Source organism: Haemorhous mexicanus, chromosome 5 (genome assembly GCF_027477595.1).
Source record: "Haemorhous mexicanus isolate bHaeMex1 chromosome 5, bHaeMex1.pri, whole genome shotgun sequence".
Classification (NCBI taxonomy): domain Eukaryota; kingdom Metazoa; phylum Chordata; class Aves; order Passeriformes; family Fringillidae; genus Haemorhous; species Haemorhous mexicanus.
The window spans coordinates 38,547,840-38,619,928 of record NC_082345.1 but is presented as its reverse complement, the minus strand read 5'-3'; the positions used below and the strand labels follow the sequence as shown (position 1 = coordinate 38,619,928).

Genomic DNA, 72,089 nt, shown 5'->3' with positions numbered 1-72,089 from the left:
CCTGAAGGTTCCTAATTAATCAAATTAATAACATTTTTTGTTTTTTGAGAAAAAGAAACAGTATGTTTCTAGCAGAACTGTTAGTTGCCTCTTTGCCTTTAAAATCTTTGCATGCCTTCACTCTGTCTGCTTTTTTTGCTGCATAAATTGCTGGAAAACATTTTGCAGTTTAAATTAACAATGCTCTCCCATTGTTCATGCTGCTGGCAATTATGCTGCTAGGAATAACCATGAAAATAGTGACACCACTCCAACTATTTCCCTTATGGTTAATTTTCTTTGCCTCATACCTCATGTCTTTGAAAAAAAAGAAAAAATCCTAGATATTTATAGTACTTTTAATGCCAGCTTTTTCTCAGTGGTGTAGCTAATAATAATCTATTTTTCTATCAGTGTACCCTTGTGGCCCATCACTGCCATGCTTGTAGATGAGGTAGATGTTGCTACCTCAAGATTTTGTGCAGCTCCTCAATGGAGGAACATTTAATTCTGATTTTCTCTTGCACTGAAGTGACTTTGCAGAGTTCCCTTAGAGAGAATAGAGTGGCACAACCCATGGATGACACAGGGATGGAAGTTTTCCCGTGGGGAGGAAGGTTGGCCAGGTATCTCTGCTTTCCTTCCTCCACCCCTTTGCCTGCTACCCTGGGTAGCAATGGTGGTGGGAAGAAAGGAGTAAAGGTTGAGCAGAGCTGCAGCTGGGCTGCACCACATCTCCAGCAAGGGCCTTCACCCTCTGCAGCTTGGCCAGACTGTGCCAGACCCACAGAGAACTTAGGGTGACCACGTGGGACAAATTGGACTTAGAGAGTCAAATATTTCCCCTTTCTGAGGCGGAGGAGAAGCAGCCCAGAAGCTGTCAGGTTAGCAGTGGAACCTTTGCAAGCACTGGGAGCACAAGGACAATGGGCTTCCTAAACGGGCGACAGGATCAGCTCCAGCACCCCGGCTTTAGGTGAGAAACCCCCATATGTGTGCCTTCACTCTGGCCAGAAATGTTAATAATTAACTCACAGGGCTGTGAAGTACTTGAAAAGAAAAGAGCAGCGTGTTTGAACAGCACTAAATCCAGCTGAGCCTGCCTCGGTGAGGCCAGAGTGAGCTGCTGGACGGGTGTGACCCACCAGCCTTGGGATGGAGAGATCAGCCACTCCTGTCACTGTGGTTACTGAGATAACCTGATCACACACTTCCCTCACTGGGAGCTGCAAAGTCTGAGGCTGGCAAGTCCCTTGACAGTGAAATGCTATTGAATTGCACTAGCACTTTATCACTGCTGCTTGCTGCACAAATACTTGCTATTACATCCATTATGAAAACACGTTTCCTATAGAGCTACAGATTGCAAAGCTATGAAAAGTAAAAGGCTGAATTCAGGGTGATCTTTTTTCAAGGAATTCCAGAGGAATGAACAATAATTTGCCACTAATTGCAAAGAAGCTTTGATAAAAACTCTGAACAGATTCCCAACAGCACATATTTTCCAGAGGCTGCCTGGTAATTTTCAGTAAAACCCAAGAACAATATGACTATTAACTAGTATGTTAAATGTCATCCAGATTTGTTCATATCATTCTCCTCTGCACTGCATCTTTTCTGGGCATGCTTTCATAATTTATGGTGTGTGGCCACATTTGGGCTCGCTCAGTTTTACACTCATGGAAAAACACTAGATGAAGGTCAAATGAAGCCCACGGGGGATGGTGATTATCTTTCCCATTTAAGTCTTCTTTCAAAAGTACCAAAGTTACCTCCTAGCCTTCATTTGTAGACAGATTGCATCTGCACAGACCTCTTCCCACACAAGGTGCAGTCAGTATTTCCTTGAAAGGAACAAGGTCACGAGCAGCGGTGGCATTTGATGGCACGGTGACCCCCGCAGGGATGGCTGGTGGCACTGTGTGCAGCGTGTGTGAGGGCATGCTAAGTAATGGGATGGGTTAATTAAGGAAAACCCCAAACCTCTTCGTGCTTGGCTGGTGCTGCTGATATTGTCTGATGGCTGGAAATATTCAGAAAATTGCCAGCTCTTTGTGAGGCTGTGCTGAAGGCTTCCCAACTCTAGTAAGGCTGTTTTGTTGTTGTGAGCATTATACAAGGTGCAGGTTGGGTCTGCTTAGATTTGTTGACATTTAAACTTCCAATTGCAGTAATCAATACCAGATGATTTAAGTTACCAGCCAAAGAGACCAGTGGATGGTGGAAACAATTTATAATACCTCATGGGAAAGTTAATTGTTCAAATTATTCAGCAAATATTGCAAGTTCTCAGACAAATAGAACATTTGACTATTTTGTCATCATGAAAGATCTATGTCTGTGCAGAATATTATTTAAATTAATATTTCAACTGACTCATGATTTATTTCTTCTGTGTAGCTGGCCTGGTTTTGTCCTCTTGATAGAAGAAGTAAAAAAGGAATGAACGTGTTCTGATTCCCCAATTCCCTATTTAATAAAGCTTATTAAAAAATTAAAAACAAGCTTTAAGGCACATCCTGCTGTGTGGTTAGTTCTCTTAAGAAGATTAGCAGACAATTCGAGCTGTGCTTTGATCCCAGCTGGCAGTGGCTGAAAGGTTGGGATGCACAAGTCATTAAAAAAAATAGTTGTTGATATTTATAATTTGCCTAAATTAGGAGAGGTCCTGATATTGCCTGAACTGGGAGATATGCACGATAGTCATTAGTTCAAATTCTTTGCTGGCACAAAACCACAGAAAGAAACACAACTGACTCTAAAGATCTAGAAAGACCTTCAGCACAAGACTTTTAATTTCAAAATAAAAATGCCAGCTATTGTAGTTTTGTGTTTAAATAATAATAAGGGTCAGTGCAGATGAGATTCTTTGTATGATACATTATATTTGCTAAGCATGTAGGTAAGGTTTATTGTCTGTGTCCTGCTTTAAGGTGTCCTCTCCAACTCATGACTTTGGTGTGGCCACCACTCTTTTTGGCTATTTGTTGGTCTGAAGGCACAAAAGTGAAATTTTGTACGAGTCTCTTGCAATTTAAATGTACTCTGATTTAAAATGTAGGGAAATGGTAGATGCTGGTGTGTTTTTTTTTCCTGAAAAATAACATGCAGCTTGTCATTTAATGAAGCCTCCTCCAGAACTTTTGTATGAAAGAAAATGGCTTGTACCTCAGCAAAGCACTGACACTTTGCTGGGACATGTTGGTCTAATTTTTTTGTGGGTGAGAATGTGACCAGGTAGAGCAGCAAGCTGTACCCAGAGAGCAGAGTGTGTTTTTCCTGGGGACAGCAGCTTTCCCCTGCATTAAGTTACAGAAGCTGGTTTGTGGGATAGAGCTGAAGAGCCAGGGTGTCTCTCAGGTTTCTGGAAGCTTTTGCCCAAAAGGACGTGCTGGATTTAACTGCACTTGAACATTCAATTAAATGATAACTCAAGCTTCCTAAAATACCTGAAAATCTGGTGTGGATGCTTTCCACATACTGGATCAAAGGTGTGTATCTTACCCATGGGATCAGCAAAGATAAGGACTGAAGGCTTGAAAACCATTGCACATGTTTGCTGCTGGTCTTTTTTAATAGAAAATCCATTATAGCTGCAATTCTGGGGCAGGCACAACGTAAAGATGCACAGGTAGGACTGTGGGACAAGCCCTGGTAGAGGGCTGAGAGGGTCAGAGCATGTGCATCAGCTTCCCCCATTCACATCTCAGCCTCTGAGTAGGTTCTGCTACAGAAGACAATGGTTACTGACATATTTATTGAACTGGAATAGTCAAAATGCAATTTTTCAACTTCAGTCTAACAGCAGGGAAAAACCAGCCAAACAATACGCCACAATAACACTCACTGTTATACAAAAAAACTGGTTTTCATCAAGACAAATTACAAATCAGGACCTCAATTGTTCTATTGTCAGAAAGCACTAAGGTGACAAAATGCTTATTCTTCAAATATTTATGCAAAAGGACATAGATAGCTCTAGCATCTTCATTTTCGCTGATTTATGTCCTTTTGTGTAACAAGATATTTTTAAATTGCACCCTTCTGATAACTTTATAGAACAGCTATAATTTCTTTTCTCCCTTTTTTTGCTGTGTTTTGTAAAGTCACATTACACTGCAACATTTAAAGCATGGACAGAATTTGACAGTACCTCATACCAAATGTACTTTTCAGGAACAGAAATAATAAGTGCCCAGGAAATTGCTGGTTTTACTGCTATTGTCCATTAAATCCATGGAAAGGGAGAAAAATACACTGCAAAGTTGATAAAAAACCCACCAGCTCAATCTGGTTTTCAAACACAGAGGAAACTTCAGTGATATTTTCTGCTAGCAGGAAATTCTCAAACTAAGAAAATTTCATTTAGAAACTACTGATATAAATGGTAAGCTTGTTTACATTTTGCCCTCTATGCATATAAGTTTTCCATGATTTTGTCCTTGTATTAGGTGGTCCATTTGAGGCCAGCAGATTTTGTAGAGCCAAAACCCCAGTTGTCATTAAATTTATGAATCAACTTTGCTACAGTAAGGAGCCCTAAAAGAAGTGAAGCAAGCTGATATTTCTGCTATAGGAAACAGATAATCTTCCACAAACTCAAAACCTTTTTTTTTCCTTGCTTAATGATAGTATTGTATTCTCTTCCTGATTTAAATGTTTTGGCCCTTCCAAATACCCTTTATCTTCCAATTAGTTTCCCCATTACATGTATAATTAAAGACAAATCAGATTATGGTGATTAGCATATATTATAAGTCATTTTACTAATTTCTGAGGGCATATTCCTACAAGGGATAACATAGAAATTAGAAGACTAATTAGGCCAAAATTACCTTTGCTAATGAATCTAAGCAGTAGTTAAATCCTCGAACAAAAGAGGATTTTTGCACTTTGAGGTTGAAGGTATGGTTCTTAAGAACCCACTTTAGGGATAAATCTGTGGAGTTTCACTATCTAGAAAGGGTTCAGCTCCAAAACACCTGTACTAATTCTCTGAAAATCTGCTGCCATTGGGTCTAACTGTGGGTGCTGGAGACTCTCATCAAATGGCTCTCTGTGAAGTACAGCTCTTTCCTCTGCTCTTGGGACTCACGGGGAAAAAGAAGAAGGGTTCAGGAGTGAATGCCAAATTTTATTTGTGATGTGAGGTTATGACCAGGCAGGAGCAGCAACACCCCACCAGCAGGGTGAAGGCAGGGTGTGTGTTCCTGTGCTTGGCCCTGTTTCCCAGGCAAGGAGATGTTGCATGAGCAGTTGATGCAGGGTCAAAGTGTCAAAGACAGAAACCTGCAGTGGAGGAGTTCCTTGTGCCTGTCTGTCCATGTCATGTGTGCACTGCTCCCACTCCCTTACTGAGCACGAAAGTATTCTGAACTCAGGAACAGTTGTAACAGAGCAAAACATCCCTAGGTGTTGAAACACAAGCCCAGAGCTCAGGAAACCCATTGTGATTTGAGGCCATGCAGTGGGTACACACACAGCCTTTGAAGGTTAGTTAATCCCAAACCTTCACATGCATTTGAGTTGTTGAATCTCCTTGAAATTAAGAATCAAAATACCTTTGAGGGCTCGCATCTCAGTGTCCCCATCACAGAGTGCTGTATCTGTATAGAGGAAAAAATTACTTTCTGCTTCAGATATGCTAAGTATGCTGAAGAGGGAGGAGTGGTTCAACAATAAAAATGAAAGGCAATAAAAGTCCTTAAGATCTACCTACTAAGAACTGTTGCTGGGATAGGTATCTGTGCTCCTCCTGGAACAGAGTGTTTTGTTTCCTCATTCTTAATTGGGATGTGTATTCATTCCTGTTTAACAGCTGTAGATTCAGATGATAATTACCCACTGAAAATTTGGGCCTCTGAGCTTAAGCTTTCCAGACCAGGTTTCTACCCCAGATTAATTTTATTTAGATGTGTAGTTAACAAAGAGCAGCTATTCTTGTAGGCAGGGAAAATCTCCCGTCATCTGAAGGAAAAAGGAAAAAAATGATAGATTGTTTTGAACAGCTTTGGTGTCAAAATGGGTGGGAGCAAGTAAAGACTGAAATAGTATAGGAAAATAGTCCTTGGAGAGGTGACAAGACTTTGAGAATTCCAGTGAAGCTAGCCAAGGTTTGGGTATGATAGTTTCCATATGTATATGTGGTTTGCACAGCCATTTCCCCATTTTCTGCATGAAATGAAGCAGTGCTGCACGTGCTGATCCTGTTCTTTGTACATGCTGGAAAACCTCCCCAGCTGGGGAGATGGACTGCACCTCCTGTGCTCTGCTACAGGTGAGGGTGTGGGAGGAGTGAGCATGCAGAAGGGAACAAGCTTTAACTTGCAATGTGTCCATTGGGAGTGATGGGGTTTGATCTGTCCAACAGCCGGACAGCTTTTTCCTTAAAAAAATAAAGAGTAGGAAAAGAAAAGACCTGCTACTGAGCATGTGTGTGTGTAGGCAGAGCTGACTCCCAGCTATGTGCCTCAAGCTGTTAAGAGTGAGGCAGCAGGCAGTATCAAAGAAAGTGAACTATACATTTCAAGAGGAATAATATAGACTCAGAATCTGAAAGGAGAAGAAAGGTAGGTAAAAGGGGTAAAAGGCTTTTTGGAGGAATTGAGTCACATGAGGGGCTTGTAACTGTTTTTCAAATCTATCTCAAGTCCAAGGGCAGTTTTCAATGTGACACTGGCAAAATAACCTTGGCTTTGAAATTAGTTTACCTTTCTGCACATTAACATATTTATTTTATTACCCATTTGGATTCTGAGGAAATGAAGATGATTAAACAAAGAGGAAAACACCTTTCCTCCCTCTTCTCCTACCTTAGTCTAAGCCAGACACCTCCCAAGCCTCAGGTTCCTTTGTTTCTGCCAGCCCTCACACCAGCCCCTTCCATGTCCTGTGGTAAGGTGATAGGCACTGCTGGATGGTGGATCTGTGCATAAGGGTTTCTTTCAACTGCTAGTTCCTTCTTACTTCTTTTCATCTGTTCACCAGCTGCGGGAGTGTCCTGGCCCTGGGGTGGGTCCTCTGAGGTGCTGGAGAAGCACAGAGCAGCTTCTCCCTAAACTGCATCACCAGAGTGCTGCCAAGGAGGGGAGAGCAAAGTATCAAGCGTGAGCAGTAGGTGCAGAAGAAATGCAATGGAGGTCAGAGCTGAATGCATGAGTTACTTGGTAATGGTTTGGAAAGAGGAGGTAACATCCCCAGGGCACAGCAAGCAGTGTGCCTGACAGAGGGGCACACACTCCTGGCCAGACAGCAGGCCAGGAGGGGCTTGGGCTGGAAGTCCAGCTCCAGGAGTTTGCAGGAAAACATCCAAGCCCAGGATGAGGTTGACGGGGTTAGGTTATATTACGCCCTTCCTTTAAGCATTTCCTTTTGGCTAGGTCAGGTTTCTGCCTCTTAACCTCCGATGCTGGCACACTCAAGGACTGTAAATCCCTCTCTGGAAGGCAGCCAGCTGAAAAGCTGGTCACTGCTGCAGCAACTTGTTGTGGTTTCAGGTCTGTTTGCCTGTTCAAAAGACACTTCTGCCATCTCTGCTCCATGTACAGGGGTCCCCAAGCCCAGTTTTTGTGGAAGAAAGCCAAATCGTAGGCAGAATTAGGTGAGTGGTGTTATGCCCACTATCACTGGGCAGGGACTAAGAGACTATATAAAAAGTACAAGCTGAAAAAATCCTGGGGGTGTAAAGGAAAATTCCCTTAGGGAATTCATTGTCTTACATCCTGAGTGATGAATGGATGAGTTCCCTTCCATTTTCCCTGGACATCACTGCCACTCAGCACCTGTGCTTCCTCTCCAGCACAAAGTTTTCCTTCCTGTGGACTTATACAGCAGTTTGCCCTGGCACCTGTGAGCTTGGTGGTGGCCCTTTGGCAATGACATAAAGCAGCCACAAACCGCAGCTTAGGCTGAGCTCTCTGGCACTGGGAAAGCCTGGACACCAAAAATTACCAGCTTCACTTGGAGGAGACTTGCCTTGAGGCCAGCAGGAGTGGAGTAGCTGGAGACTTTCCGAGATGTGTAGTTCCCAATCTTTTTTACCCCTGCCTGACTCTGCTGGGGGTTGCTGTTCTTTGATTGATCTGTTTGTCCTTGTCCTCTGAAGTGGGCACCCCTCAGAGGGGTGTCCTTCAGCTTCAAGGAGCTGGACTTGTTCACACTGACTGTCTATAACCATCACTGCAGCACATATTTAATCTCTTTAGAACATTTCCTTAGCCTCAGGAAGGCTTTCTGTTAGGACAAGCCCTAGGAGATAGCCTGATTAAGCTTGAGTGAGCGCAATTTTACTGCCTTGGGAAGAAACAGTTTCTGCAACGTAACATGCAACAATTTATGAGGCTTTTCTTCCCTGTGGCACTTAGACAGTATGTCAAGTGCAAAGAATTCCAGCCAAATATAGAATTCAAAACACAAAGAACTTAATTAATTTTCTGGAAGACTTTATCATGGGGGAATCAGTGGGAGGTGAGAAGCAGAGCTTTTAGCTGTGTTTCATTTTCCTTAGCTGTATGTGACAGTAGCTGTCTCTCATCATGGCTCTTTCTCGTAAGCATGCTCAGATGCAGCTGGAAGCTGGTTAGACCATGACAGATGGTGCCAAACTTCTATTGTTTGGCTGGAGGTGGGTATTTTGGAATGTTTTTGCTTTGAAAACAACTCTCCTCCAAACTTTCCATTCTCTCTGAGGTCCAGGAAAGCTTTCCAGTGAGGCAGGAATCCTCGTAGTGATGTAATGAGTGTAAATCTACCATTACACTGGGCTGGAAGATGGAAAACCTCAGAAGCATTCCCATGCCTGGTTAAGCATTACTGCTGAGCCATTGCTAGAACGTTGTGCTCCAGGACAAAGCTCTCACCAAAGAGCAGACAGACACTGCTAGTTGTGCACAATTGCAGCTGGCTGGGAGCTCCAGCTAGGCTTACCCTAGAAATGTTGGCTGCAGCAGGAATGTTGGCTGGGGTAGAGGCATGTGTTTTAATACAGAACATCGGTGCCAGCAGCAGCCGTAGTGTAGATGCAGCCATGCTAACACCAGTGCTCTTGCCAGCACAGTGTATACAAAGTACAAGAGCCACAGACTCCCTTTCCAGAGCTTGGCACCCACTTGAGGAATTGAACTAGTGCCTACTGTGCAAGCTGCAGAGCTGAGGCCTTGGAGGAGGAGTTGTTGTCTCTGAACTGGGCATAACACACCTGCTGGGGATGGTGGCTGCTGCTGCTGTCCTGAGCACAGCCCCAGAAACCAGTGGCTCCCAGTGGTGGAGCAGGTTGGACCTTCAAACAGGGACAAGGTTTGGGTGCAGAAGGAGCTGGTTCTCCCTGTGTGCTGGGGATTGCATGGATGTGCCTGTACTGACGTCTGGTCTGCTGAGAGCTCAAATCAGGACTAATCTCCATTATTGGTAAGTCCTTACAAAAATTCTGCTAGGAAGGGTAGATCTTGGTAAACAGCCGTTCCACTTGGCAAGAGTCACAGCCAGCTGGCTGAAGCAGGCTAAGATAGCTTAGATTTGTTTCTTCAAATGCAAGGCCCTTCAAAAAGCAGCCCCATCAATATGTTTCCAGAGCCAGCATATTGCAAAAGCCAAAGAGATCTTGGGTAGGAGAGATTTTGTTTGTTGCTGGGGAGCCTGACATCCTGTAAGAACAGCTTACCTTGTTAGAGGCTAGCGGGTGCCAGTGGGAGGGAATTTGTGTTCACTAGACAAATGCAAATTCCAGTGAGGAGATTAAAACTTGTAAGAGTCTTATGGAAAATAAACATCCTGGCTTGGGAGGGAGGCTGGAGAAACAACGCTAAGCATAACCATTGAGTGCTTTGCCTCAGCAAAGAGTATTTATTAATGGATAACTCGATATCCAAAGTGCTAAAGAAAACCTCAAAAGCCCATTTGAAAGGAGTTAAAGAAACTCTGTGTGTGTATAAGATAAGGATAGAGGCCAACAAACACAGCACTGTTGAAGGTGCTGGGGGTGATTTAAGAGACAGGAAGAAGATCCAAAAAGCTGCTAAGGCTGTAGGAGACCCCACTTGCAAGGGTAATGGGATTCTGATTTTCCCAGTCTGAGGTGCAGGATACAAGCAGGAAAAAAATATTTTATTCTCAATGAAAATGTAACTATTTGAGTAGAAAGGAGCAGAGCCAAAGCCCTTACACTTTTACTTCTATTATAGTCTGTCATTTTTCTGTCTAAAGCACATACTTTTGGGAAGAGGTAGGATGGTAGAGCAGAGGGTAAATCCTGGCAGACCTTTCTTTGAGAATCTCTTCTCCCACACATGAAAGGGAAGGGAAGGGAAGGGAAGGGAAGGGAAGGGAAGGGAAGGGAAGGGAAGGGAAGGGAAGGGAAGGGAAGGGAAGGGAAGGGAAGGGAAGGAAGGGAAGGGAAGGGAAGGGAAGGGAAGGGAAGGGAAGGGAAGGGAAGGGAAGGGAAGGGAAGGGAAGGGAAGGGAAGGGAAGGGAAGGGAAGGGGAAGGGAAGGAAGGGAAGGGAAGGGAAGGGAAGGGAAGGGAAGGGAAGGGAAGGGAAGGAAGGGAAGGGAAGGGAAGGGAAGGGAAGGGAAGGGAAGGGAAGGGAAGGGAAGGGAAGGGAAGGGAAGGGAAGGGAAGGGAAGGGAAGGAAGGGAAGGGAAGGGAAGGGAAGGGAAGGGAAGGGAAGGGAAGGGAAGGGAAGGGAAGGGAAGGGAAGGGAAGGGAAGGGAAGGGAAGGGAAGGGAAGGGAAGGGAAGGGAAGGGAAGGGAAGGGAAGGGAAGGGAAGGGAAGGGAAGGGAAGGGAAGGGAAGGGAAGGGAAGGGAAGGGAAGGGAAGGGAAGGAAGGGAAGGGAAGGGAAGGGAAGGGAAGGGAAGGGAAGGGAAGGGAAGGGAAGGGAAGGGAAGGGAAGGGAAGGGAAGGGAAGGGAAGGGAAGGGAAGGGAAGGGAAGGGAAGGGAAGGGAAGGGAAGGGAAGGGAAGGGAAGGGAAGGGAAGGGAAGGGAAGGGAAGGGAAGGGAAGGGAAGGGAAGGGAAGGGAAGGAAGAAAAGAAAAAGAAAAGAAAAAGAAAAAGAAAAAGAAAAGAAAAGAAAAGAAAAGAAAAGAAAAGAAAAGAAAAGAAAAGAAAAGAAAAGAAAAGAAAAGAAAAGAAAAGAAAAGAAAAGAAAAGAAAAGAAAAGAAAAGAAAAGAAAAGAGAAAGTATTTTGGCCAGCCAACTTCACTTTTGTTCCTGAGAAGATTATGGGATATGTCTTCTTGGAATCCATTTACAGACATGAGATGTGCAAGAAGGTACTCAGAAATAGTCAGCTTGGATTGCCTTCTACAACAGTGTGACTGTGTGGAGAAGGAGAAAGCCATGTAGGCAATACACCATGACTTTATCAATGATCATGGTGCTGTCCATCACTCACAGCATTCTCATCTGGAAGCTGAAGAAATATGGGCTAGAGAAACAACATGCTTGGTGGACTGAAGAGCAGCTGAACCTCTGGACTCAAAGGGTGGCTCACATCTGGTTGGTTGTCACTTTTGAGAGGAATACTGAAGATGTTGCTTAGCGTTTTCATCAGCAACCTGAATGATTTCACAGAATGAGCCATCAGTGAATTTATACAAGATATTTAATTAAAATTAACATTTGACAAGATGAGTGGCAGAGCTTCAATCTAAAACACCTTTGCTAAACATAAGGACCAGGCCAATCTAAACAGCTCAAATAGTTTAACAAGGAGAAATGCAGAGCTTTGCACCTGTTGCAAAATAACCCCATGTATCAGCACAGGCTGGGAAGGGATGACTAGTGGCAGTCCTGCTCAAAAAGTCCTGGGTGTTTATGGGGGATGGATGCTGAGGGCACTCTCATTGCAGATAAGTCAATCACTATCTTGCCTGCAAATAAGACAGAACCTAATGTAGCTTTCCATCAGGGAGAGTCTTGGGGTGGCAACAATCCTGCTTTGAGCATGAGATTGGGGTAGATGGCATTTAAAGATATATTCTAACCCACATATCCATGATCCTATAGCTTCAACATCAGCAGGAGCTTAGTCTTTAAATGTTTTTTTCCCCAGCAAATATGTGTGAAAGACTCCACTCTGTAGGTATACCTCTAGTGTGGAATTTAGACAGTACTTCAATTTTCCATATAGAGTCATCTCTCTCCCCAAGAAAAAAACACTTATCATGAACTCATAAGGTAGACAGAAGAATATGAATGTGCTGTGTGAAAGCTGGGAGTTGGGCCAGTTACACTCCTACCCTGGATATTTCTAGTTGTCTTAAAACTATTTGCTTTATAGCTTAGCTAATTGATGTTGGTTGTTATGAGTCTTGATAGCTGGGAGGGACTGGGTATAGTTCCGTCTAGTTTTCATTACTGGCCTGTATAATTACAGTTAATAAAAGCAACTATTTCTTAAAATGCACTTAGTGTATTCCAGGTGTCCTCAGACAAGAGAACAGCATGTCGTGTTAAACACTCAGCCTTTACAGCAGCAGCATAAACTCTGATGTTCTCCTCTGAATCATGGGAGAGGATCATGGAGCACATCCCTTGCTGAGAACAGGGTTTGGAAATTATTTTCTCCATCTTGCGCTGGTTACCCAAAACCCATTTGGTATACTCATTTATACGCCCACTCTCTTTCTAAATTGAAAATGGAATGCTTTGTGCTTTTGGGGATTAGTGACTTGAGCAGAGCCACTGAGATGAGATCAAAGCTCATGGGAAAATGATGAGCTGGACTTTATCCAAATAAAAACAGAACAGAAACTTCTCAGAGTCCTGTTGTTGCAGTGGCATGAACACCTTTGGCCCAAATTTATACCATCACATCATAGGCAGTGAACGAGGCATTTAAATTAAGAGTTTAAATGCTTTAAGTTTTCTTATTCCTGTAGTCAAGAGGCCTGGAATGCTGTTTATTCCTCTTACAACCTGAATTACTCATTCAGACTGTCTCTCACTGGGTGCTCAGGAAGCCTTGGGTGACTCAGAGAGACATTCCAAAACTTTCACTCTTCATGAAACTCAGGATCTAGATATTTTTCTATGGAAAGCTTACAGGTTGTGATTAATTCATTGTTTGTATGATTTGATGCTCTGAGCCAGCCCAGGGCTGACACACTGCTGAGTTACTCTATCCCATCTAGAGGGTGCTACAGAGGAAACAAAGGAGTCAGTAACCTCAGTGACTCTGCTGTGGACAGATGAGCAAGAATTTAGCTAAAGGTAAGATCAGAACTTGAAAAGTAGTTCCACAGCTGAGCCTGCACTGTCCCCCTTCCATTTTCTTCCCTCTCTTTCCTTCTTGGAGGCATCAGACAGGCTGTGAGAGCAGTTTGGTTTGTTGCATTGGTCTGCATGTATTGAGAGAACAGACTTGCAAGATTTCCATGAGCCTCTTTGTGCATGTAATGACTCTGACTGACGCTAGCTGTTTGAGACTCTGAGCCATAAAGAGGTGGAGAAAGACCTGCCATAGAGATCCAGTAGCACTTATCTTCTTGCCTCTCCACCTCTTTCTTTTGTCTTTCAGTCTCTGGGTGACTCAATCCCACTGGACATGCAAGTGTTCAGGAAACTTCCCAGCCTGACCATTCACATGGCTCTCTGCCCATCACACCCCCAACAGATTTTCACTGTTGGGACCGAAGCCCCTTCACAGGGAGCAGCTCCAGGGAGCCCATGGGTGCCCTGCTTGACTCCCTGCAAACTCCATTTACATTCAGACCAGGTTTCCTGGCTGGTTCAACCCCAGGTTTTCCCCAGCAGCATCTCAGATGTCTCATTCCATAAAACCATTTGTTCACAGTGCAGTAACGCAGAAACAGCCCCAGCTGGTGTCTCTGAGGAGAGATCTCCCTACCAAGGAACCCCATGGCTTTTATTCCCACACAGTCTACTTGTGCACAGGTTTGCTCATCTCCTGAGACCTCCTCTCCTGTTCTCTCCCTCAGTGTCCATCCACCTGGCTGATGCCTCTGGTCTCTGTGAACTTGTTATCCAAAGGGTTGGCAATTCATGGCCTCTTGTCCTGGGCTCCCACCCAGAGCTCCATCTGCAGCTCAATCTGCATCTCCACCGGCAGCGAGCTGCCTGCAGCAGATGTATTCCTCAACACAAAGGTGAGCTGCTGGGCTGTTCCCTGACCTGTGCCCCCTTCAGCTGGGCTCTTTCAGAAGGCTGTGACATGGCTGGGGTAACATCCTTCTGTGCAGCATTTTGCACACAAAGTGTGCTGAGGATAATGACATTTAGCTTTCCTTAGGGTTGGATTGCCTCCTGCTAATGGTTTATTAACCAGCAGCTTATGTGGGCTTCTCTTGGACCTGAGCTGATGCAATCATGTTATTTCTCAGCACCATCTCCAAACAGTTCTGAAAGATGGCACTGTATTTCTTCTTCCATTCCAAGGAATGCAGGGATGTCTCCCCTTCCATTTATCACACTCACCAAGAATTTTTCTGGGCATGCTAGTTGTGTCATACTTTAAGAAAAATATTTATTGCCAGTGTATGGACAGAAATAGAAAGGGGCACCACAGAGACAAACTTTTGCAATGACATCAGGGAAGATTTTTTAAAAACTGTACTAAAGAGTCCAGTAAATTGAGCTAATTCCAGGTGGCAGTGGATATTTTCTAGCTTTCCTCAGGTTCTATCAGAAACTGTCCATCTTTCTCTACTGTTCACCTATCCCAGACCAGGGCAGGACTGTGCCATGACTCCTGAAGTGCTAAAGGAGGTTGTCTGCATCCTGGAAATCCTCTTTGCTGCTGTCAGCCTAGAAAACACATCCCAAGCTTCAAGAGCTGATTCTATGGAATAATGGTGTTGGTACCCATAAAAGATGCTGGCTTTCCTGTTCAGATGTCCAAATACACATTTAGCTTTTGTTTCATGCAGATACCCACTTGTTTGAAGTTGCAAGCACATGCTGAGTGTTAGTTTCCTTCTTTCCTTGTTTCAAAGTGCACACTCCATGTCTGTATAAAAGTATCTCTAAGTGTAGGAAATCCTTCTTCCTTTCATTGTGCATCAATTGGACATGTGATCCATTTGTGTAAACAAAAAGGGAAACTTTGAAAAAGTGGAAGGAAAATCCCAAACACTTAATTGAATTAACACATATTTTGCCTTTCAATAGGTTGTATTTATCTCATTTTCCAGTGTTCCACTCCTGAAACTTTCCACACATTCCTGAGGGACCCAAATTTTCCTGTAGAGACTCAAGGTATTGGATTAATCAGGAATGACTCAGGTGGCTGTGTAGGCCTGGCTGCAGACAGAGTGGGCTCCACCTCACTGGAAATCATCTGGAGGATGTCTATTATATGAAGAAATAGAAATTCTTAGTTCATCTAGGCAGAAATGAGTAGTGCAGAGACATGTGGCTGTTGCACAGCTCTTCTGCAGGGCACGTGCCCAGCCATGGGGAGAGCCAGCCAGGCTGGCAGCCGTGGGCAGCTGTGGCTGCCCCTGTGGTGCTGCCAGCTGCAGCATCCAACCTTCCAGCTGCACAACACCAGGAACCTGGAGCAGCTGCCCAGCCTCCAGCCCAGAGCATGCCTGGCCAGCACAGGGGACAGCCACAATGGCCACTGATGTGTAGCCAAGTGTTTCCATAGGACTTTGAAGTGCATTTTTCTTTTTTTGTAAATAGCTTGCAGCCTTGCTTTCCCAAAGAAGCACAGAACATGTTGTACTTCCCAAGGACACCCACATGCCCATGGGCAGGAGGAAACAGCTGTGGAGGTGAGCAAGCATGGTGAGGGGCTTTTGCCCTGTGCTGGTTTGTGGGAATTTATTGCAGGCCACTTGAAGGTTTCAGACAGAATTAGTAGTGTGCTAATGTCTTAGACTTCAGGAATATTTCAGGATTGGGATTTTCCATTTGTTTTACTTTTTGCTTGTTGTGCTTGAGATGCCGAGGAAAATGAGGGGGCCAAAGCTGCTGTGGCAGTGTCTGAGTGATGCCCAGATCCCCCAGCCTGCCTGGAGCCCACACCTGGGTCTGGTCAGACTGCGGGGCGTGCCCAAACCGATCAGGTGCAGGTTCTTCCAGGGCACCTGGCAGCACCTGGAAAGCAGCATCTTGGCACTCCCACAATGCCCACACAGTGTGTGGCACTACCACACGTGGTGTGGCACAAACGTCAGGGGCCAGGGGTCCGGGGTGCTCTCAGTGCTCTCTGGGCTGCTCCAGTCACCAAGGTGACTTGGCAGAGCTTGGGCAGATGAACAGCTGAGAGAAGGAGGCCACGGAGATCAAACACAAAGCTACTCTTGGAATCCTGGCTGCCCAAGCTGATTCTGGAGAATGCTTTGGAGGCTCATGGGGCTTTAAGCTGTGGTAATTCAATATTTAAAAACAAATAGGTTTTCCTGCCCTGCTTATCCACTAGGTGATGACGTTGATCCAAAGTGCTCCCGGTGCCAAAGGCCTATTGGAAGTGATAGGGCTTTGAGTCCTGCCTGTCAACACTTAGCATATGTCTCCTTGGAAATCAGTGCCACAGGCCTAATCTGGCAGGCACAGCTTCAGAAGAGCCCAGATTTGTCTGTAAAAGAATGGCAGGAGGGTACTCTGTGGTATTTCTAATCCCAGTTGCTATGAACTATAACAGGATCTGTAATGCTGGAGTTGTTCAGATAGGTGCCTTGCCAATTGTTTTCTTCTCCTGGCATTTTCCCACTATTTTTTCTTGAAATGCAAATATAAGAAATAATATTCTATTTTATGGAATTGGTCAGAAACTGGGGAAAAAAATCAATTAGAGCGGGGTCTGATCCTGTTTTGAAGAAACTTCTCCCCATTGCTCTCTCTTCTCCAGGGCTGGTAGCTCTCTTCAATCCCAGCTTGTAATGTCTGAGATGAAGAGCAGTGAAATGTAATTAAATACGTTTAGGAGGCACAGTCTACTACCTTGGTGGTATCTATAAGAACAGGTGCTTAAAAGCTGCATGGAAAAAGAGAAGTCCATTTTTCCAAGTGTAGCAAACCTGCTGCTCAGTAATGGCTTCTGTCCAAATGAATCTCCATGCCCTACTGTTAAAACCCAGGAATCTGGTAAAGTATTTATTTCCAAAAAACCTTTTTTCCCCCTACTGCCTGAAAATTGCCTCTTAGTTTTAAATGATGATTTTAAAACACGCCAGAAATTTATTTTCCTGCATTGGTTATTCATTCTGCCTTAAAAATATATAAAAAGCAGATGGGACTCATTTTCTCTTACTTGGTCCAAATATTTCAACAAGTGGGTTATTTTTCTTACCAGCCTTTGGGCTCCCTGCTGCTCTTAACAGGATTATTTGGATAAATAAACTGATCCAACTTTGACCCTTTACTAACCATTCACCTGAGCCAGAACATGCAGAAATTGAGGGAAAGAAAGGATGTCTGTTCTGGTGAGAAGTGAGCTAATGTTGCTCTACTATGAAAAGACATAAAATTATTCTGGTCTGAAACAAAAAATCATGCATTTTTGGCATAAATATCCTGGTTTATTTCTGATATAGTTGAAAAACACCAAAATGTTAACAGGTTGGAATGGTTTGGGAAGGAAAAAAAGGGAGGGTTACTCTAACTACCCTATGGTTTACAGATGTTTCAGGTAGGCAGATGGACATTGCCTTTGTTTCAGAGTTATCCCTGTAGGATTTTGTCAGTGTTCAAACTCATTTTTCCCTTTAAGGCTTTGTCTACCTTAGCTACAATTGGAGGAAAGCAGGATACAGTCTAGCATAGAGCAAAAGCAAGACAAAAACAAACAGTGAGACAAACCCAGTTTCCGCTGTAGACAGGAAAGGAAAATTTTCAAAAAGTGAAATGATGAATGAAATAGGACATACAACCTCCTTGTTCTTCAGGTCTGAGTGAATTAACAATACAAAGATGCCTGTATCAGTGATCAGGCACTGATACCTATATCAGTGATAGGTGATGTGATGGCCTTAGCTGACAATACTGAGGTGGAGATCCTGAACAAGGAAGTTAAAAGCTGAGCAGTGCTGTAGGTGTGCAGGTCACAAAAGAGGTGCAGGTTAAATTCACATATATCATCCTTTAACTGCTTCCCAAGCTCTGATCACCAAGGAGCTGAAGCTGTAGTAAAATGTTCCGATGGGCTGTACCCACCTTTAGGATTAAATGTTTTTGTGCTGTGAATGACATTTATGACTGAGGTGCTCTGACATGCCACACTGTGTGATGTTTCTGGCTTTCTCCTCATTATCTGGTCTTTTTGTGGAGGGATTACAGGGGCAGTGGAAGTGATGCCATGATAGAATGGAAGTAGGAGTGGGACTGAAGCATTGCTTGTGTCTGGCGACCAAAGGTATAAATGACATTGATGTGTTGTCCCAGGCTGCAAAGAAGCATGCAGTGCAAACAGATGCAGCAGTGGAAGAGGGTGTTACCTGCTCCTTTTTGTTCCTTCTGGGCTGCCTGCTTGCTTCTTCCTGTTTGCCTTCTTCAAGCTCCTGTTTGCTCAGATGTGCTGGTAGGGCTACGCATGAAACTCCCTTCCTCCATTCAGTCCCTGTAAGCTGAGGTAACTAACACCTCTGAATGGAATAGTTTGGACTAGGAAGGAGTTGAGAAGATGCTCCTGAGAAGCAGGGCAGAGTGGTGAGGAGTGGTTTGCAGCAAGCTAAGAGCACTTGTCTCTTTGGCTGTCAGCATTGCATTTGTCCTTGGTGCCAGGTCCTGTGAATTTGGCAGTAATTTATCATCCTGTAAACAAGGAGCTGGTTCCAACTGGGAATTCCAGATTCCAGGAGCAGGCATATAATTATAACGTTTTTACCAACTCCTTCAGCTAGAACTGCATTAGGGCAGTTAACTATGGCAACTGAAAAACTAGACAGATCTGTAAAAGAAATTTTTCTCAAGCAATCCTCTTATTTAATATATAAAGTACTAATTAAAAATAATTCGACTTGTGGAAGAGTGTGTAGGTAATTGCACTGTACTATAATTTCTCTTTATATTCAATATTGTGGGAATAAACCAAGGAGACAGAGCAGCATATTTGACAAGAGGTAGAGGAGGTGACCCCACACAAGATGATTTTGTTTCTGTATGGGCCGTATGTCACAGCTGCAGTAGTGTTCTGCTCTGGATGAGGAGGGTGTGCAATGTAATTTCAATGAAATATTTAAGACCCTGTTCCCAGTGTGAATGTGGTCCAATGAACACTGTGTCCTGGTCTCCACTAACATTGACTGTGTAGTGACATTGGATAAATCATTGCATCTCTTTGTGCATAAGCTCATCTGCAAAATGTCTTCCTCACAGATATGTAGTGCAGATTCATTAGTTAATGCTTACAAAGTGCTTTGAAGACATAAATAAATACTGATATTACTTTAACAATGCTGAAGTTTGGAGATCAAGAGGGCATTATACTCTGCATCCTGCTGCCAGCTGGGGGCTGCAGTGACTGTCCATGAGTAAATGCACCTTTCACACTGGTGTTTGCACACAGCTGTCATCTTCTGCTGAATGTCATTATAAATCTACATGGTCACTGTCATCCACTGTCTATGAGTGCCCAGTCTTTTATAGCAATTAAGGAACAAATTATAATAATTTTTGCAGAAACTGTGCACTAGAGATGAAAACCTTTTGCATGCACTGGTGTGATTTGGCACTGCAAGCAAGTACAGGGTGGTTTCAATCAGGCCTTCATTCATCTAATCCACAGCACTTCATTTCCCAGGCAAACAGCAGAATCATATCTGAATCTGGGGATGCCATTAAAATGAAACAAGTTTGAAATTCATAAATTTATTTCATGCCAAATCCCTGGGACACAATGGCATTGTTGTGTCTTTTCTGAACTTTCAGATGAATTTACTAAACTGATATATTTACACTTCTTATGCTGTAGTTTAATATGCAACAGGAGATCTCTCTAGCACACTGAAACAATAGAAATCTTGATCAGAACTATTGAAAAAATATGCATTTTCATAAAATCTGACTAAACATAGAATAAGTTGCTGAATATTAGATTTCCACCAATTAAAGTTAAATTAGACTTTGTTCCAAATTGGATGTTAACATCTACTTGGGGTTTTTTCTGCCAAAAGGAGCAGCACTGCCATGGAAATACAGAGGGCCTGAAAACTATTAGAGTCATTCAACATTGTTTCCATGTTGATAAGCATGCAGTTATTATCATGCCTTCATTTCTCTATGTTCTCCTGTTCTTTTGTATTAGGGCTAAATGGGTTCATTTCCACCACGAAGGGAGACACACATGGAGCTATGGGGAAAAACAGCTGTTTGTCTGGAATGACACGAAATGGACCATGAAAGAGTGGATGGGGCTACTTTCCTTTGCCAGGAAGGGTTAATAGGAAAGAAAGAAGACCATGAAAACCATGAGCATCATTCATTGATGACAAAACGAACAGAGAAGCCACAAGTTTTTTGGCTTTGCTGCCATCTAGCAGAAGGTGGACAGCCTGACATCCGCCCACCCACTGGGACAGGGAAGAATATTAGATTGCTGAGCGAGGTAGCTATCTGGGGGATAATGTGGATTATGGTTCAGGTCTGAGCTGGCCATTCTGGCTAGTTGGCTCTTAAAAGGTTCAATTTGTTTCTGGAAGAACAGATTTAGAAACAGAACTAGCTGAGACTCACTCCTGTTGCTGGAGGAATGAAACAGGCTGGTCTCCCCTGTTGGCACTGTTGGATTGAAGGAGATGTGCACCCAGAAGAACAAGACATAGGAAAATTCAGGTATGCCCTCTAAAGACAAACCTTCTGAGCAAGGTAAGAGCCCTTTTCATCTCTGGGGAAAGGAAAGCACTCCTTGTGTGTACAGACCAACTTAAAAATCCTCATTTAATAATATCAGCCAGCTTGACCAAGGTTTGGCCAAGGCTTATGCTAAAAACCCCTTTAGCTTGGTACACATTTCAAGCAAGTCATTAGCTGATTCTGAGTTTATACTGCTTTATCATCTGAACGGGCTTGAACAAAGCTTTGTTACGTAATGATCGTGTTAGGCTCCTAAATGAACTTCCTTTCCTGTAATTATTAATCCTCCAGCTTCTCTCTTTCTTGCAATCTCATTTTCTCCTGCAGTGTATGGTCCTTTTGCAGGGACAGATAACTATGTCTTGCAGACAGTCATTTATGGTCTGTGTTCATTAGTTCACAGGCAAAGGAAGCAAAGCAGACTGTACTCTGATTTTCCCTTTGTGCAATGGAAACTGAACATTTATTATGGTTTTGTTGCTGAGGAGAAGTTCAATTGCTAATGTAACACAGGCTAAAAATTTGCAGAAAGAAATGTTCTGTGTTCTGGAAAAACTGAATTCACATGTGTTTTCCTGGGAGGAATTAAATTGGCTAAACATGGGTTGAGGTGTTCTTGGGAGGCTGAGAAACATTATGGTAATGCTGTGCTTAGACTCAGACTAAGGATTAACCAGGTCACTCAGCCTGAAGGTTAAGCTTTAAAAGAAACTGAGACAAGTGAAGATAGAGGACTATACAGACAAATCATCCAGGTTAAGTTTGCCCTGTCTCTGTGTTCTTTAGATGATTGAAAGTAAATAAATTGCCTGCCAGATCTGATTAGACTGCATTTTTTAAAGATAAAGTGAGAAGTTTTATTCCCGTTCTTCTTCCCTTGGACATCACAATATGGCAAAGGCCATTTGCCTTTGAGGAGCATATCAGAAACCATGGGGCCCACACTCAGCTGAGTTTCTTTGATGCTGCTTTTTCCTAGGGCCTATGAATACAACAGTAGGTTACATTCTAGGTCTCTAAATTACATTAGATTTCATACGAATACAAATATGTGTTTAGTAGTTTCAGCAGTGCCTTGGGGAGAGGATGTTGGCCACCCTTCCATGCTGGAAGGGCACGGGGCATGCCTCACCTTCCTCAGGGATGCTGTCAGCTGGACAACGCCCTTCAGCCAAGAATGGGGAAGCTCTCAAGGGCAGAGGTTGCTTCACACGTACAGCACCTCCAGAGACACAACCCTTCTCCAAGTGCTGTGTGTCAGGGTATCCAGGCCCCATGGCTGCTGTGGGACAGACATTACCTCATGAACATCTGCCTCAGAGTTCTGGGGCAATGGGCTCAGAGGGAGAGAGCTGGGGAGCTGGGGAGTGACAGTGTCCAAGGAGCCATCATGGCCCATCAGGATTCATGGGCTGCCTGGAGGAAAACCTGTGTGCTGCCCTGCCCTATGCATCACAGGCACTGGGTTCTCCTCCTCTTAACTTTGCAGCAGGCATATTTTAAAGTGATTTTGTTCCCCAGGCCTTCTCCAACTGTTCCTTTTCCCCAGGCCCAGCAGGTCAGAAGGGAGAGGTGTGAGAGGTGTCTCTGCCCCATTACCCAGCCCTGAGGAGCTCACCCCACTTGTGTGGTGTCTGCAGGGCAGTGGCATGAACTGCATGTGTTCCTCGTGGGGCTCACAGTTCCATGGTTAGCCTCTGCTCCTGATTAAGAGGGAGAACATTCATGTATGCTTAGGTAAAATAAAGGACCTTAACCGAGAGAAAATGACAGGGTACCTTCAGCTTTAAAACAAAATGGTTTTCAAAGCATATTGTCAGTTTCACCAAATAATTGTTTTAAATCCATTTAACTCAAATAGACTACTTTGTCAAAATGAGAGAGTCTCTTGCTGCAGAAATGTACATTTCTAAATCTAAAGTCATCTAAAGAACACTATTGTGCCAGTACAATTATCACTTAAAGCCAGCTTAAAGTAAATTTATTTTTGCATCAACACAGATGCCTTTACAATAATTTCAGTCATTCTGAAGTCCACCCCAATGTATGGGGTGAACTTCATATTCCTTCATATTCCTTCATGAGCTGGGAACTCCTAAAAACTCTAGAGAACATTCCTTTTTTATGTTCACTAGGTCCAGACTGGTGGAATGTGGGTTATTTTTGAAAGAGGGCTGTATGTGCTATCCAAACCAACCTCTAAAAGCAAAGGATGTATTGATTCAAAGAAAGTGGAGTTATGTGCATGTTCCTTACATTATCCTGACTGATGGCTTTGCTAAGTCACTCATGGCCCTGTAAGTGCTTTCTGTGATAATTTACTTGCAGCTGGTCTGGTGATGGGAATAGAGCAGGGGTGTTTTAGCTCTCCTTAACTGTAGGATGCTGTTGGTGATGCTCTGAGCTCACGTTAACTGGAGTTAAATTTTCAGGGAAGGAATTATATTTTCAGATGTGCATATGGGTTCAGTACAGGACCCCAGAATGCTTTTTATGCAAGCAAAAAGTGCAGCTAACTAGAGGAGGCAGAGAGTTCTGTCTTTCTCTTCATAAAGGATATAAGGTATTGCCTGGAAAAGGACAGTTTTTCCAACCAACATGAGTTAGCTAAAACGAATTTACAAAAATCTGATATTAGATGATGTATTTATGGCCTACTGATAAGTGAATAAAAGGAAAGAGTAAAGCTGCCTAAACCACCACCATCTCTGTTATAAGTGTGCACTTATGCCTTCTAACAGGCATTGATGATATTCATTCACTCTTCAGAGTGTTTTTATTCATTCCTTTTAATAAATTGACTGGTTTTCCCAGAGGAGAAGAAGGTGGATCTTTTTCTAACATCCCCTCTATAATGTTTACACTTCCTCACTCAGACCAACAGCTCTTTGTGTGCAGATGATTGAATGGACAGCCTAGCTTCCAGCAGAGCCTTACATGCTCAGGAGATATCAGTTAGCCGTGGAACAGTCGTGGAATGATGCTCCAGTTTTGAAGCATGTTTTGAAACACAATGTTACCCACAAGGAAACTGTTTGCTCTCTCATGTGAAGGCTGATAACTTTGTGGAAAAAATGCCAAGGGCCATCAAGGAAAAAGCTTTCTGAAAATTCTCAAAAGCTGAAGTCTTTTAAAAAATATTTTTCAGAAAATTTTAAAAAATTGCAGAAAATGTGAGGAATGACATCTTTCTCTCCAAGATGGAAACCATGAGCAGAAATAGAAATTATTGTCTGTGCTCCTCTGTTGTTGAGATATTTCCAGTCTCAGAGAATTTATGGCTGCTTGGGAAACTCCTACCTGGTTAGAAGAGCAATAAACATAAGGAAAACTAAAAGAGATGCCAAGATAATATCAGCTGTGTTATTTAAACTGTTTAGAAACTGGAAAAACCCCACTCTGTTTATATCAAGCATAGATTTAATTTCTTGCTTACTAAGGAAAGCTGAATTCACTCACTGCTTTTTGCAATATGATCACTTTGTAATGCTGGGGAAAAGAGTAGGGAGCTCTACATGATAGAGATGGTCCCTGGAGGCAGTAGCATCATTTGATCCTTCGCACAGCCAGTGTCTGACATCATCTGAGACCAAAGACTGTCAGGTTAATAGCTATTATCTTTATATAAAGAGGCAGCAGTTATTCACCTTAGCTGTTGTTTGAAATTCCCATCCAACAGAATAAATGCCCAGTGCACAGGTTATACTTTGCACACACCCTGAGGAAATGTGTGTACCTGGCTACAAAGAGGGAAAATGAGGGCAGGTGCTGGCAAGTTGGCTGGACCCAGAGGCCTGTTTTATTCTTGCAGCTGAGCTATTGTCAGCAATGCTGCATTTCTAGGAGCACCTTGTGCATTCTTTCCAGCTGGAGACATTGCCAGTGCTTGTCAGAACCCCAGACTAAAGCACTGACCTGCTCAAGCTTCCTCCTAAGCAGAACTGTATGTCACATATACACACAAAAAAATAACCCCAAGAAATGCCCAAACAACATTTTGGTTAAAGAAGATTTGGGTTATGAGCATATTTGGGTCTTGAGTGCAGCATTACAGATTTCATTATTGAAGGCTGTCATCAATTTGAGGTCACTTGGTGAGAGCTTTAGTGGTGCAAAACTGAGTGGCTGTAGTTTTGCTGGTGCTGGGGACTTGGGGTGGTTAAAGTGGAATTAAGAAAGCTTCTTATTCAACCTCACAGGTGGTATTTGCTTAGAAATCATCAATCTGTTCTTGTGGACAAAACTTGGCAGAACTTGAACATATCAGCCCTTGTGTAGTGAAGGGTGGTCTCACTTGCTTGTCCTCTGAGATCCCCAATACTGAGATGCATCTGTGTCTAGGACTTTCTGGAAATTGTGAGCTTCTTAGGGCCAAAAGAAACCTTTGTAATTCTCTATCTGGAGAAGGTGATTGGAAGAGGAACCAGCTGGAAGTGCACTAAGAGCCGTGACAAAATGGTGTTGAATAGATGATGAGGAACACTGCTAGCTGGGCTGTTAGGAGCTCTTGAGACTATTCCGCTTCCATCTCCCCATTCTTACCTTTCTGAAAAAATATCAGACAGTATTTTGTAGGGTAGTAGACTTCACCTGTCTGTGTTAGCTAGAATACCAGCACAGCACTGTTCCCAGCTCTTCAAATACATCATGCTTGGTGTGTGATTGTCCTGGCCCCAGCAGACTGTGGTTTGGGCATGGCAGTGGAGCACTCACAGCCTTTTGTGGCTAAGTAGAAACGTTGCTTGGTTTCATATGAAGTGAAATATTTTCAGTGTGCACAGCTCCCATTCCAGATGTGCATTTCAATGGCATAAAATCAGGAGCTATGAACATTTTGGCACACTTTGCTCCAGGGACAATGTGTTCATAGGACAGAATTTAATAGAGATAAATGCAGACAGATAACAATCTTACATAATATGACCTTACTGCAGGCATTAAAAAATGCCTTGCAATGAGACACCTTGACCCAACTAGCATGCTGCCAAGATATTTTTCTTAGGCATTAATTTTATCTGCATCTCCAGCTACATCCATTGGCCTGTACTCAGAGAAATCAGTCCCACAAACCTCACAAAATGGAAAGACTTAGGAAGCAGACATCAAAGCAACCTCCTTTGATAGTTTTGTTGTTTGTGCAAAGAACACTCTCCTTGTAGTATGTCATAATATGAATTCTGATGTGTTTCCAGTGATATTTACACCAGGTCCCAAGCAGAATTTTTTTAATCTATGTTATGACATGACCAATGTTCCTTAGGAGTGATTTATCCATCCCTAAAATCCCCTGGAACTGGGTCACTATGCAACATGAGATTCATTGAAAAAATCTACCCTCAAACAACAAAACAAAACTGCACAGTTGAATTACACATTGGTAAAAATAGGAGGTGATTGTGGTAAGGCTGAATGCTGAATCCACTAAACTGAGAGTTTAAATAATACCTTCAGTGTTTTATATAAAAATATATATGGATGTTTTACTCATGGTATAACTTTTACCATCTTGAGAGAAAGCACAAAAAAATTTGACTCCTCTAACAGAAACCACAAATGTGATTTATGGATTCAAACTGATCTGTGAGTTTCTGCTGACAGAATGATTGACTTACCTGAATGAGCAAAAGTTTCATTCTGCAATTCCAGTAGAATCAATGACTTGATAAAATAGGAAACAAAGAGAAGAGAAGAGAAGAGAAGAGAAGAGAAGAGAAGAGAAGAGAAGAGAAGAGAAGAGAAGAGAAGAGAAGAGAAGAGAAGAGAAGAGAAGAGAAGAGAGAAAAAGAAAAGAAAAGAAAAGAAAAGAAAAGAAAAGAAAAGAAAAGAAAAGAAAAGAAAAAAGAAAAGAAAAGAAAAGAAAAGAAAAGAAAAGAAAAGAAAAGAAAAGAAAAGAAAAGAAAAGAAAAGAAAAGAAAAGAAAAGAAAAGAAAAGAAAAGAAAAGAAAAGAAAAGAAAAGAAAAGAAAAGAAAAGAAAAGAAAAAGGATTTTTTGCACTTTATTTAGGGAAGTTCAACTACAATGCAAGAAGTGCTCAATTAAAATATAGCAGTAAAGTTCCTAAGAACAGACTGACACAGATTCATTTGATTCCTTAAAAAGTAATGATGTGGCCTACAAGTGTTCTGGAGACAGTATGGTGTGGAACAGTCCTCTATTATCAGGACTAGATAAATTCTCTATTGCTTTTCTCAAAAACTGCTGCAGTGAGGTAAATTCCCTCTCCCCACTTCCAGGAGCTTCTCTGTATTTCCTTTATATTAGAATTGCTGGTTTGTAAATGGGACAAGAAAGGCAGGACTGTCCCTGTAGAAGAGATATAGTTACATTCCCTTATATTCTCAAAGGATGTGAATGCACATCCCTGACTCCTCCACTCCCATAAAAGTGGGCAGTACTAGAGAAAATTACCCCCTGAATCAAGATGGATGGGTGAGGGGGGTCATGCCTGAACAATTGTGCCACTTTCCAGGCAGCACATCTATGGATTTACCCCAAGCTGAGGCATCTTCCCTATTTTACAGAACTTAATTTGGATGTGCATCTGGTTTGCAGCCTGGAGAGTGATGGGACCCATCAGAATATGTCAGATTGCAGTGATACAGCAGGAATCCGTGGGAGAAGACATTCATATGAGGAGCTATCTTTTGGAAATGTGGGGTGCTTGACTGGAAGGGTTTCCCCCTTGGTTAATGCACACAGGCAGAGGCAGCTCTGTCTCCAGCTGCTGTGCTGTGCTGGTTGAACACCAGAGCTGTGCCAGCTAGTGCAATCCCACAGGAGACCAGGTGAATAGTTTCAGGGGATGAGAAAATTGGCATGAGAAAATATCCCAGTGCAATACTCAGTGACTGATTGCTTGGATTTGCTGACATTGTTCACTCTGCAGAATTGTTTCTGAACCTGTGATCATCTCACAGTTGTTTCACATTTTCCTAGCTTGAAATGGAAATTACTTAGCTTCTATTCTGGTTCAGCTGTAGATCACTGCCTGGTTGCTGTTACCACAAAGGTTTTTGAATTTATTTTCTTATTCTCCTCTTCCAAAGAATCAGTTTCAGTTCAGCATCTTGTCCTCCAAAGTGTTTTCAATGGCTTTTTTTGCCCCTCTCACATACAACTTCAAGCTGCTGTAAACAAATTGTATGGCTGGTGAGACGAGAGGAAACAACTTGAAAGGATAAGAAGGACATAGAAAAATTAATTCCCTTCAGCAAAGAGCTTGAGTATCATCAGTTGTGGTTAGGCAGATATTTGCACTTCGAGTGTGGCAATTAGATGCTGCAGTGCTGGGCTGCTGCAGGGATGTGCAAACTTTGAGTGATATGGCTTTCTGATAAGCTGCTAAAAGCAAAAATCCGGCAGTTGTAGCAAATGCTCTGTTTGCTCGAGGAGAGCTTTAGCCAATGTAGTAAGGCAAAATTCCCCTGGTGCCCCCAGGGTGGGTCACTGTTCAGTGAGCGCTGGCTGCTGCCCTCATCCCACAGGCAGCTGTGTTCAACGGGCCCTGGTGAGCACGACAGAGAGAGTGACCACAGATCCTCTGCTTGGAAAGATAGTTAATCTGTCTCCTCATGCTGCTAGTCATTGATCCAAACGTCCTCTGTTTGAAGTACTGCTGAAGGGGGAAGATTTTTACTCCCATCTGGTTATGATTAATCTTCTCAGCCAGGCTCCCTTTGGCCAAGGAGGAGCCCAAGACAAGAACAGTCTCTCTCCCTCTTAATTACACTGGTTTAACAGAGAAACACCAGTAATTAGAGCCCAGAGATGCCAGTAGGTATATGTGAACATGGTGTCAGTTTACAAGGTGATATGTTAAAGCTGATTCAAGCCTTTACACAATCTCTTTCTCATTACAGAGGTGTAATTAATCACTTTGCCTCATTAGCACACTATTGGATTAAACAGAGTCATTTTAACCTTCCTCCCTATCTTGGAATCTACTCTCACACAACAGAAGCCAATTTCCTTTGGAAAATATGATCAAGCTTTTTCATCTGTATGGTTGTGGCTCTGCAGAATTAAGTTAATTTTAGCCTTTTGTTTATTCACCTGAATTGAATGACATATTAAAGTCATTGTCTTGGAGACATCCCTGGTCCAGACATGTCATTGGCTAAGTTGGGGAGCTTGGCTGGCCGAGTCTGAGGTGAGCTCCTTTGCTGATAAGGGCCGTGGTGAAGAGAGCTGAAGGTGAGAGAGCACCCCTCCCTTCCCTTGGAAAGCAGCTGCTTTTCAGCTCTATGGCTGGTCTCACCCAGGCTGGATGGCAGCTGGGGAGCAGCTGTGCCTGGGCTCAGCCTCTGGCTGGGCCTTGGAGCAGCCTGGTCACTGAGCTGGGCGATTGTTGGGCTGCATGTGGCCGTGGCCGCTGTCTCTGGGCCCAAACCAGACCAGCCAACGCTGTGCCTTGCCAAAAGATTTTCCTGAAGGAGAAGGATCCAGGTCAGTGTCATGCCTCAGACCTTGCTGGTGCGTCATAGCCCTGCATGGGGAGATATTTCAGGGAGGGATTTTTGCTACTTGTCTTTGCATCTCTTTTTTCTTTTAATATTGGCTGAGCAGAATCCCTCCTTGAAAATGAAACAGAGCAAGTATGACTCAATTTTGCATAGAATTACAAAAATAACATTTTTCTTTGCAAAATCATAATCCAGACCAAGGTTTTCTGAGCTTCAACAGACTTTAAAGGTTTATGAACCTTTGGAATTCATTTTGCTCTTTTTAATTAAGCTCATGTCTTGAGAAAGCCAAGGGGAGGCTTACAAACATCTTTAAAAAATGACAAACGGCAAAGACTTTGCTAGGAAAAAGCTGGTGGTCTGGTACTTTCTTCCTGTCTGCTGTTTCTTCCCAGAGATAACAATTTGCTAGGGTTGTGCAGGACTTTGCAGCTTGCCTTAACTTTAAGAGATGTCCAGAGAGACTCTTAACAGGGCGGGAGGGAGGCTGGCGCCTAAGTGAATCCTTTTATCCCCTACAGAGGCTCCTGGAGCTCAGCCCTAGCTACACTGGCAGGGCATTGCATAGTTATCTGATTATACCAAAATATATTCCCTGAAACATCTTTTCCTCTTTAATTGTGTATGCTGGGAAGAGCTTTTGCTTTCTCAGCCTCTTAAAATCCTCTTTTTTCTAATGCAATTGAAATGTTTTTGTAAATGTCTTATATACATAAGGGCTTCAAACTATGTGATTTCTGCCACAATGTTGGAGTGGAATCTTACATAAAAGATCAATGATCAGACAGCCAGGGAAGGTCACGCCAAGACCATCAGGCTTTCACTGCAGGAGCACAAGGGCAAGTTTTGATGCTGTCCCAAGTCAGCAGGCTCTGACATGTCCAATTAATGGGAAGACCCAAGCAAGGCTCAGCAGAAAATCCCCAAATTATTTTAAAAATTATTTTCAAATCAGTGAGTATATTGACCTGCTAAACAGGGCTGCTCCCTGCACTTTTTCCATTTTCCTCCCCATCCACAGGCTAGATCCTCAATTCTTGTGAGTCCAGGTGATATTTGTGGTTGCTGTTTCTCTGGATTTAGAGAAGTCAAAGGATGCTTTGCTCAGTGATGTGCAGTAGATAATGGGTAGAATTAAGAACTCCAAAATCAGGAGACTGATCCTCTTCCCCTTCAGGCCAAGGCAGACCAAGAGTGAGTCCAGTGAAATCACTGGCATTGTGTTACTATAAAGGCAGAGAAGAACACAAGTGTTTGAGTGCTTGCCACTTAGGCCTAGAGTGTCTGTAGAGACATTTTTAACCACCATCTTCCAAACATCTTAGGTTCAGTACAATAAGGATGAAAACCCTAATGGAGGTGAGCTGCCAGGTGGGGGATTTTGTCATTACTTGGAGCAAGCCTCAGAGCAGAGCTCCAGTCAACTCCTCCCTAACATCTTCTACCTTATGTTCATTTAATTACTGGCGCCTTTCAGGGACAGAACAAATCATTACCAGTTAATCAAGATTTTGAAGGGGTGTGGGGTGGTTAAGTTACATGCTGGTTGGTTATCAGTGAGATGCAGAGACTAAGGAGAGGCAAAGCGTTTTCTTTAGCGTTGAAAAACTGGCTGCCCAAATAAAGAAGTTTCCTTCTGTACAATTTCTTGTGGGATCTTTATAACTATTTCTTATTTTCTAGGCTTAAATAGTTTCCCTCTTCTTCCCAAAAGATTAAACCTGGTCCAACTTGGCCCATTTCAGCTGCTGTTACAGGCACTTACCAAGATGCAGTATTTTACATATATTGATGGTTTGTTTGGTCTCACTACATTGCCTTTGCAATCAGACCACGCTGGGGGATTGGAGTGTAAACTGCTGGTTCATAGCTGTCAGTTTTGAAATGAGAAAGCAGCTGTTGGGAAAAAAACAACTTTGATGCTTCCCTCCCACCCAGATTTGGTATATCATCTATGAAATTACACTGTTGTCACATCCAAGGTGAGAAATACCCAGCCAGAGGCAGGGGGAAGGCATAAAAGCCTGGCATCTGGCATTTGGGGCCATAATGAGAATTTATTTATTTGGAAAATGCAGTAAAATGGAGGTGCTCTAGCTGAGGCAGAAGGTTTTGTCTCCTAGGAGGTCTGGTGATAGCAGACTTGGAGGTCCCAGCATTTTGTGAACAAGCAATGCAGCCTTTTGCCACCCACAAACAAAGTTACCATGGCCTGCAAGGGGAATGGGGGAAGGATTTGTGCTCTCAGAACTTAAGCCAGTGTTGACTGACACGATTAAAATTAATTTCATTGCTCTAGGAATCCTTGGAGAAAGTCCTTGAAAAAACATCCTAAATTCTCATCGCATTTCTGGTGCAATAAATGAATCTGGAAAGAAGCTGGACACTAATTCTACCTGCATGCATGGATCTTCTCAGCTGATCACAGTCAGCATGGCTTAAATTTGTCTCAGTTGTGTGTGCAGCCCTTCTTTTCACTCCTTTACATCCCAAGCTATTAAATTTCAAGGCCATGGAGCCTTTCTCAGGAACCCTGGTCTGGAAGGAGAAAGCATTGCCACAACCCAAGCACTTGTAAGGAAACCCTCCTTGTTGACCAGGACAGCTGGTGAAGACCTGCTTCCCTGGCCATGGTGGGAGCAGGCTTTCCTTCACTGTGTGTTGGAGGATTCCCTTTTGTTTGTCTCTGGCTGGGTTTGCTGGCAGTGCTCAACACCTGCCAGCACCAGGGGGTCTCTCCCAGCTGGCTCTGGGCTGCCCAGCCCAGGCTGGGAAGCAGTAAGACATTCATCCTCAATGGTACTGCTTGTTTATTTCCCTTTTTCATAGCAAGAACTGAATCAGATGGAGTTTGGTGTACTTCTCTAACTATTTTTTACTTCAAAAAAAGGGAGTTCCAAGTGTACCAGTGAAGGCAAGAACTGTTGGAGGATACAGCCCTGCTCCTCCTCAAGGAACTGATGGCCATGGTCCCATCAGTGCAGCTGGAGCAGCGTTAGGGCGTGTTAGTGATTCTCATAATCTATTAATTTAATATTATTAAACTTTAATTTTTCTGTATCAATTGGAAATTTATTATTGTTGGAGTTGCAGGTCAGAAAAAGTCCAAAACCAATACTGACTGAGCTGCTGAGTTTTCCTTTTAAAAATTATTTTTGAGCATCTCAAGCCTTTGCAACTCACAGTCATTTTAAAGCTGTTGTTGGTGACACGGGACATTAACTCACACCTCTTTAATCCCGGGAATGGTAAGGTGGCAATACTGGGCTTGCTGAAATCAATAGTGAACCTGCCATTGATTTTAATGGGAGCAAACTCGGTTTTGGTCGAGCTGTGTCTTATGCGTGTGCTTAGAGAAGGGCGGGAGGAAGGGAAGGCGAAGCCACAGGTCTGTGGCTGTGTTGTCCACTTGTTTTTTCCAAGCAGCTGGTGTCTCTAAGGATGCAAAGCAAGCACCAGCTCCTCGGGTGTCTGTGGCTGCAGTCGGGCAGGCATTGCTGCCCTCCTGTGGAGAGCAGGACCGAGGGATGGCTGCAGGGACACAGGGCTCCAGGGTGGCGCGGGGCAGGCCTCTCGCCAGGGCTGGGGGCGCTCCCGTGGTGGCCAGCTCATAATCACCTCGCATGGCTTCGGGCCAGCGTCACCCAGTCTTGCCCTGGCCTGCTCCAGGACTTTAAGAGCCAATTGACATGCCACAGGTCCTTGTGGCTGCAACAGCTGGGTGGGAAGTGTGCCCATGCTGCATGCAATAGCTGGGTGCTGGAGCCACTGGGGCGAGCTGTTATCCTCTGCTAGTCCTTCAGTGCTCACAGCCAACAAAGACTCCTCACCTGGACATGTGGTGCAGGAATATTTCTTTTCAAGGGTGTACTTGAAAGTCTTCCATACTGAAATCAGAGCCTCAGTTTTAAGTTCATTTTTTATTCTGTAAAAGTTTAATATTTTGCTAACAGTATAAAAAAATATTCAACCCAACAGTGTGATTGGAGTAAAGCTATATGCTGACAGGTAAACAGATAGCTAGAGAGCAGGAAAAGCAGGACATCTAATCACTGAAGAACAGTTATAAACAGCAATAAAATTAATGTCTATATTAAACTAGCAGTGCAAAAAAAACCAAACTGGAAGCTTTACATTAAAAATACAGCTTTTTAAATACAGAAATAGCACCAATTTACAGAAGACAATCAGAAATGTAAACGTGGCAGATAGATTCAAGTATAAGTTATATGCTCAGCCTCCTCAACAACTGACTTGGGACAGAAAGGTTTTTCACAAACCCTGCAGAACTTCCTGGGTATGCACTTTGTCTCAGTGCAAATACAAATTCTGCTTTTCCAAAGCTGCTTTGCTGATGCGTTGTTCATAGTTTATTTAAATTCTTAGCTTTCAGTGAAGGTAAAGATAGGAAAGGTAAACCCATTCCCTCTTGACAGCCAACTGCTCCCCCTCACCAGTCCAGTTCAGCAGCTCAGGTACAGAATGTAGCTGCTCGACTGCTTCAGTGGTCTCACTCTGTTTTAGTGAGAATTTTGCATTGACAAAATCAAGACAGCATATCAACCTCCTTTTTCTCCTAGGCTCAAAACCTGCTCTCCCAGCCATGACTCGCTGAGAAGAGGGAGTCAATCCTCATTTCCAGACCTGCTGTATTTCCAGAAACTCAAAACTGTAAGCAGAAATTGGAAACGGAAAATCCATTTTCACTCCCTGCATTTTCAAGTATAGTTAAGTTAGTTATGGCACACAGTAACATCACCGACAAAGAAAGGCAATTTTGGTGATGATGCTTCAACTGGAGCAAAGAGCCAATATTAGCTCTAATCCTCCTCCCTGCTCCCAGCTGCCATTTCACTAAAAGGCTGCATCGTACTAGAGGGAGAGAGAAGAGACAAGGTTTGGAGAATCAGCACCCACCGTTTTCCCTGGAACCCCAGCAGCTTGCTCCTGCCCCAGCAGCAACACATGCATGCCAGCAGAAGTGCAGGGGCAGCACTGTGCTAGTTACACAATGCTTTTCAAAGCAAAATTCATCTAAGTGGGTGTATAAGAAGAAATAATTCAGAAGAAAAAAAACTGTAAACTTTCATAACTGTAGTGTCATTAAAATATAAAAAAAATTAGCAGTCTGAAGATGTCTCTTTACCACCCCTGAAATTTCCTATGATAATTCTGCTACAGATTTTGTTTGAACCAGGACTAACCAAGCCCTCTCAAAAACCTGTTATTGGTCTATTCTAAGAGAAGGCCACATTACTCAAACCCTCAGCTTCACTAAAATTCTCTTAAATTTCATTTTCATTATAAAAATAAGATGTCCTCATCAAATCCCCAGCCTCAAAGTCCTAACCTCCCTTGACCAATGAAATAGCACATCCAAGTGTGCATCTACCCTTGGAAAATCAATGCCAGTACCAAAGAAAGAGCTGATCATGCTGGCCATTTGCTAAAAGTCCAGGCTAATGTGATGTCAACAGCAACACTTTCTGTCTTTTGAACAGGAGACTGCACAAATTTAATTGCAGTTTGCTACATTAGTGAAAACATACCCAAACTTAAGAGCATTAGCTCTTAAAATTATATCCTATATTGATAATAGCACCATTTATTATTTGAGAACTCTGAATGTGAACTGTTAAGACTTTTCTTCCTCATTATCTTCTCCTAGGGTATACCGATAATTTTTTATTAATTTTTTATATTACTTTAAAACTCAAGGCTCCTGCTCTTTTCAACTTCTTTTTCTGGTTTAGATAGATAAGATCTCCCTTGTCTTCCCAACATGCTCAAAAGCACGATTAACTAGTCACAAAATTCCTGCAAGTGAAGAGTTAGGCACTTAAGTACATATCCCTTAAGTACACTTAAGTAAACAGCTAAGTAGGCACTTAGTAGACTCAGGTTAGACTGAATCTAATCATGAGTGAGGTTAATGACTTATCAGTGTTCCTTGGTCATCAAGTCTAGACTGGATATTTAAACAGGAGATGAAATCTTAGCACAGTCCTCTCAGTGGTTTGTCTCTCTCAAATCACTTTGTCAAATCTGATAAAGGATTTAGGCTTTATATTCTTTACATCTAACTTGCAAATTTTGCTCAAAGTAAAAGTAAAAAACCCAAAAAAACAACCAACCCAAGGACTGATACAGCTCATTAGCACAACTATAAAAATGTTAACATTCACAGTTATTTTGGTCTTAATATTTTTCACACGTATACATTCAATCATACTGTGTTATTATTAGGTTTTTCTAACCACAAGTGCTGGGCAAATTGTACAACCACCAACTGACATTCAAGTAATCCTACCCTGAGAAAATCCGTTATTCTGAAACTGCAAAAATACTTTTTTGCACTAATCCCACTCCAACATACAAAATAAAAAGCAAGAGGCTGCACTGCAGAGGCAGGCTTTGATAGCTTGGAACCAAGGAAGCAGTTGCTTTCACAACTGCAAAAGTTTATCATTTTTACCACAGATTTACTCAGGGTAAGTAGAGTACATGCAAATGAAATGCTTACCCCAGATAAGTGCTAGACATCTTACTTAAAACCATGAATAAAGAACCCCTGGGGACTCCAAAAGAATTTGTTTGCATCTCCTCACAGAAATAAAGCAAGTTTTCCAAATAAAAATCACAATTACAATTTGATGCCCACAAGGCTGTGTAAAGCACAGAATCTGGATTCAAATCAGTACTGAAAGAACAATTCAGTAAAAGGATTTCTGTACCAAGGGTGAGTTTGAAGAAGATGGCTAACAGAACCAGTGGGTGAATGGATAGTGGGGAAGCATGCCAAAAGGGGTGAGATTTTAACGTGCTCCTCTTGCCAGGTAAGAGCTTGGCCTCTTGTAATTGATACAGGGTTCGAGGACAGTCTGCCCACCTCTTGCAAAGAGCAGAATTAGTCAGGGCTGGTACTAGAGATTTCCAGTCTCCTCTGCACAGAGCTGGCATTTCTGGTCTGGTTGCCTTCATTTTTCTTCCAAGCCACAGGGTCTCCAAGACTTCCAGGAGTTTTGAAAAATGCCTCATGATGTGCAGGACGAATACTCTTGGGAGTGAGAGGAGCTGATGAAGGCTATTTGTGAAAAAAAAAAACCCAAAAAAACAAAACCCCAAAGTGATTCAGCAGAGTTCTCTCAAAGTCTACACACAAGCAGGCAAACAGAGGACTTCTGGAAGACATTAATCCCTGTACCCTTTTCCATTACATAGCGAAGAGAGGTCAGAACAGGGCTGAGGGGATAATCCAGGATATTACTGCCAGAAAAGTGCTGCAACCAGCTGATTCCAGAATTGTGACACAACCCACCTGTCCTCATAATGTTTTTCTGTAGCCAGTGCATAACACATAATGACACTGTCAGACGGGGGAAAAAACCTTAGATTGCTGGGGGATTTTAGAATTTCTGTAAGTTATAAAACCACTTCACTGCTCAGGACTAAACCTGCTATGCTGGGCTATGACTTTAAGTGTCCCACACCATGTGCCACCCCTAAGATGGGCACCCACAAGCTAAGTGGAAGACAGCAGCTCTCAGCGTGCCAACTGGGCACGGACACAGAGGCACAGAGGCACCAGCCTGGGGCACACACCACCACCAGGCACCTGGCACAGCTCTTTCATCACCACTCCTGCCCACCTTTCCTTCTTACCTGCTGCAGCTTCAGAAGGGTCACTGGGTGTCCCATACACACGGGGGAGTCCAGCTTAACAGCACTGCAAGATCTTGTGAGCACAGGACTCAGGTGCAGAGCGGGGTGAGCCGGCTGCTGTGGATCCACCGGAGGGGCGGGTGAGACCTTGGGGGGGACAACGGCCGTGGTGCTTATGAACACAGGGGTGGTGGAGGCCAGGCTGGACACACTGAAATTCGTGGAGGCAGCAGCTGAGAAGGAGCCATCGGGAACTGAAGAAAGAGGACTGGTGAACGAGGGAGAACAGACGAGAGGGAAGGAAGCCAAGGCTGCTGATGGCACCATGACACAGGGCACACTTAGAGAAGGCAACTGGTTCGCAGCCAGGCTGATGGCACCAGGGGCTTGGTTTGCAGAGAACAGAAAATTAAAACTGCTTAATCCTAAATCAAAGAAAGAAAAAACAAAGCATTAATAATCTTGAAAAAGGGAATTAAACTACTGTAACTTTATCTACAATAGGAAAAGTGGGTGACAGTAGAGAAAAGTCTGCCCAGGAAGTAAACTATGACAAAAACAATAAAAAATAAGGAAGAAAAGTGTCACAATCCCCCTCTTCTGTCCTCCCTTTCCTTATTTGCTTCTATTTTCCCCCTTAATTGTCTATTCACTGTACCTGCATCCATTTACTTTGGTCATATGAAATACCAACCACACCCCTTGCTGTTTTCTGCCTTTAACTTTGATTACAAGCAACATCCTTGCTAAACAAACTCTTTTTTTCCAATAATTGGAATCATCCTCTGCTATATGAAAACATAGACATTACTTTTAATGAGGGAAAAAAACCCAGACAAACCAAACCCAACAAATGGGAGACACCCACAAGGATATATCTCAGAGGCATTAATTTTGCTCAGAACAGCTGAACTACTGTGTTGAAGCAGAAGCTGCTCTGGCTCCCAGCTTGTCTGACCTTCCAAAACACCAGGATCAGCATATTTAAACTGAGCATCTCCAACCTAAGTGAAATGCCATAGACCCCACTCCATGTCACAAGTGAATCAAAGACTAAAGCAGTAGTCATGGAAATCTGCCACGCATTCTGTTCCTACAAAGCAGTCATCCACTGCACACAAACACAGGCACAAAACATGGTGGACAACAAATCCCATTGCAGTATTTTCAGCTGCTTTCTCTAGATCCCCACAGTGTCATACAAGCAGGGCTGGCAACATTCCCAGTGCCTTGGGTTTCAGGGGTTATACTGATAATGCATATTACAAGACAGTACAAAGTTTGAGGGTGATGAAATTCATACACTCAGGGGATGCTGCTTTTCTATATTGGCCAGCTTTCTGCCAAATCTAGACTTCCAGCTCCTTTGAGTTTTGAATGCTGGATAACTGTCTTTTTTGTATATAATTCAGAATTTATAATTCATAACTGTCTTTTGCACATAATTCAGGCATGAAAACTCCACATTGTTCAATGTTATTAATGTTTGGGAACCTCAGAAAAATGTCTCTTTTCAGAGGAGCAATAGTTCATATTGAGTCAAGAGATTTCAGAGTTACTAAACTACAACAGAGAACTGCTGTCAGGGCTTTTTATGCCAAATATTCACCTATTTGTAGGACTCAGTATTTGCTCAGTGAACAGATTTAGAGATCTGGGTGCTTCTAGATCTCATGGCTGTCCTTACCAGCAGTAGGCTGAACATAAAGATACTGTGGTTGGAAAGGTTGATAGCCATTTTCTTTAGAGATGTGCTCGTTTTCTTGAGAGGGTTCATCAGGGTCTTTGTTCTGAGATTGTTTTTCTTGCTCCTGACAATCCAAAGGCTTAGTAGACTCCTTGTTTGCCACCTCTGGAGCAGCAGGACTTGCAAGGTCAGGACGATTTATTTCTAGATGTACAGCAGCTGAACAGCCACTTCCTGGGGAAGATTCTGCCTTGGGTGACTCAGAAGGCTTCTAGGCAAAAAAAAAAAAAAAAAAAAGTGGAAATGAAGAGTCCAAACTGAAATTAAACAGTGCATGAGGAACCTTCCTTTGCACAGATGCATGAGGAAGGTTCACCTCTCATGAACCTTCCTCATGCATCTGTGCAAAGGAGCAGCACAAACCTGATTAGCAAATCACCAAGTTAAAATTTTTGTCTGGGGATTTGAAGAGTCATATTAGTGATGCCTAAACCCTATGCCATTTGCCACAGTTCACATTCAGTACTTGGATACACTACTTAAGAAACACCCGACCTCTGGGATTACTTTTTTATTGATAAGGAAAAACACTTGATTCAAAGGCTTTTATTCAATATTCAAATGGCTTATATGACATGGTGTTGAGCTTGACACCTACTTTCACTATTTAAGAGAACTCTGCACATCACTACCATCATCATTCCCTTTCTCTCATCAGCCTGCTGTGGGCAACACTGGGCCTCACAGAGAGGTACTCAGGCTAGAGAGTAGGGGGAAAACAAATTGCATTTGCTATAGCTCAGTAGAGTTAGCAATGCTGCTGCTGTCTGGGAAAGGCCAAGCTAACAGGGGAAGATGAGAAGTAATAATTACATTGATTTCTTCCCCTCTGACCAATTGTTTTGCTGCAGAAAATGATCAGGACGCTAATTCCAAAGAACAGCTGAGCATCACATTGCTATGCAAAGCAACCCAAGTCCACTTTCCCCTGGTGGTGCAAAAACATCTCCCAGTTCATGCTTATACTTCCTGGCACAGCCCACTTGCAAGTTTATTAACATGTGAGAGGCAGCATTTTTATCTCTCGAGAACAGTGTACTGAATTTTCCCTTCTGAAAACACTGTCTAAGGCAAAAATCTTTCCTTGCTATGAGAAAGCCTAAGTGATAATGAAACTCACTTTACCTTGGGTACTACAAGTGAGAGGGGAAGATCACTGTGCTCCAACGCCTGCTTTTTGGCAGCTGGCTCTTCATCATCTACAGGTGCAGAGGGCGATGAGCACTTGTGGGAGCTGCGCTTTTGGAGGGCAGTGGGAGGTACAGGAGCCTGAGCTTCTGCACTCCTGTTTCCCAGGTCTCCTGCAGCGGGCAGGGGCTCGCTCAAGTTATTTTCCTGAAGACCACCACACAACATAAAAAGGGATGAAGATGGGAAGCACAGGAAGGGTTGGTTGGGGACCAGGGTAGGTTTTCCATTTTCTGTTTTGGAGGCTGCTGGAGTGGAAGGGTGTGAAGCCTGGCTGCTAATACCATTTGGTAGTGAGAAGCTTGGCACATCTGCCTGAACCATAGGGAAAACTGCCTGAGGCAAAGGGTTAACACAAAAATCGGAGTCCCCAGGAACCGGAAGAAGAGAGAAAGGTAAGCTTATGTTGGAGTTCTTTGCTGAACTTAGTATCGTTTCAGTGTCGCAAGCTTTATTCCTGAAAAACAACAAAAACCCAAATAGTAATGAAAAGAGGAAAAACATTTATTCCAAAATTAAACCCCTATTTTGTCCTTAGAAGCAAAGAGAGACATATTTGGACATAAATATGGAAAAATTAAACCCCCAAACAACAATTTTTGCACAGTTTACAAGAAGGGTCACTTTTTATCATTTCAGGTAACACAGAAGCAGAGTTCTCAGGTTTCTGATGGACCAATAATGCTTTTGGCTGCACTTGACTTGTCAATCATTCACAAATGAATTCAAATTGGAATAGGTGTAGGGAAGACAGATGACAGACAGAGATGCCCTTCCACAGAATCACAATTTGCTCAACCTACCCAGATAATAGGTCAAAGGATGCAGGAATGACCTATAAAAACACATATGACAGAAAGAACTACTGAAGCAAAACACCAACAATGGTACAAGTACAGATGGGTGTAAAATGACCATAGGAAAAAAAAAAAAGCCATGCTGACACCCAGCAATATTAAAATTGTAATAATGAGACTTGATGGCAACTTTTTTATCTCAGTCTCATCAATGGAATCTATCCTTAAACTAGGCATGACAAGCACAAAGCTGCAACTGGACAACAGCTAAGACAAACCTACCCAGTATCTTCCTCTATTTTCTGCCTGCAGACAGCTGCTAGATTTATCATTTTGGAACAATTTTCATCTGAATTCACAATACAGGCTGAAAGAACAAAGAGGAATTCAATTAATCACAGACAGGTTTACCAAGCATATTTTGATACTGGCCATATAAAATAATTGCTATAATTTTTCAGTCCTGACACATTTTTATAACATCCACTAATCACCTAGAGCCAGAACCTGCAAGACACTCAGAACTCTCAGTCCCACTGGAGACATGTTCAACATCATTATTTCCTATAAGAGGGAACTGTGAAAAGCCCTGTAATTACTTTATCTTTTTAAACAACTATCCATTAGACTGTTACAGTAAATTTCACTATATTAGGAACCAACAATAAAGCAGGCACTTTGTGGCTAAAGAATTTTTCTTAATCAGGTTATCACAGAAGAAATTGTAGTATAGTTGCTGCTAGTACAGAACAGAAATATTTACCTGCAGAAAATAAACTGCAGATTCAATTGCAGTTATGGCCCAAATTCACCTCATGTAACTTTAGGCATTTGACTGGATGTTCTAAACCAGCAGTTTCATTACCATATGCACAGTAGAAATATAGGTACCACCCAAGAATAATTCACATATTTAATTACACTGATTGACCCAACCAAGTGCCTTAAATCGGTGCATGCCTTCATTTGGGCAGATCCAGTGGGATAGAAAAGAACATGCTTCAGTAGTAGTTACCTTGCCTGTCTTGACGGGGGCTGTTAGGCTCAGAACTGACCTTCCTTCTGGTTGCTTCACAAGGCTGTGCACTGTTAAATGAAGCATGTCGTGTAAACCTTTGCTTTCCAGTAGCACTGGTCTGGTACTGGGCACAGGCTCCTCTCTGTGTCTCTGGCAGAGGATCTGATGTTGGGCTATGCCCTCTCAGCTCATCTACAGGGAGATAATATTGTACAGCAGTCGTTCAGGCAACGCAGCTCACCATTTAGGCTTCTGCCATATTACCAAACCTGGCGTTAAGGGAATAGGCAACCTCTATATAATCTCAAACCTCACAAACTGAAATAAACCTAGAACTCAGTAACACCAGTAGACAAGCTAAGGGCTCCCCTCCTATCCAATCCATAGCAGCTACAGCAGCAGCTACATTCCAGTGTGCTAGCCAGGAGGAGAAAGTGTACTAAGACAGTATTTGCATTATCCTTCATTTTACTTGTTCCTGGCACTGTCCTGATGCAAATATCAAAGCCAAAGGGCTTCCCTTTGCTCTGGCTTCTAGCCAAGGAACATAATCTTACAGAGATTCACTATCCCACCACCCTTTTCTTAGCAGACAAAGCTTTTGTAGAAGGTGCCATATGCAAGAAACAGCCCTGCTCTACCACGTTATGTCCCTTTACAAAGAAAATAATTCACTGTATAATTATTAAGGAATTACCAAAATTTTGCAACCCAGAACAGCTGTGGACCCATACTTGAAGATGTCAGTGCTATCTGCTGCTGCTCTACAATTCACACAGTTATGCATACAGCCATCTAAGTCAGTGTAAAAATACCTACAAGACACAGTATCCTTCAACACCAGCGTCCCTCCACAGACCCAGATCTTGGGTGCAAAGTCTAACAAGGGCAAATGTTGAACTGGCAGCAATTAATAATTGCTGGGTACGCATTGAATGCTGAGCCATTCTTTACACACAGAAAGCAACCTTTTACCACTTGGGAAGGGACTGTCACAGCAAAAAGAGAATAAATGCAAGCTACACAAGTTACCAGTTCTTTCAGGGAATTCCACAGGCCCAATCCACTTAAAAGCTGGCTTGCGTCCTCGCTCCTCTGTGACGTGGACTTTCATGATCAAGCCTAGGCTGGTGAGAACGTTGGCAATATCATACAGTCTTCGTACCTTTGCTAACAAGAGAGGGCAGGAGTAGATAAGAGAGTCAGGTTTACAATGCATATAGGACATATTCATGCGCTAATTTCATTCCAGACTATCGCCACAGCTTTCATAGATGAGGGGGCAAAATCAAATTGGGATGGACTTAGGCCTCCTCCCATGAAGTCTGCCATTCCAGCTCCCACCTGATTGCCAGTGCTACTTCATAGCTTAGCTGCTCAGGTTTAAACTCGTCTACCTCATTTTGACAGATATAGGTTAGGGAGTGATGACAGCAACTTGGCCAGAAAAGACAGCTACCTCCATGTGGGTAAAGAGAAGCTGGTGAAAAGTGGCACAAGAGTGCACAGCTGACCACAAGAAGACACATATTTATAATTTCTGGAAATGTAACATGCTCAGAAAAATCCCTATGACTCTAGTAAACAACATCTTTGAGCTGACTATGATACCCACATATTTTCCAGCTATTTCTTCTTATACTTGGGATAGAATTTCAAGACTGAAGTGCAAGTGCTTTATTTTAAAAGTACTTTAAAGACTTAAAAGTCTTTATCTCAGAAGGTTTATTTACTAATGCTAAGTTCTTCCATGTTATCCAAGGGATTGAAGTACTAATCCTCACTAACTGAAAGCAAACCCTGCCATCCAGCTGAAAAGATTTTTTGGGTAAAAAGGAGATGGAACATATTTCTCCAGAGAGAAAACTAATTCCATTAAATTAAACAACATGCTTCAGTTCTGAAACATCATTCAGAGCAGTACAGGAAACAGGGTTTAAGTATAAAAAAAAAGTCAACAACAAATTTTCTTCCTTATTCTGAAGCTGAACTTGGGAGATAATTGTCAAAGTGACTCTTCTCCACAACAAACTCTGTTTTCACAAATATGCATTTGCAATGAAAAAAAATCCAGAACATATTCCAGGAAAAGATGCACGAATTGCTTTTGCTGTTTACATACTGGTGTCTGTTTGCTCTCAGTCCAAACTGCCCCATTTTCTTTACTCACTGACTGATTGATTTGCCTCTCATTAGCCATCTTACTTTTAAATTTGCTGTGGTCCACTGTATCCTGGGTTTCTTCTATCAGTATCTTTGCTGCGACATCCAGAGTGACTATCTTGGTCTTGGAGACAAGGAACAGCATGACAAACTTTTGGCTCATAATCCGCAATGACTTGTCCTTTCTGCTGTTTGCAGATGCTGTGTTACAAATAATACCCAAGACTCTTAGCATATGTCATCCATCACAGCCAGAAAGTTACTAAGAAGGTTTCTCACACACAAAATAAGTAAAGTATTTCCTTGCCAGAAAGCAGAAATTAATTGAAAGGCAGCAAATAACTGATTAATGCAGACAAGCGTCTCTCTTCAAAGGGCAATAAAAATTCAAACTTACAGAAATAGCTTTTAGAAAGTGAAATTCCAAAGCTGATTCTATGCTATGTTACACAGCTTTGTGCCACTGTAATTTTGTGACTCTAATGGACTTTGTAACTTAAAACCATCGTGTGTTATATAGGCAGCATGCAAAAAGTGGACAAATGAAGATGGTGCTTTTTGACTGGATAAAGCATTTACTGTCAGATACAGGTGGGGAAAGATCTGGATTGTTCAGCAGAACTTCCTGCCAGTCTGTAGGACAGAGAGAAAAATCTGTCTTGAGACCTATGTTAGGGACAGAATAGAAGGAAGAATTCTGTACCTTCCATGGTGAATTCAGCACCTTTTTGTGAAGGATAACTTTTTATTACTTAATTTAAAGGCAAAGAAGGGGAAAAACTGACATAATAAACCGGAGAAAGAGACTTTGTGTCTGTGTATCATCACACATTTAGTAATCATCCTACCAGAGGTGCAATCTGGTTCTGAAAAGTCCAGTAACGGTCTGTCTTGAGAATCTGGAATAGTTTCCTTTTTCTGTTCTCCAAATTTGTACTCTAAGTCCTGCTCCTTGTGCTGGGAGGTCATTAACTCTCCATACTGCAGCTCTCCTGCCTCCTGAAGCATTTTCAGAGTTTGGCTGAGGTTGTGCCGGCCATGCCAGCAGTATTGGTTCTTGGCCACACGACTGACCAACTGCAACGACTCCAGGACATTCACAATATCATAAATTCGTCTTCGTTCAACTCCTGATTGGGAAGAGGGGGTAGCAGATAAAAGAGACAGAGATGCTCATTTTAGTTCAGCAGAAGCAAACAGAGAACAGATTGTTCTCTAATAGACATTTTCAGTGTTCATGTGGACACATTCTATTAGCTACATCTATATTTGCGCACTGAAAATCTGCCTTATGAATGGCCAGCTTCATGGTATGTTGCTCTTTGTCCGCTTTCACAACTTCCAGCCCAGCCAGCTTAAAGCACTTACCCTGTGTTTAGAACTGATTGCAGTCTGCCAGCCCCATTCACTCAGACCTACCCAAACTGCCTCAGGGTTTTCAGAGCACTTTGGCCCTTCCTTACACAGAGCTTCAACACGCTGACACATACCTGTGTGTAATAGGACGGAAAGGGGTCTATCACAGCATAGAGATAAAAGCCCCTCATACAGGAACCAGAGGGAGTACAGTCCTCCACTTGCATTTACAGTGACACAATTACTTTTACTTGCTAAGCAAGTACCAAGTAAAAGGGCATCAACAGTTTCACAAAGTGCAGAGCGCTGTAGAATGAGACCTACTCTTCCCAAAGATCACAGAAACAAATTATCAGGGCTGGCTGGGTCTAGTCCTATAGGAAATTTATGAAATATGTCCAAGATTGAGTTCAGCCTGACTGATGTGAGCAAGGCTGGGGACTGAATATGAACAGGTTAGTGGCAATGCTCGCTGTCCTAAGTACTTGTGTCCCTTGCTGTTTGAAGCATGGCTCTTATATGTAACACAATGTACTGTATGCTGGTGGCAGCATCTGCACCAAAAATCTTCTAACAGTTAACATCAGCTGAGCAGAACAAGTGCTAGTTAGGGTGAAAGGTTTTGAAAACCTCCCTGTGGGAAGCAAGGCCATAATGTACCTGCTTACCCATTTGAAGACCAGACATAATACTTACCAGCCTCAAACACATATTGGGTGAAACAACCCATGAGCATTTGCAAGTATGTGAAGAATTTGGAGGGAAACACAATTCAGAAAAACAAGAGTACTACACATATCCTGGTGTCTGTTAGGCACCAGAAATACAGCCCCTTTTGCAGCCTTCCACACGTCTTCCTTGAACAAAGCAATATACATTTGTAGCAAAAGCTGTATCACAGACATTATCTGTTACATTGAGAGCAGCAACATCAGCAGGGGGTAATTTCGTGGTCACTGAAGCAAATGGATACAAGCAAGGGAGGGAAAACCAAAGGAAGAAGGACAACCCAAACTTCCCCTTTCTGGGAGGTAAAATTTCCAACATTAACTTTTAGAAGAAAGTTTCTGTTATTTAGGAAAGCAAGGTAATGCCACTCCCAATGCAGAAAAAAGCACTATTTATGTTCAGCTGTACAAGGCTGGAGCATGAGCATCTCATGCAAGCACATAAAGGAGTAACTGCAGAATTTAAAAGAACAATTAATTTAAAAAATAATTTATCTATTTACCTAATCTGCATTCTATCCTGTTTCCAATTCACTCTACCAAGGCAAATAAATGGGTATTTAGAGGCCTTTCTTACAGAGTCACAGCAGACATCATTCTTCTGTTCCTTTTCTTCCCAAAACAGACAAATTTCATTTTTGCCACATCTTTTTTGTAGATACCAAAGTTTTAAATGTAGATACAAGACTTATTTTTGTAAAGCCCTTCCTAGCTAAGAAACAGCCCCTCCAAGGACTCAGATATTTTTGTTATTAATGTGTCCTGTCTGAGTCCTCTCTCCCAAGTTTTATTACTTCTTGCAGATATTTCATTAATCTTTCAACTAAAACCAAACCTAACAGCAGAACCAGCAAATGGGCTACTCAAAACAAGACATTTTCTCATGGTACTCTTGCAGTTCTCCCAGTACCTTCCCATCACAGGGTGATATTCAAAGCTAAGGTAACCTTGATGAACCACGTGATCTCTGAAGATACAATGTCAAACCTGTTCAGAAGTCAGGGAGTAAACACAACTGATCTCCTAAGCATACCAGTTTGCAACTGTTTCCCCAAATGTTTCATTTTGACAAAATTTCTTGTATGTAAGTCCTCCTTCAGATGGTTTGTAAATCCTATCTCCTTCAGTGTTCAACGAATTGAATATTTAAGAAAGCAACAGAGTTGGTAAACAGCTGGAAGCAAGATCTGTCTAGTAAAAAGTGCAGAAAGTCAGAAAGCAGATTTCAAAATGGTAGTACTACCAAACAACAAAGACACTGAAGAATATTAGGCATTTCTAACTCTTGATTAGTATGATTAGAAGAGCATCCAGACCCTGGGAAAGGCAGATCTTGAATGTAGTCTGTTAGAATATGATCTTCGGAAGGCCCACCTGTTAGGTTACCCCAGGTGATCAGTTACCCCCGTTTCACAGGTATACATACCAAGAATTGAAGCCACTTCATCCAAAGAAATGGTAGTTTTCTCTGTTGACAATGGATAATTTGGATAGCGAGCTAGAAACTTTTGGCACAAGAGTCCTAAGCTTTTCTGTTTTCTGCTGGGCCTCTGCTTTTCAAATTCATCAACCGTGCTGTCATCTACTATATCATACTGTTAAAAAATAAATGTTAACCCTTTAGTGCAGAGCCTTTAAAAGCGAGACATAGTCAAGAGAGGCTTATTTCAGATTTTATCAATATTTAAGATCAGATTTTCTAATTAAAAAAAAAAAAACATGGACTCCTTGAAAGCACACAGCACTTGGATAACACAATTGCAAGCTCTTCTTATTTCATCACACAAGACAGCTTCAGAAAAATTCTTATCTGTGCAATTATAAAATAGTGGTCAGGCATAAGGAAAAAACCAGTAAGATCAACACCCAAGACTAGTAGATGGTAAGGCTATACTTGGAAAGAAGGAAGAATATGCTCTCAAACACTTCTGGATCTAATAAAAGAGGAGATGAAGAAGCCATCAAGAAGTTCCTGCAATGTTCGCTGACTTTTAAAGTGACTCTATTACTATAAGAAACTGGTGGTTGGGGAAGGGGTGGGGGAACTTTGCTCAGAAACTATAAAAGGTGCTACTCAGTCCTTGAACCTTCAACTTAGTCAAGATGTTAGCTTAAGTAATTCTGTAGGATGGTCTGACTGTGGTCTTTCTGACCCTGCAGTGGGAAAAAATAGAAACCAGCAAAACAGTGGTGGCAAGAATGTAGGAAGAGGTATGTTTGTTTATCACCAAACAAGAATGATGGAGGATTATTTTGCACTCTTAACTCTAGGGTTATCTTCTGCGTTATAAAAAGAAAAGAAGTCTTGCCCTCTGGCAAAGAAAAGCTGAAGGTGGTGGTAGCTGTTGAAACCTCTGTTTCCTAGCTTATGGGATCTTAAACTGTCTTTAGCTAGTTGCAAGTAAGTTACCTTGTGGCAGGCTGGTACTCTGATAAAATTGAGTTTTATGTGGTATGGAAATAGCAGTGTTCTTACTCTAAAACTTTTCCTTCTTTTGGATGTTTCCCTAAGTGTAGAAGAATATTAAATGAAAGTTTTATTAACTAGAAAATAATTGAACTTTTTAGAGTAGCCACTCCAAAAATGCTCTGTGATCTTAGCAGGCTTGGAGTGTTAATGAACTAACCTTAAAGATCAACTATTTTTTTTGCCTACTAGACACTATGTTAGGAATGATCTCTAGGGAACTGTTTGTTTTGTTATGACCATGAAAACTGCAGAGTTTTTTACACTGCTGTTGCTACAGAAGTTGCTGTAAAAACTGCACTTCCAGAGTGATCTGTACCTATGAAATGATGCTTCTCAGTAGAAGGACCCAGAACTATTGTCTTGTAGCTGAAATCAACATGGAAGGATATCCTACAAGAAATAAACCAGGAGAGGAAAAGCAGCAGTTGGAACAAACAAACAAACAAACAAACAAACAAAAAAGTATGAAGGAAGAAAACTGCAATGATGCTTATTAAAATCTGATGTCATTCTCTCTAGGGACAGACTTCATGAAGTGAGGACAGGAATCAACCCCTGCATTGCCTAAGTCTTGTGAAGTAGAAATTTCAATGCTTGACCTTGCTTTGTGACCATTAGTTTGGGAGCTGGGGGAGGGGAAAGTGGGAAAAAAGGGTTTCAGCAGACCACTTTGCAGGACAGTTGCAGATGAGGTCTAAGATTTGGAGAGTATATTCTCTCATTGTCAAATTTACTTTTGAAAAGGATGTTTGTTTAAAACAGATCTGGCAATTTGCTTTCTAATGTGGTTCAAAAGTACTTCAGTTGGGGAAATCAAACATTTAAGCTCTACTTCCTTCATTATCCTTTTAAGTAATATTCAGGCTCTTGAGGGGATGTCAGGTCAATTACTACTAACTCAGTTACTTTTGAAGTCCTACTGCTCAGACATTGCTGTGTAGGCAGCTGTCCCTGGGAATGCTTACAATTCTGCACCGTTCCATTGGGAGCAAAGAACCAGTTGGAAGGAATCTGAGGAGCAACTTAAGGAATGTCTGAATCCTAACTGAATAGAAGGTAATCGTGTCTGAGTCTCACCTGTAACGAATCAGGTGTGTCACTCTGCTCACTGTTTTCAATGGGTCTGAAGAGCTCTTTTTTCTTTTCCCTGTCCCTCATGTCAGGACTAGCAGCACTAACAAGAATCTTCAGGTTAGTAGTAGGAGTCCAGGGATCAGGTTGAGGTCTGTCAATGATCTTAACAGGTGTAATTGGATTTCTTTCCGGTGTGCAGCCTTTTTGCTTGGACAAATCAATTGGTTCATTCTTAATGGGAGTCTTTGGGGCCATCCTGGATCGATCATATATGTTTTCCTATTAAAAACAAAGTTTTTTTAGACACAAGAGGAAAAAAACATTCAATCAATCAATTTCATGATTTTTATGAAGTTATTTTTACTGACTTGTGCCTTGGCACTCATAGCTATATTTAGCACATTTCTTCTGCTTTTGTTGGGAATGTTAATATGTTCTACATGCTGCTGTACTAGAGGAAGTGTATTTGAGATACTGCCTTGAAATACAGAACCTGAGGTCAACCAGTCTAACCTGTGGCCTACTAGGCTTTTAAACTCTGACTGTTCTTACAAGCAAGCATTGCCCACAAACATAAATCACCAAATTGCAGGGAAACTGAAATCACACACTGGTCACATTACATTTAGCAAGAAAGTAGAGTTGGGTTTGAAAGGTCCCAGGTTAAAAGCCATGCTGGGGATGCAGCTCAAACTCACAAAATATCAAATTAAAGGGCTTGCACAAACCACATGTGCAAGCAGGGCAAGTTTTGTATCTGCACTGTCTGCTGCCCAAAGCAACCAAAACAATCTCCATAACTGTTCCTTGGCTACAGCTAAGAGCTGCTAGGAGGAAAAATCTAATTCATCAGCTGATTTTTATCATTTCCTGAATGAAGCTCAATTCCTTCCAGTCCCTAGCTGCCATCAAACTTTCTTCATATTTCAGCTATGGATCCCTTTCTCTTACTGCAAGAATTATCACAACAGATGAACTCACTTCAAGGGACCAACTGAAGGAAGCATTATTGGTATCCTTGATATAATGCATTTTATTTTGTGCTGTAAGAAATCCAATTCAGAAGTTGAATAAAAGCTGGATATATATTATATTGGATTACCATAAGAACTTTCTTAAGTTTTGCCTTTTACTTGGTGCAATTAAACTATTCTGTAGCTGAAATATATTTAAATAGGTGATTCCAAAGGTTGTCCTAACAGGAACAGTCTAGCTAGAAAGTAGAAAAAAGTCCGAGTAACAACTGAAACTGGCTTTTACTAGGAGCAGTTTTGTAGCATTCAGACTGGAAACAAATTTGGCACATCAAAAGCATTGTGGTCTGAGCTCTGATGAACTCTTTTGCATACATTCATCTATGAATTGCCCAAAAGGATGTGATAAATACACGTTTTTTTACAGCTAACAGTCAGCCAGTTGTAACTTGCTACAGTGTGATAAATAGGGGTCAATTTAGAGGCCAAGGTACTTCTTGGCATATATACTCACATAGTGTTGGCACTCAATATTTTCTTGCAATTTCACATTTGGCAGTGAATCAACCCTTAAGTCATGCAGAAAGTCTATCTTCCCCTAAAGTTCCTTTTCATTATGACTGGTGGCAATGGAACTGCAGTGAGGGCAGCAGAAGCAACATGCTATTTCAGTACCTCAGGACTTCATGTTTGTGCAAATACCACACTATTCCCTTTCAAATCATTATTTCCTACTATCAGATCTTCAGTTTCTACTATCAAAATTACCTGCTAAGGTAAGAAATGCTTTTACCCTCTCTCCCCTTTTTTTTTTCAGTAGCTGCAACACTCTGTGAAGTCCTACCTGTATTGCACAAAATCTCAAGGGCAATTGGTAGAAGTACAAGATAGAGGACAGGAAAGGCCAGCCTGGTGAACTTACTATGTGAGCAGGAGTTGAAACAAATCTCTGATATAACAGGAGTGGAATCTAACAAGAACTGTGTGAATTTTGGAGGACTCAGATTGAGCATGGACAACAGGTCATGAATTGCATCTAGTTCAGGAAACATTACTGAGCAAGGTTATGCACAAGGCCACATATGCTGTCTGCTGGCTGGTGAGGCAGTAGGGAAACAATGAGCTTGCTCATTGCTGAGTGGCCCTGCTTAGCCTCTTGACTGGTGCACTTTATGAACACAGGCCATAAGGCAAGCATAGTGGATGTATCCATGAGTGTGCTCAAACTACTGTTATTAACAGAACTATATTATTCCTGTGCCAAGTTAAGAACCTGGTGGTTCTTACCTTTAGAACCATGAGTGTCTACAAGAGCCTTCTCTGCCTTACCACATGGTAGCCATTGGGATACTTGAGATCACTGAGTTCCACTCAGCTAAATGGTGTTTCCCGCTGTGTAGTGCCAGAGTGCAATCACTTCACTTACTGACAAGGGTGGCATGACTCAGGCTTCTTACACTGGATTTTTTTACTTTAAGGGTAGCGCTGGACATCCCAGTGCCCCAGGTGCTCACAGGTAAGATGCTGTTGTACAGTAACAGAGCAGAGCAGGTCCGATGGGCAGCACTTCCAGCGCTGCGCACGGGAGCCACAGAAACACGATGCAGAGCCCGACTCCCCTCCGAGCCCTGCGGCTGGCGGCCCTGCACTCGCGGGGCTGGGGCTCCGCGGCGCCCACAGCTCTCGCCGCCCTCCTTCTCTCCCTCTTCCTCTCCTCCCCGCACCGGCCGCGGCTGCGGACAACGCCTGCAGGGAACGCGCGGCACCGAACCGGACCGGACCCCCCGCCGGCCCTCCCGCTCACCTTCTGGGCCGCCTCGGCGCGGCCCCGCCGCCCCGACCGGGCGCTCGCCAGGTCCCGCAGCGCCAGGACGCTCACCTCCATCTGCAAAGCGAGAAGGCGCTTTTAGCCCGGCTCTTAAGAGGAGCCGCTCCGGTCCCCGGAGGGACGCGCGGGGAGCGCGGCTGCTCGGGGCTGCGTTCCCGGGGAGGGAGGGGAGGGAGGGAAGGAAGGAGGGAAGGAGGGGAGGGGGCGGGAGGCTCGGCGGGCTCCGCGCCCTCACCTCGGCCGGGGCCGGGGCGCGCGGGGGGCGCGCGGCTCTGCCGCTCCCGCCAGGCGCCCTCAGACATCGCTTTACAATCCGGCCAATCAGGCGCGGCAGCCGGGGAGCCCCGGCCGCGCCGCCGGCCAATCAGCGCGCTGGCAGGCGGCGCGCGGCATCGGGCGCGCGGGACGGGGCTCCCGCCCGCGCGGAGCCGTTTCGCTCCTTTTCTTGGCGCTGCCCGCCCTCCCCCGCCCGCCCTTCCCGCCGCCCCGCCGGCCGGGCGGGAAAGCGCCGGGAGAGCCGGGAGAGCCCCCTGCCTCTCTGCCGCAGCCGCTGCCGTCCTCCTTAAACCTGGGAGCGAGGAGGAAGGGCTGAGCCAGCGAGAGGCGGATGCCGCCTCGGTCGCCCGGCCATCGGCTCGTAGCAAACGCCGCCGCGGTGACCGCGCCGGGGCAGCGCCGCCCGGGGCGTGGGTCCAGCGGCTCAGCAGCCCCGGGCAGCCCGGACAGCCTTGTGCTCCTTCACCTCATCCCCTGAAGCGAGTCTGCTGCCGGGAAAGTGGAGCGAGCAGACGCCATGGGGAGCTGTCTGGACGCTTCGCTTTTCCCTGAGACTCTGCTCCGTGGGTTTCCCTCCTGTGGTACCTCATTATTACATACCCAGATAAAGGAAGAACTGGAAGGGAGCCGTGTCCAAAGTTAACAAATCAGATAAATCCCGGCAGCCTGTGGAGCGGTGCAGTGATGAGATTGTTGTGGTACCTGTTGAGACTATGGAGACAAAATGTTGCCAAAAAAAAAAAAAAAAAGGGGGTGGGGGGAATTGTCAAAATCATCGCTTTCTGCAATGCAGAATACTTCAGTTATGAAAATAATTGCTCTTTGCTTGAGACCCTTTCTGGAGAAATTTCCTCTGTGCAGTGTAATTAAATTTGTGTTTTGAAGTGTATTTAAGATTTTTATTTTGTATTCAGGATTAAAGTTGCAACAGCAGACATGCTGCTGCATTATTCCTGTCTTGTTTTGTTGTGGGACAACTCCCCTCTGAAATTATTCATGAGCTAGTAATGAGTTGTCACAGAAGAAAAAATCCAAGGCACAGTTCTGGTAGCTTATAAAAATATTCTCTTAGTAATTTTTCAGGAATAGAAAAATTTTCTTTTCGATAAGAATGTAGAAAACAGCTAGATATTGTCTCTTGAATTAATTATAATTTGTTAATTTTTAAAATACTCTGATTTTTTTTTCTTCTCAGCAAGTTCTAGTACAGCACAGTTTGCTGAAGAGAATGAAATATAAACTCTCAGAGAACCTTTTATTAAAAAAAATATCTTGAATGGCCCTATACAAAACAGCTCATCATGCTTTTAAAACCTTCCTATTTTTAAGAAGTAACTGCAAAATGTGTCTCTCAATACATATTTGCAGATATGTAGAGAGAAGCATTTCTAAGGAGTGAACTATTACTGCTGCTCTCACTCATAGGAACTCTGAAAACAGACTTGTCAGAATCATAAGAAATGCGGAGTCATGGAAAATGTAGGCAGAATCTCGTGTCACAGACTGACAAGCCCAGGCATGATTTCTAGACCAAAGGAAAGAAGTGGAGAAGAGAGTGTAGCAGCTGAGAACTTGCTTGTGTGCTGCAGCCCCAGTGACAGGAAATTGCCATCTGTCCCTTTTAGTAATCTACTTAAAGTGACACAGAAATATACATTCTCAGACCTTTATCTTAGATCTGTCACAGGCATTTGTGTATCCACTACCAATTATCAGCATCTATTGCAAGGTATGTGCTGTGAAAGTTTAATAGGTCTAACTGCATTTGCAGCTCTAGCACAGAGACTTTCTTGTTAAGACCTTAATGGTGGTTAGGCACTTAATATTTGTGTCACTTGCTGAAATATCATGGCTTGCACATGTAGAAGTTCATTTGATCATTGCAGTGATTGCTTGGCCTTAGGAGTCTGGTCATTTATGAGCCATTAAGGGGAATATCTGTAGGTTGGCACAAGACCTGGGAGGCCTAAGTTTAAATACCTGTCAACATCATTACAGGCTGTGTAGGCAGTGGGGCACTTTCTACTTGGGATGTAAGTGACTTGTAATATTATAGTTTTGCTACTGGGATGGACCTGGGGCCTTATTTGACCTTCAAGACTTGTGACTTCTTACAGGTTAAGGATGCCCCTGAATATAAATAAGTTACTATTAAAGGTCTCTCCTAGTCCTTAAGGGAGAACTAATTTGAATCACGTTTGACACCTTCACTCAATGTTGCTGTAATTTTACATGCACTGTATTCCTGGCAGCAGGGCTGGGGACTGCTCAAGGGGCGCTGGCTGCAATTTGCTGGGTTAAATTCAGCTCCAGAAGGTGTGGAGCTCAGCATGGGGACGAGAAGCAGCAGAGTTGGAGGGACAGAGGCGTCATGCCTGTGCTTAAGGGAGGTGCTAGAGCCCACTTTGGCACTGAGTGCAGTAAGGGGGGTGTGAGTCACATATATAGACTGAGGTGGGAGAAGTGAGACACAGCACCAGGTGGGCAGCTGTGGGAGCCACAGTGAGTGTGAAGGGACACTGGGTGCTGGTTTAGTCTGAGGAAATGAGTTTTATTTAGACTGGAGAAGTGCGTTTCATGGGAGGTATTGACAGCGATTTGGATTCCTCTGTACAATGATTCTTCTGTAATATGGAAAAAAGAATGTTCAGGATTAACATATTAAACTGTTATACAATGTGATGACCACATATAAAAATATGCTTTGCTATTTGTTACATATTTTTATATAGAGACATATTTGTTAAGCAATGCTAATCTTTTCTTTTGCTAATAAGATGAATACACAGTGTTGTAGTGCATTTAATAAGCAATTTTTTTTTCTGTGAAATAAACAAAAAACCAAATCTCTAATACTGAAATGTAAATTTTAACTGGTAAACAAGTTACAAGTTAATCAGAACAAAACTATGACATTGCATTTCCTTGCTTGGCTATAGCAGCTGAAAGAAGGTTGCTGATTATCAGATAAGATTAATTGTTGCAGCCATCATATTTCATAACATTTTCCAAGACGGTTTTTATATCTATTTTGATATACACAGGTAATCTACTATAACTGGTAGGAATAAATTAACAAACTGATGTCTAAATTTAAACACAAGTGCCTGTTCTTGAATGATTTTGTTATATAACTTTTTTACAGGACCAAACCTTATTATCTGATTATTTATGATTTGGAATGAAGGGTACATGGACTAAAACAGATGTATACACACACACACATATATATATTTTCTATTTAGAATTAATATTATTAAGAATTAAGCATTTCTATTAATTTATGTCCATTTGTTTCTGGACTTGTAAATACAGTATTTCATGTAATGTAGAGTTGAAAGTGGCAATTCTTTGTGATAGAAAGCCAATACCTTTGACAGAGGAAATGGATAAAAACGAATATCAATGTGTTCAACAGCACTTTTCATCTCAGAATAGGAAACAGTTTTTAAGGCCTTTAAACCTGTATGAATTCTTGCAATACAAGAAATAAGATGGACCAAAGACTCACTAGTTTCTCTATTCTCTCTCATTTTCTTGGCTGCCTTTTCCTATGAGCTCAGTTGTGATGGGAAATTATATTTCTCCATCTGTTTTGGCTGATATTTGAAATTTCAGGTCAAAAGCTAGGAGAGAGGAAGAGACAGATCCAATTTTGAGCTTTTATTTCCATTGAAAGCCAGACTGAGTCACCCAATTGCTGAGCCATCAGGGAATCTGTGTATACCAGCATTCTCACCAGTGAAGGCAGTGGAGTGCCCAGTGTCTGTTGGTGATGATTTCCCAAAATGCTGCTGACTTAGGTACCATCTCTTCCCTGGGGTGGCCTGGAACTTCCCACCCCTTCCAGGACCTCAGGCTGCCTTGATCTAGGCAGGTTCTGCACCAGCAGGGGCAGGAGCCATGACCATTTGACATTCAAAAACAGCTGGAGGAGATTGCATTAAGAGTGATTCTATGGACATGTGGCATTAGTGGCAGGATTGGGAGTGAGACCTGGACCCAGCAAAGCCCTCCTGCCTCTGTGCTGTGGGGTCACTTGCTTTTGAAGATTGCAGCACTGTAATACAGAGCCCCAGCTCTGACAGGAGGGGCAGAGAGGGGTCACAAATAGACCACAGGTGCGTGGCTCACTTAGTGACAGGGAAGATATGCACACTGGAAACCATTCCACTAGAGGAGGGCATTGGATGAGTTTCCCATTTTCTGCCTGCTGTAGTTGCTTAATGTTCTATCAGTATCATTGCTTTGTCTCTTGGCTCTGTCTTATCTATAAAAACAGTAGGTGATTTCCGTGGACTCAAATCAAGGAAGGCACCAATCATGTTTAACCTGAGGCTACAGGTTCATAGAAGGGCCTCAGGTCTTTGGTATTTCCCACTGCTTAATTCAGGTGCAACGATCAACAGGGTTGATTGCTCAGGGTTGTTGATTCACACAAGGCTGCTGACTTTTTGACTAGTGGGCAGTGTAGGCAAGTGCTCCAGCTGGTTTGAAAAATCCCTTCTAGGAGCTGAGGAACTGGCAGGGCAATGCCTCAGTCCTTTTATGGGTCTGATCTCAAGTAACCTGAGAAAGGTCACATAAGGAAGCAGGTAGCTTCCTAAATCACATGGCCCTTGAATCAGCTTTGCATCTGAAAATCACTTCCAGCTGCTGCTGTTAAAAAACCTGAATACTTCACAAAGGGTTGCACTGGGAACATTGCACCCCCATTTTTTTGTTCAGAATTAAATTGCTGTTTGCATAATGAAATTAATGGTCAGCTCTATGTTAAGTTCCAATTTCATTGCTCTTCTCTAAGTGAGATACAGTTTGCTTAATGTTTTCTACCCCAGACCTTCTCTGCTAGGGCTCAGGTAGATAACTTTGCATTAAAGAGCAAAACTTAACTGCAAACTCATTCAAAATTATTAAAAAGATTACTGAAATAATACATGGTGACTCTAGAAAGCCACCTTGGTGTTTGAAACCCTGTCTTCCTTCACACTGCATAGTATCTTCATTTTGGATAGCCCTTGATCTAAAAGGGTCTAAGGATATCTTTCATCTGGTTGCTGTAGCAGAGAGAAGCTGTGTGCAAACTGTGTCTTGTTAGGTTACCTGTAGTGAAAAGGGTTTAAGTACCTCTGCATGGCTAGTTTTGACTCATCCTAAAATGAATCAGGGCTTCACAGCACAGGATGCTATTCAGACAGGAGACCACACATCTGTGGAGCCACAGTCTCCATCAATTGAAATTAAACTCTAGACTTTTTCGTTTCTTTTGTGGAATATCAAGAAAACCCCAATAGAAACTATTCCTGCCTAAAATTCACAGGAAAATGTTTACTTTTCCATAAAACTGTCAGTAGTTTAACACAAAAAAGGATGCATTCTGTGTTGTAAATGTTCAGAACTGCTCTCTAGTGATTATGTGCTGTTATTTCGTTGTGCAGAATGTTCAGCAGTGCTAGACTCCTCCATGGACCTGCCACCTGAAAGTGTAACTATTGAACTGGCAGTGAAATAGAATGCCAGGCATCTTCTTACAGATGAACAGTTTCCTTCCTGATTTCCTGTCTAAAAACAGGACAACTGCTTTCCTTAATAATTTAAAAATTTCTCTTGAGACCAAACATGGAAAAGAAAAATTTGAAAAATAGGCTCTTACCTGGAAATTACCATCATAAATGTTGTAACAGAAGTCTCAATATGACCCTAGAGATGCGCTACCCAGGGAATTCTGTAAGACTGTTTACAGTTAGTGATAAAATCTATCCATGAAATAACCTCCAATGGAGAAAGAAAATCGACAGAAGGACAGGCAAGACAGAAAAACAAAGTCTCATGTATGTTAAATTTTTAGCACAGTAGTCCTGGCAAAGACTGCCATAAACACTCCTTGCTCATTTAATTTCTCTACCCTGTACTCTTTCATCTGATATGACTGTTCCTAGATTATAAAGCCAGAGGGACCATTAGATCATCTGGTTTGACCTCATGTGTGTTACAGGCCATTAAAATTGTATTCATTACCCTTGTATTGATTCTAAGGACTTCTGCTTGGCTAAAGCTTGCGTTCCAGAGAAGGATGTGGTATTGATCTGAAGACAACAAAAGACTGTGAATCCATCATTCCCACTATTATTAGTTTAAATATTATCCCATTGTCCCTATTAATTTTTTTCCGTATTTCTAATTGGATTTTTTCTGACTTAAGTTTCAAGCCATTAGTTCCTGTCATGCTTTCCTACTTTAAACAGCAAGGCCTTTAAAGTATTGCTTTTTCCCATGGCAATAATAAACAGGTCACCTCTTTCTCATTTTAAAGACTTTACTTATCACTAAAAGCTATTTTTTATTTTTATGGAGCAGATCCTCTTGAGTGCCATCACACAGCACATACAGGACAGCCAGGGGGTCAGGCCCAGCCAGAATGGGGGTGTGAAAGGCAGGTCCTGTTTACCCAACCTAATCTCATTCTATGGCAGGTTAACCCTCAGAGTGGAAGAGGGGAAGGTTGTTGATGTTGTCTACCTGGACTTTAGCATTTAATACCATTTCCCCCAGCAAATCCTGGAGAATTTTTCTGGAGAATAGGCCTTCCCATGGCTTGGACAAGTGCTCTGTTTGCTGGGTAAAAAACTGGCTGGATGGCCAAGCTCAGGGGGTGGTGGTGAATGGAGATACATCCAGCTGGCAGCTGGTCACTGGTGGCATTCCCCAGGGCTCACTGTTGGGTTCAGTCCTGTTTAGAATTTTTATTGATGATCTGGATGAGGGGATTGAGTGCACTCTCAGTAAGCTGGCAGACAACACCAAGCTGGGTGGGAGTGTTGATCTGCTGGAGGGCAGGAAGGCTCTGCAGAGGGATCTGGACAGGCTGGATTCATGGGCTGAGGCAAATTGTATGAAGTTCAACAAGGCCAAGTGCCAGCTCCTGCCCTTGGATGCAGTGCTACAGGCTTGGGGCAGAGTGGCTGGAAAGTGGCCTGGTCTTTTCCTGGTGGAAAAGACCATGGGAGTGCTGACAGACAGCAGCTGAACATGAGCCAGGGTGTGCTCGAGTGGCCAAGAAGGCCAACGGCATCCTGGCCAGCAGCACAGGGCAGGAATTGTCCCCCTGTGCTTGGCACTGGCGAGGACCCACCTTAAGTCTAGTGTCCAGTTCTAGACCCACCACTCCAAGAAAGACATTGGGGTGCTGGAATGTGTCCAGGGAGCAGCAATGAAGCTGGTGAAGGGTCTGGAGCACAAGTCCTGTGAGGAGTGGCTGAGGGAGCTGGGGTTGTTTTTCTTGGAGAAAAGAGGCTTAGGAGAGATCTTTATCTGTCTTCTCATAAAGCAGTCCTTATCTCCAATGTGACAGCCCTCCTCACCTGTGAATTTTATCAGTCTTTAGTTTTTTGTCCTTGTTTGAAGTTTGCACATGCTGAGAAGATACTGCCACAGCTGTCCTTTCACAGTATGCTTTAAAGGCTTGCGGCTTCAGCAACAGCAAGCATCAGCAAAGCTGTCACTGGACTGACTGCCCATCAACCTGCTATGGAAAGGAGAGCAGTTCCCACTCATCCCTCATGTCATATATGTGCCATGCTCAAACAAAACTGCCTGGCTGGTGCCAGCTTCTCTAAAGCAGGGCTACCAAAACAGATGAAGAAAACCACTAAACAACAACCACAAGGGGAAAATCTCTGCTACTGGTAGGACTGAAGAAGCGCTAGACATTGATAAGATCCAAATTTGAAGTTAAGGTGCACGTTAGGCAGATTTCAGCATCTGAAGTAGAAAGCTGTTACCATGACAGCATCTTGTGGTCACCAAACATCCATTGCAGCCACCAAACCTCAGAAGTCAGCTCTTCTGCGGGAGATATGGGGTTTTCACCTCAGCAGTTCCTGCTGCCTGGGAAGATATTAGGCTACAGCCAGAGCTGAAACTGTAGGCTACTTACCCCACCACCATCAGCTGTAGTTACTGTCAATAGCTAGCTCTAAACTTGATACAAACCCATTTGCACGGCCAGTACAGCACAATGCATTTGCTTGGTGGCTTGGGGGTGATAATACACCATGGCTTGGGAGTGATAATACACCATGGCTTGGGAGTGATAATACACCATTTAGGCACTGGGGGCTGTCAGGTCCCTGACTCTCAGAGTGGAATCTGAAGCTCTGTGCTGATCACATTCAGCATTTGCAGAGAGAGATGCCACACTGAAATGTAAACCCACATGCACAGTGGGAAGCCCTTTTCACCCAGACAACAAGAGATGATAAGGACAAGAGTGAGCCCTGAAGCACAGCTTTGTGCAAGTCCCTGTCCTGTGTGACAGAACCTGGTGCAGCAGTCTCCAGGGCAACCAAACTTTGGGGTGAAGCCTTGAACTCAAAGTGTACATTGCGCAGATGCTCTGGTGACTGCATGTCACATTATCTGGAGATTTTGGTTTCAGAAGTGTACTGCCTGGATATTGAACCTGAGCTGGTACCCCCTCACCCTGCACTCATGCTAATAAGCCCTCAGGATAACAAACCCTCCTCACTTCCATCATGGGCAAAGTAGTATTTAGAACTGCTGTTGCTTGTATCACTTTACTTTTTTCTGTGCCCTACTCTTCCCTTTTATCCCAAGGCCATTTACCTGTTTGCTTGGAGCTGCCCTAGGTCTGTTGTTTTATAGGCAGTGATATCTCTGCTGTTTTTCAATATATTATTTCTTTGAGTTCTGAGCAAAGAGAGCTCCATGGTTCTCCAGGGGACTAATTGCAATCTGGCAGAGCAGCCGTGTTTACTAGCTGGACTACTTCCACACAGAAGCATTGTTTCCAGGCTACAGCGTGGAGCAATACAGATGCACTCATGTAGGGCTGTCCTTGGGGTAATAAACCAGCACTAAGCTGCTTCTGCACAGAGCCATATGATGTGTCTCCAGCTGTGGTGAGGTCAGTCTGGAAGCCAGGTAAATTGCCAATAAGAAACGGAGCAGAGCTGACTATATACCTGAAGTCTTGTACAACTGTGCTTTTAAAAATAATGAGACTTAAAAAAAGCAATGGTCCAGTATTACATTTGATAGATAGCAGGGGCTTGTTTGAGCTGCAAAGAAATGAAGATATTTAGCACCTTCCAGAAGCAGACCCTAAATCTCTTGGTATTGGTAAGGATTTAGTATTATACTTACAATGCACTTCAAGGAAAATAGAAGTCTTACAGCTGGCACATGAAAGCTGTGATTTATCAAAATTTCTTCCCCAATATGAAAGGAAGCTCTTGGAGGGGAAATAAATCAAAATACCTGTTTGTAATGATCTTGTCAGGGCTGGAGGAGAAGATAGCATTGCCATTTTATATGTTTTTGCCATCTTTTATGTTTTGTGGGATATAATACAAAAGGTGTCCTAGAGATTTCTCTAAATACATTTTCATTTCTCCAATGTTTGTAAGCCCAGAGTAATATTTTCCCTTTTCTTTAATGTATGAATATGGCTATTTTGGCAGGGGTCAACCAATGCCATAAAGTTAACAACAGAACCCCAGCCTAATAAGGTTTAAAATGCCAATAGAAAATGGAGCTATATGTCTGCTAAAAACCATGTGGTATTTTATGCTCACGACTTGCCCTAGAAGTCCCACAAATCAGCTGGGGAACTGCTAGGAATTTGGTGCATTTTAGGATCTGACTTACTACAACAGCCTATCAATTGCAGTGCAAGGGATTGGATATGAAAGTAGTTTACAAGCCCAGAAAGCCCATTTACCCTCTAGACAATTGCTCTTTTTGTTTCCCTGTTTACATTTCTTGCTTCAGTACACTATAGAGAAAGTCTCAGGAAAATACCCTCTCTCATCAACAGGTAAAATTTCCAAATGTACAGTTCTCTATTTTTTAATTTAACCATCATGTGCTTAAGCTTGATGTAGTTCATACAAAAAAAAAAAAAAAGGGAAATAAGATATTCTGCTGAAGCCTTTGGAGTGTGTTTTGAGCAGTGGTTTACTGAAAGGACCATCAAACTCAGTTATTTATAAACTTTTAGAAAATTACAATCAATACCTCTTTTTGAATCAGAGATAACATTACCTTCCCTCAAACATAACTCTGCCATATGCCCTGTAGGGGAGATGATAGTAAGGAATCAGAGGAAGGGCAGAGAAGGAAATCACTTAGATTGGGTCTGGTCAGGCCTATTGGCTGCAATTAGCTTGTGTAAACACACTTAATACCCATTTTATTAAGGACTCCCATGCACATACAATCTGTCAGTCACAGGAGGGATGGCAGGTTCAGGGAGGTTACCTTGGGCAAAACTGTACATCATCCATGTTGCTTGGCAATTACAGTCAGTGCTGGTGAGTGTGGGAAATCACAGGGACAAGCACATCAGACTAAGCCAGAAGTGTGCCCTGAGCAGCCCTGTGACTCACAACTAGCAGGAACAAACATTTGGGGGAAGTACATCAAATCAGAATGTACAGAAAGTGATCTTTTCCCTGAGCATTCTTCCCAGGTCCAGTGCTCCAAGGAACTTCTGGAGAAAACACTTGCATCTGGGCAGTCAGGCTGAGCAGCCACCTCTGAACCTCCCCTGCACAAAGTTGCTTTTGAGCTCAGCTGCACTGTGGGCCACCTCAGTGCTCTGAAGTGACAAGTTCCACACTGTAATTACACAGTGGAATTACACAGTGTGGAAAGTACTTTGCTTTGAAATATGATGTCTGACTGAGTACAAAGGTTTTCTTTACATTAAGCTGTATGTTATAACAGTAAAAGTGAACAAATGAAAGGTATGCTATGATATACCACTATAGGATTGATCTCCAAGTGTGTTAACACTGCTAGCTGACTTGCAGGTGTAAATCACACGTTTAAGTGACAGTGCTGTTCTTATTCCCAAAAGCCTTCTAGAGCATATGAATGAGATGCTGTGTTTGACCTACAGTGTGTGCAACCAGAGGCTTCTGGCTCCTTTGGGAATTCAGTTGCAGCATGAAATTGATCTCTTTCAGCTACTCTGGTTGAGCAGGTGAAAAGTGAAAATAATTATCAAGGTTCTGTTGTCCCTAGTAATTGAGTGAAACCTCTGAATACGTCTGCACTGCAGCTTGCTGACATAGTTTGCAATTGTCTGAAATGAGACAGTACTCAAAATAAAGAACAGCACTGCTTTCCTCTTAAATGTCTGGAAAGCTGCAAAACCCAGTAGTCTATCACATGCCTTTAAAACACTACTCATTTTCAGCGCAAGCATTGAGTGAATTGCTTATTCAACATATCCAGTGTCCTCTTGACACGTAGCTGGGAATGCCAATAATTGGGCTCAGTGTAGTGGCTTGTCTCTTTAGATGAAATACCAAGAACTGATTTTACAGGTGCTGCCTACACTATGAAGGAAGAATGCTGTATCCCACCTAGATAATTGACACCAAACGTTGAATGGAAACCACTCATAATATTTTTTTTGTCTGAATACCAAGGAAGGCTAAATAAAAGCTCAGGGCTTAATTTCATTGCTTAGTAAAGATTGTTAAGAGTTAATAGTGCCTGAACCTTCTCACTCTTTAAGGAATCAGAATAATTTCCAGAAAAGTCAGGAACTGATTTTGCTCTTATTTTCAGTTAATCCTTTTTATTTTTTATTTTTTGTTTGTTTGTTTGTTTGTTTTCTTTTCCAAATGATCAGTACAAATGGGAAACTTAAAGATGCTCAGGAGGGAGGAGGGCTGTCAAAGAACCACCAGTCTGTACTCAACAAATATATAAGAAAATAATGAAAAAATGTTAGCATGTATATTCTGGTTTTGAGCTTTACAAGGTTTGAAGTTTACAATAAACTTTGTTCTGGTTTGATCATTCTTTTCTTGCTACAGCAACAAAAAGAAAAAAAAACCTTAAAATTACTAGGGCCAGTAAAGAGTCACTTGGTGCATTCACCTGAATGGACTCTGGAGTCCACAGCTGGAAGCTCACACCCTTGCCTGGGAGAGTGGGTTGTCTTGAAATAAAGACAAGACAAATCTGCCCTTGAAACCTGAATTTCTTGGCTTCCATGAAAGTATGATTAACAGCCGCTAGGACAGCTTGGTATCAAAAATCCAGGAGGTGTTTTTAGTCTTGCATTTCTAACCAGGTTACAGACATGGAAGGATGCTTGAAGCACTGGTTTCAGGCCCAGAGGAGGAACAGGATTTCAGATCATCCTGCAGTCAGCTGGATTAAGCTTGACCCAGTCTCTGCACATTGTGCTGGTTACCTAATTTTGTACTTTCTGCAAGAAGACTTTGGCTTTAGGAATTCCACATAGAGCTTGGCAATACCTTAATTAAATATGAAATTGAGACCCAGGTGGTGCTCATGCATAGATGCTAAATGTTCCCAGTTATGTTGGATCTGGACATTCCTACGTGTTTTAGAGGACTCACATAGAAAGTTGTGTAGCAAATTGATGTACCTAGGGCACTGGAGGGAAATGCTGGACACCGGAGGGAAATGCTGAGTGATTTGGAATATAAAGTTGCATCCCACTGCCATCTCCAGTGAGGATTCTTGCTTGCATTTAGTCCAAGAGCAGCAGGCTTTCTCAAGCATTCAGGTCATACAATAATGTGTATTTTGTACAAAATCACAGAACAAATGGGTCTGTTGCCACTGGCTGGTGACATTGATTCAAGGTCAGAATCTTGTTCTCATGGCTAGAGATAAGCAGGAAGTATTAACAGGAATGAAATGTCCTTGCTCTGATTGCGACTTGATAACTTGTCTAGCTGAGAATGGAGAAATACCTCTTTTCTTGTGAAGAGGCTTGTATTATTGGTCTCACAAACATGTAGATGGATTTGCTAAAGTTGCTGCATTCCCCACAAAGTTGGGAAGCATGTTAAGTACAAATTATTCAGCATTTGTGTATACAGGGAACTTAGGCACATCAATCATGGATGTGCCTAACTGAAGGTCTCAGGGTTTTGCTTTTCTTACGTTGTCTGTGCAGATGCAGTGTGATATAGAGTAGGTTTGATTCATGAGGATGATGATATTTAGAAGGACTGTCTGTCAGTCAATATTGATTCTGGAAATCTACTGTTGCTGGAATGAATTTGATGGAATAAAAGTTCTAAGTATACACCTGTCACTGTACATTTGTCCTTCCTGACCATTTTTATTGGTGTGACACTGGCATCTGAAATGAAAAAAAGGCATGTTAATAGTTCAGAGGTGAAAACAACAGTATGTAGAGGATGTGGTTAAAAAAAATGCATGGGGCAGCCTTCTGTTTTTGAAGTAATTTCAATGAAAGTACATTGACATACCATCTGTTCACGGAACAAGGTAACTCAAATTGAAGTGTGAAAAGCCCTATTAAACCGGGGGGAAGGACAGAAAGTCATGCTTGAGCTACTGTTTTAAACCAGATTGTGAATATTCTATTCCTACAGAAAGATCCATGACTTGTGGATCCACCATGTGTCATGTAGGCAGAGGATAAATTCAGCCTGCTGTCAGCAAGAACTGTAAGGACTTCAGTGTACACTCACATCTGCATCTTTCTCATGCAGTTGGTTTATGCTGTCATCACATATGAGTTTAGAGAGGATGTTGGGGTTTTTGTCCCCTACTGCAACGTGGAGTCCTGTTCTACCAATGATTTTTCCAGACATTTCCTGCTCAATAATTTCTCTCCCTCTTGTGGATTCCAATGTTCTGTATTCATAGCACACCTTTTGAGATGTTTAATGATTGAAACATTTACCTTTCATTGAGTGGATGAGATATTCTGTCATTTCAGAGTAGACCCTCTTGGTTTTTATTCTGTGAGACTCTGAAAGACACAAGGCATTGGATACAAAGCATAAGACAAGTGTTTGAGAACTTTTCATGTCATTCCTGTATTTTCAACCTACGTATCATAATGGAGAAGAATAATATTGACACACCACTTCTAAGTAAAGATGTTTCCTTTTCTTATGAAAGTCCTATCTGTGTTTCTGTCAAATATTCAGAGATGTTCTCAGGAAGGTGTGTTACTGTCAAAGACAGGAAACCACCTTCTGTGAGCACCTGGACTTCTCTGTTCAATATGTCATTCAATACATCTAGCCTTGGGTCCAGATTCTGTGGCCTGATTTTGATCAGCTGTATGACAGTAGCATAATTAAGTGAAGGGATATGAGCAACTTGACTCAGCCTGAACTTTAGTCTTGAAATATTCTTGCAGTTTCTTGACAGATTGACAAGGACATGACAGCAAAATAAAACAAAGCTGGAAAGGAAGTTAGATTATTTATTAAATATCTAATGTGATTGTGCTTGAGGTATAGTGATTCTTGCTGCTCATTCTGGTCTGTCTGCCCCTTGCCTTTCTGGAGGTTACTGCCAGCTGAGGTGTTTGCTCAACTGCTCTTTAAATATCTGTAATGATTTGGCTTAATGAATTGAAAAACACAGTCACACAGACACAGACACACACCCACACACTCAAATCCAGGTTCTTGTAATCTCATATTTCTCATACTTTCTTTAGCAGACGTGTTGGTTTAGGAGTTTGTGTGCCTGGGTACAAAAGGATTCCTTCTGACCCTGAAGAATTGCCTTGTCTAGTTGCCAGCACAGCCCCAGATGTGCTTGGCACTGTGGTGAGGGATGGAGTACCTGAAGAGCAGAAGGGAGAAGCAGAACATTTCTAGGACAGGATTGCCTCGTACAGAAGGGCACAGGCAGCCTAAGGACAGGCCTGGCATCTCATGGGGGTACTTTCCACCTGCCAAAAGGCTGATGGTCTTTCCATAGTCCTCCATCTCCTTCCCATCTCCATTAATGCCTGTTTGTGACACAGTTTTAATTTGGACCCATTTTTAATCTGGATCATTTTACTGATATGTTTTAGAACATGATATACTGAGGAGTTGCCTCAGCATAACACTGGGCAGAGTGAAGGAAATAATTCCTGGAGATCAGAAAGGAGGGGCAAGGAGAGTAAAACTCTTCTAGATTGGCTTTGCAGCAGAAGGGAAAAACTACAGTGTTCCAACTATCTCCTACAGAAAAAGCAGTATCATTTTGTTTCTACAAGAACTGCCTTAGAGAGGCTTCTCTCTTCAATTGGATCTTCTGAATGAGCTGCAGACTTCTGTGGGGCATGGGGATGAGGGACCAGCTGAGTCTGGAAGATGTGGCTCACCCAACCACTCCAAAGACACAGCCACCACAACAAACCCAACATTTCTCTGAAGAAAACTACATCTCTAGTGTGTCTTCACTGGCCTGAACAGCTGATATTGGTATGTGCAAAACTCTTTTAAACATGAAGGAGATTTTGCCTTTTCATGCAGCTTCTTGTACAGCTCAGATGAGCACAGAGCTGTCTGAAAGGATCTGCAGATGCTGTTGTGTTAGGGAGGGGTCCTGAGGCAGTGAGAGCTGTAACAGAGCACCCTTACCTGCATGATGGGCTGAAGACAAGACTGAATGTGTAGGAAGAAGCAGCAGTGTTGGTATTACGAGCCTTTTATAGACAATTTCTATCAAGAAAAAAATGCTTCTCCACATCTTAGCTATTGTAAAATGCAGACTTGGCAGAATTTTTTATCTTGTCTCTAGTATGTCGAATTTACAGGTTTGATTCAGCAACACCTTGAAATTTTATGGCCTGGAGGTTTTGTTGCTATTTCTTTTTGTTTTGTTTTCAAGCAGAGGAGGTCAAATTAAATGAACAAAATGGGGCTTTCTGAGGCTGGAGTATATGAAAGATTCATTCACTCTTATTCATGTTCTCCTTTATAGTTACAAGGCATAAACTAGCTGCCATAGCAAAGCTTATTAAAAGATTAAGGGCTCTCAGAACTGGTCTTGCTATCCTGTTAACTGTTACCTGGTTTTGTACAACTTTCAGTTGTAAATGAAATGCAACATTAAAACCATCCAATATTATCATAAATATGTTTTGGACCAAGTAGAAAATGTTATACCATGTACCAGATAAAAAATACATGTAAACTTTAAAGCCAAAAGCATCTCTCAGGTGTTGGAAGACTTAGTGGCTTTGAGAATTTAAATTTGCCTAAATTCCAGAGAGTCTTAAGTTTTTCAGACTCCAAAGGCAGCCATTCGAAGCCAAACTGATCAGGTCATCATTCTGGTCAGATGTGTTAAAACAACCCTTACCAATGGAGGGTGCATGGAAATTCATATCCCGTAGATGGATTTCAGGTCTTGACTTTGACCCTTCATATTTCTGAAGTCCTGAAGTTTTTGAACCACTCAAGAATAACAGTCTGCAGCAAAATTTTTTGGTTTGGCCCTTTCAGAAGGAGAGTGTCATGTAGCTGCCACATGAGTCCATGGAAGGGTGGCTATTAAGGCTATTAAATGATGTCTAATTAGATCATGTAGTATTTGAAGGGTGTCTCTGTAGAAGAGAATTTAAGCCCCAACTATCATCCTATTATTGAGGAGCTGTGTCTGGGTACAGATGAGCTATGGGCTCTGTCACTGCTTTGTTGTGTCACACAGAGCTGGTCACTGCACTGTGCTATTTGTCAGTCTCTCTGTCTCCAAAGGAGGGAGGAGGATGCCGATCTTGGTAAAGCTATTTATGAAAATGGGAAGATATTAATACTTATTTATGCAGTGTCCTAGTTATGCAATCTGCTTCAGGTCAAATTTGGACGTCTTGGAACAAAATCTTCAATCTGTCAAGGGGAAATGTATCTGCAAAAGCTGCTGCAGAAGAGCTGCCAGACCAGAACAACAGCCTGAGCAGAAAGCCTCATACATATACTGCATACAGGTTTCTGTTAGCTGTACAGGTCCTGGTAGGATGATACCTTTCTGCCCGAAAATAACTTGCTTTTCATCTCTCAATTTTTTGGCACTTGTGTGGCAGTCACTTTGGAAGGGGCATCTGTCATTTCCTCCAGCAGTCTACAAGCCAGAGCTTGTTTTCACAGTCATCTGCTAGATGCTCTCAGCATGAGCAGTGTGTCACCTTCTGTCAAAGAGGAGGCAGGGAGGGAAGGAAAGAGAAACAAAGAAGGAATAATCAATTAACAAGGCAAAAGGCTAAATGCAGAGAAAAATTAAGCAGGAAAAGAGAAGAGAACAAGGGGTTCCATAAAGAAGAAGCAGGTGAAGAAAAGAGTAAGATTAGGGAGGGAAGACAGTGATTGCTGTTATGCACTTAAAAAGGCAAAGCGTGCCTGTTCACAAGGCCTTGTGCTTTTTGTCCTTGTGGAATAGTGGCAGTTGGAGTTAGGCAATGAGGTCTATCCCAAAGGAAGATCCCCCCAAAAGTGCTGACCTGCTTCTAGCTGAATCCCTGTAAACATCACACAGCTAATGAAACAGCAGTGCCACTGCAGTTGCCAGGCTAGCAGCAGCTCCCTGTGCTCAGGAAGTCCCACCATCCCTGATCTGTTACTCAGTGGTGTACAGGGGGGAGAAATGTGGCCCAGACTGGTCTGGAGCAGGGGTAGGGATCAGTGCCAAGGCAACTGAGTGCCCTTTAAGGAGATAGATGAGCAGGTTTCTCTGAACAAGTCTGGGCCATTCTTCAAGCTCATCAAATAGACTTACGTTTTAGCTCAGCTCCCAACAACATGATTTAGCTGGCTTCTGATTTATACCACTTGTAAATACTGTGTGAGTTGCTGGCTGTCAAAACTCTGGCTAGAGGTAGGGTTAAATCTATCAGATTGCTGCTTCAGGAAAGAGCAGGCAGCTGAATGTAATTTCTCTCCTGAGCTTTTAAAAAGTGCCTCATGTCCATTTAGTCATAGCCATTCTAAGAAATATAACCCACTCTCCTGAAAATGCCTTCATCTTTGTAAAGAATAATAATCTTTTTTACAGTGGACTGTTTTGAGACATTTTGCAAAAGGCAACCTAAACTGAACATATTTGCAGTTAGTTGTCATTCCTTAAACAACACAGAAATTTGTGTTACAACAAAGGATTGTGGGTTTCATGTGCTCTTCCACATACAGATCTTTGCTGTACTATGGTATTATAAAAGCTACTAATTTCATGTAAAGAGATGTAGTAGAGGAAGGTGGGTGTCTGGAAGTGAGGAAAGATCCTGACTGTCCAGCCAGACAGCCAACACATATATTTGGTTTTGTTTGCCAGGAATCATAACATCTTTAAGTCCTTGGATATGCCTGTGGGCACACACAGCACAGCAGCCACCCATCGGACATGCAGGGGGAAACAGTGGATGTGAGACAAAGGCAGCATGTTGAAGTGAGACAGTAAAGCAGAGGAGGTTATAATAATAATCGTTGGGATGCATAAATTATGAAGTTCAGACATTTTTTTCCCCCTTACATATGGGTCTGATCCTCTGGAGGGGCAGTGCTAGCATATTCATCTACCAGACCATCTTTTCCCTCTTCCTCACGACATGCCATACTACTGTATTCCTCCTTCTAGACACCAGGTGGTGTTCCACCATGAGGAAGCATTTAACCCGAAGAGAGATGGGCTCAGAGCCACAGGCAGCACGGGGAGGGCACCATCCCATGACTGTGGGAGGAGGACACTCACTGCCTGGGAGCTCCTGGCTGTGGCTGCAAGGACACTGTTGATGGAAAGGACCTGAGGAGGGTGAGAGTGAGCTCAAAATGCCTCTTTACAGATCTGGTTGGGCTGATTAGTTAATGTCTGGCAAAGGAGATTATAATGAGATGTTGGACTTGCATGGATAGGAAGTTTTTCTCTTGGAGGATCTTGAAGAGCTGTGTAGCTGGCAGCCTGCTAGTCCTGGCAGCTGTCTGGGTCCCAGCAGGGCTCCTTCTGCCACTACCAGGAAATTTCAAGGGTACTGTGCAGCCTCCTGCTATTTTATGCTGAGAAGTAGACCTTGCAGGCACCACAGTAGAAGTTAGAGCTCTGAAAAGTAAAGGACAGAATATTAATGTCTCCTTCCTAAGTTTAAGCAGGGACTCTATCAGGAGACTGCAATATGGATAAGGATTCCCAAGGACTGTTCCAGCTGGGTACCTTAAACAGTCTGTGGAGGCAGGAGGAGCTGAGGGTGGTTCAAGGTCCTGCTTGACATGCTGGAGCAGTCACCTGCAGCTCAGGATAGACTGTACCCAGCTGAAGCCATATAGGCACGTGTTAAGCCCAGAAAGACACTGTCCTTGGGAGGAAGGTGCTGGAAAAAGAAGTGTCAGGGAGGAAAATCACAGACAACTGATCCATTGGGCTCCCTGAGGCAAGAGGAGCCCTTCAGAAAGTCATGCACTTCTGACATTTCCTTCAGATTTTATATTTAATCCCATAATATCAGGTCTTTGTCATAAAATTTTATGTGACAGCCTGTGCTTAAGAAAATCTTTTATCTTCATCATCTCTAAAGATAGCCTCCACCTTTCAGAAGAAGCACAAAGCACAGAAATCCTAAAACTATTAATGCAAAAAAGCAAAATAAAACCAGATCTCATGATATACCTGATTTCTTATGACAGTGTTGTGGCTGTCAAGCTATTCCTTATGTGAGCTTTGCCTTCAGCTGAAAAGTTTCAAAATTGCCTTCTCCCCTGTTACCACTGAGGAAAAAAAAAATCTTTTCAAATCTTCTCTGCAGTCATGAACTGTGAGCTGAGCATGTTTGAATTAAGGGAAGTATTTCTCA

General features: G+C 42.7%; 1 protein-coding gene across 1 annotated transcript; it reads right to left on the bottom strand.

The window, feature by feature from the left end:
- Positions 1-33,101: 33,101 nt before the first annotated feature.
- E2F7 (E2F transcription factor 7) lies at positions 33,102-52,310 on the bottom strand. Its single transcript, XM_059846874.1, has 12 exons — positions 52,178-52,310; positions 49,403-49,678; positions 47,282-47,450; positions 44,620-44,901; positions 43,814-43,972; positions 42,641-42,778; positions 41,606-41,800; positions 40,873-40,957; positions 39,731-40,250; positions 38,546-38,816; positions 36,859-37,283; positions 33,102-36,280 (listed from the first exon to the last, which is right to left on the bottom strand). Exons 1-12 carry the CDS (start codon positions 52,256-52,258, stop codon positions 36,104-36,106), a joined length of 2,778 nt encoding a protein of 925 aa, XP_059702857.1. The 5' UTR covers positions 52,259-52,310; the 3' UTR covers positions 33,102-36,103.
- Positions 52,311-72,089: the final 19,779 nt, after the last annotated feature.

Coding starts and splice junctions, on each gene's coding strand:
- E2F7 (XM_059846874.1), bottom strand. CDS start 52,258: ATGGAGGTGAGCGTCCTGGCGCTGCGGGACCTGGCGAGCGCCCGGTCG. Junction 43,973..44,619: donor AGAACCAGATTGCACCTCTG/GTAGGATGATTA, acceptor TTTGTAACACAG/CATCTGCAAACAGCAGAAAG. Junction 41,801..42,640: donor GGAATTCCCTGAAAGAACTG/GTAACTTGTGTA, acceptor ATCTCCCTGTAG/ATGAGCTGAGAGGGCATAGC.